Source organism: Durio zibethinus, chromosome 15 (assembly GCF_047325235.1).
Source record: "Durio zibethinus cultivar Kanyao isolate XHJ-2024 chromosome 15, ASM4732523v1, whole genome shotgun sequence".
Lineage (NCBI taxonomy): Eukaryota > Viridiplantae > Streptophyta > Magnoliopsida > Malvales > Malvaceae > Durio > Durio zibethinus.
In genome coordinates, this window is record NC_143176.1 from 12,678,043 (window position 1) to 12,750,131 (window position 72,089).

General features: G+C 30.2%; 1 protein-coding gene and 3 non-coding genes across 9 annotated transcripts; 3 read left to right on the plus strand and 1 right to left on the minus strand.

Moving 5' to 3' along the window:
- The first annotated feature begins 18,699 nt into the window (after positions 1-18,699).
- Positions 18,700-18,806, plus strand: LOC149514688 (small nucleolar RNA R71). The gene has a single exon (XR_016328399.1). It is a non-coding gene; the product is annotated as a small nucleolar RNA R71 (small nucleolar RNA).
- Positions 18,807-28,541: 9,735 nt separating this feature from the next.
- Positions 28,542-28,647, plus strand: LOC149514689 (small nucleolar RNA R71). The gene has a single exon (XR_016328403.1). It is a non-coding gene; the product is annotated as a small nucleolar RNA R71 (small nucleolar RNA).
- A 16,740-nt stretch (positions 28,648-45,387) lies between these two features.
- LOC149514690 (small nucleolar RNA R71) lies at positions 45,388-45,494 on the minus strand. Its single transcript, XR_016328412.1, has one exon. It is a non-coding gene; the product is annotated as a small nucleolar RNA R71 (small nucleolar RNA).
- Positions 45,495-53,182: 7,688 nt separating this feature from the next.
- LOC111301794 (YTH domain-containing protein ECT4) lies at positions 53,183-57,322 on the plus strand. Of its 6 annotated transcripts, none has more exons than XM_022897762.2 (9): positions 53,183-53,439; positions 53,981-54,057; positions 54,233-54,389; positions 54,502-54,575; positions 54,677-55,273; positions 55,405-55,992; positions 56,078-56,290; positions 56,377-56,529; positions 56,666-57,322. In XM_022897762.2, exons 1-9 carry the CDS (start codon positions 53,409-53,411, stop codon positions 56,900-56,902), a joined length of 2,127 nt encoding a protein of 708 aa, XP_022753497.1. In that variant the 5' UTR covers positions 53,183-53,408; the 3' UTR covers positions 56,903-57,322. The 6 variants fall into 6 exon arrangements, with proteins under 6 accessions (XP_022753497.1, XP_089600723.1, XP_089600722.1 ...); XM_089744597.1 differs by having other exon boundaries at positions 54,276-54,389; XM_089744596.1 differs by having other exon boundaries at positions 53,183-53,436; positions 53,885-54,057.
- The last annotated feature ends 14,767 nt before the right edge of the window (positions 57,323-72,089 follow it).

Genomic DNA, 72,089 nt, shown 5'->3' on the forward strand with positions numbered 1-72,089 from the left:
AATTTGTTGATCAATCTATTAAGTTACCACGAGGGGTGTTAAAAAATATACTATCACAAGGGATGTCAAAAAATTTACTTGTCAAAATGAATAAATTTGCTTTCCTTATAGATTTTACTATATTAGGCATAAAGGATGATCAGGCTCCATTATTGTTAGAAAGACCTTTCCTATTTATTGCTAAAGGCTTAATAAATGTGTATGATGCTAACCTTGCCCTTAGATTTAAAAACAAAAAGCCACAATTTGTATCTAAAAAGAATAGTGTGTTTAAAGATGAAGAAAGTGTTAGTGTAGTCAAGGTTCCTAAAGATTTGATCTAATAGATAAACTTCCTGACCCTCTAAATCATTTAGCAACCCCTAGCTCCTGCCATGTCAACCCTACAAGGAATTCAAGCTTTGTATATGTGATCACTGCTAGAAGAAGTAGTCTACCTCCTAAAATCAAGTCTGTTTATGTCATTCTATAAAGAAAGAGACAATAATGTAAGCTTCCTCCAAAGAGGTAAGATAACTTTATAGATTTAGGGATGGTCAAGCTTGGGAGGCAACCTGAGTTTTACTTTAATGGTTATGATTTTTATTTTCTTAATTTTTCTTTTACTAGGATAGGTATGTTTTTAATGTTTTTATTTGAGTTGTTTTTTAAGCAATGAATAAAAGCAAGGTGGATGCCTCATGCAATTGAGATTTGGCTTAAAAAGAAATTTAGGGAGTATTTATTTTTCCTTTGTGCTTTTGATATAATGTTCCATTCAAGTGGGGGGGAGATTTTTTTTTTTTTAAATCTTAATCCATATTTGCTTTCAAACCAAATTTACTTACTAAATAACATTATGATGCTCACTTAGTTGAAAGTTACATATATTCTTCAAAAATGACTAAAGTATGATATGGAGTTTAAGTATGAATGTAGTGGAACTTGAAAAGAATTCTTAAGCATGTCTTTTATTTAGATGTGATTTTTATGCTTATATTTATATTCTCTTCATATGAAATGCTATGATCTTTGTAAAAGTTTATAAGATATAGATTTGCATGAGATTGAATATTTGAATGTGTTCTAGAGTTCACTTGCTCAACCCCTAAGGCAAAATCCTAGACTATATTTGACTCAATAGATGATCTAGGCAATTTTTTGGATCGTTTGAGCCTTTTTGAAACCACCCTGTGATAATGCATCCCTAGTACCCTTATTGTGAGCCTTTTATATTAATCATTTTTTTATTTATTTTAGCCACATAATAAGCTTTTTCTTTGATTATTATTATCCTTTCTTCTTTGTTTACCTAACCCACTATGTATACATATGTATAGACATGTTTATGATTTTAGAGGAAAAGTGGCAAAGGAATGAGATGAAAGAAAGAAAATGGCAACCATGAAAGGAAAAGCCTAAGAAGCTAAAAGGGGTTAAGTATTATTTTTAAAAAATTTAAAAAAATGCCATGAATAAAAAAAAAGTGATGCATTACAAGTCAAAGTTTCAAAAAGAGCTCCCACTTGTTCAAAGTCCAAAAAGTTAAAAAAAAAGTAAGCTTAAGGTTTTTTAGCCTAAAAAATTCCTTTTCTCCTACCTTGATCCAAGCTTAAAAGGCCTTTTGATCTTATGTTAAATATATAGGTCTAACACTAGTGGAGAGGGATAAAGAAAGTGAACATACGAAGTCTATTATATTTTTCAATTGAAAACATTCTGTTTACATGAGTTATAAGCATGAATTAAAGATTGAGTAGATTTGTATGTATGAATAGCATAAAAAATTGAAAGCTTGCTTTTAAAGGAAATTCTTGTGACTTTGTATTTACTCTTGATTTTGTATTATGTACTAGTACATGATAGGAGTTTTGAATAATTTTTTACTTTGTTAATATTTATAATGTTCTTTAGTTTTGTTGATTTCAGGTTTTGCTTGAGGACAAACAAAGATTTAAGTGTTGAGGTATGATAACACCTAAATATATAATGTTTTTACATGTCAAAAATGGTGCTAAAATTAAAATTTGGATATTTTTATACTTTTCATGTTATTTTCATAGTTTTACATTTTCAAGCTCAAGAACTTCATTTTCATGCAAGCCATGCATACAAGCATGCAAAGGAGAAATATTGGCCTAATTATGGAAGCACATTGCCATCCTACCTTAATCTACATTCAAGCAACCATAGAGTTTCATTTGCACAAAAACTCTCCCATGATGTATTTAGCCACATCCAAGACAGATTACATGCAATTCTAATCTCACTTGGACTCCATCATGTTCGACCAAGAAAGAGGTGTGATTTAAGCATGACTTATTTGCTTACCCATGAAGAAATTGTGTTGCAAAAGGACCTATTTATTTGGCCATGCAAGGGAAAAGCTCAATTTGCAAGAGCAAGGACTTTATAAGCACCAACCTATTCAGCTAAGACCATCTAAGAAAGCCTCCATGCAATTTTTCCATAATGAAGGCTAAGTACATTGACCAAGAGGAATTTAAAGCTCACTATGAAGCTTGTTGCTTAGCCTTGAAGATTTTGACTTGGAATAGGATTTTATGCATTTGAATTTCAAGACTTGGATAAAAATCAAACTACTATTGAATTACCGAGCCTTAGCCAAATCCAATAAAGAAGCTTGATCAAGATTTAATCAAGATTCAAGCAAGGGCCAAGATTACACCATCAAAACCCATATTCAGCCAAACTCTTCAAGAATGAAGAATCCACATTCGATCAACTACTTAAAGATAAGGATTAGCTTGATCCTTTAGCACTTGAAGTAAATTCAAACTCTTATAAAGCTTATCCCTATCATGGTTGAATCCCTTACTATAAATAGAGAGGCCATTCACTTGTTAATCATCCTATTCCACTCCTTTCTATTCTTTTTTTTCATTTAGTTCTTTAGTTCTTTAGGTGAGTTATTGGCTTAGGTGATAAATTTTCCAATAACCACAAAAGCTTTTATTTCTTCAAATTCTTTTACTTTAAGAAGTATTACTTTCAAGATCTTTCTTTTCTTATTTTCAAGTTACAAATCTTGTTTTTCAATTCTTGATTTTGGCAAAGCATTACTTTTATTTTCAAGATCAATCCAAGTTTTCTTTTATTTCTTGCATGATTTGACCAATATTTTCTTTATTGTTTTACAAGTTATTTTCATGCAATATTTCTTCCAAGTTTGCTTCAAGTAATCAACACTCTTAAAGCTTTCTTTACTTTTTAGTCTTTTAAATCTCGTTTTCTTACATTTAGTTTTTGGCAATATTCTTTTACTTCCCAAGTAACAGTTGGTGAAGTCAGGATCCCCACCTACACTTCACCTTTAATCTTTACTTTTCCTTATATAAGATTTTAAGGTTTTGCCTTCAGTAGTTGTGAATAACCCAACATTACATTCTATAATCCCTAAGGAGATGATATTGGAATACTTCCTTTTATTACTTGATCTGTACACTTGCTGGCTATATAAAAAGTAGCAATTAATAGTCATTCTAGGAGGGAAGGTATGGACATGTTGCAAGAAGGATATGATATAACCCACAAACCTTAGTCCATCTAGGTGTGAGGTTGAAGGTTTTGTTGAGAAATTCATTGTTACCTCTACTTGCCTACATGATCTACCATTAGACCCTAGTTTGCTTGAGATTGTTAAAAGAGAGGTCTTGAAATGATTGGATTCTGGAATCAAGTGTTAAGTGATCACTATGAACATATAGTGTTGAGATTATTTTGATAGTCTAGCTTTTACTTTAAATAAAGCTTTTTGGAAGGTGATACAAGCTTTACATTTCATGTTTTATTTTCATATATTTTGCTTATTTTTTCTTAAACATATTGATGTAGTTTCTTTGTGTAGTTGTTTGTTTGTTTTGTAGGTTGAATAAGAGCTTAAAGAGGATGCACTAGTTTTTAACAAGTATTGATGGAGATTCGACCACCCTGCTTCCATGTTGATAAGGGAGTTTTCTTATTCCTCTCTTTTGTACTTTATTTCTTTATGCTTACACATTAAGGATAGTATGTTGTTTAAGTTTCAGGGAATGGGAAAAGTGCTCAAATTTTGAAAACTTTTTTGAATTTTCCTTGAGTTTTGCCTTGAAATTGAGCTTAACATATTGTAACGTGAATCATTAGTATGTTTTTTTTTTGTTTAGTTCTTCATGAAGCCAATGATAGGTAGAGATTGAGAATGGATAAATCTTTAGGAAAATAGTGAATATTGTGTTAAATATGAGATGGTGCTTAGGTTTAGTGAATTCTTGATTATGTATTTTCATTTGTGAGTTGATACTTTGAACATTGAATGGCATTTTTTATCTAGTGATTGATTATGTGAGCATAGAAAAAAAATTTTCATTAGTATTTGAAGTTGTGTTTCATGTTCTAGAATTTGTTTTGATCATCTCTTAAGGTAAAACTTAGAGGACATATGATTAGGGGAATGACATAGGCCATCTTTGGAATATTTAAGCCTTTCAAGCAAACCTTGATATAATTCTTCCATAGTTACCACATTTGAGCCTTATGATGCCTTTTCTTTGTTTTGAAACCACATTACAAGCCCAAGCCTTATTTTGATATTTACCATCTTTTTCGTCCTTCACCCTATATATGCATTAGGATATTCATGCATTATTTATGAGCCATGCATTATTAGGGAGGAAGGATGGAACTTGGAAAAGAATGGGAAAATTGAAAAAAAATAAATAAATAAAAAGTTGTGAAAAAGAAAAAAATGGCAAAAACAATAAAGTGAAGGGGGAAAAAACAAAAAAAATAAAAAAAGAAAGAAAAAAGTTTTTAGGGTGATTCTTTACTCAAACTTACCTTTCTTACCTTGAAAGCTCAATTATGAATGATCCTAGACAAGTAACGCATTGTTAGAGTACTTAAGCTTAAATGACTTTTCTCATTCCTTAACCCTAACTTGACATTACAAGCTTATGAAATCCTACATGATCTTTGGTCATGTGTTCATCTATATTATTAGAGAGATGTGATAAGCAAACTTATAGAACTTAAGCACACTTTATTGATCTTTGTTATTGAAGTTTCATGTTTTGCATAAGATTACTAGATTTCATGCGAGGAGATGTGAGAAGTGTTGCTTGCTTGTGGAACCATCGTTAGGAATGATCTTAACTTATGTTGATTCTTATATATTAGCACATGTTCATGATATTACTTTAGTTATATCCATTTATCAATCCATGAGTCATTCATATTGAATGAGTTGTTGAGAGTATATAATGATTCTTACTCAATCTTGTTTTGCTTAAGGACAAGCAAAACCTTAAGTTTAAAGGTTTAATTGTACTAAAATATTAGTATTTTCATGCTCATTTTTAGTGTAATTTTGCTTATATTTTAGCTTGTTCCTTGCAAATTGTGGCAAAAATATTCCTAAATGCATATTTTTCTCATGTGTAGGTAAAAATGGAGAAAATAAGAAATTTTGGTCAATTTGGATACATTTTTGAAGGATTTTTGGTACAAATTGTGAAAATGGTTTAAACTAGTGCCCTTAAGTAAAATTGATCATTAAAAACGTTTTCTTGATTTTTTTCTTCTATAATTTTTGAACTTATTTCTAAAATTTTTCTAGTGATTTTAATGATAAATTTGTTCATTAAATAAGTTGAATTTTTTGGCAACCAAAATGAAGAAAGTTGAAGTAAGAATTGGTGCTTAAGGAAGCATGCTAGTGGCATGCACAGTTTATGCAACCATGAGAAGTTGGTGCCAACCTTTGATCATTTAAAAAAGATCAAATAAGGCTAATGACATGGAATTATGAGGAGCTCTCATTGGTTATAAGGTTGATGTTTTGAACCAACAAAAACATTTGAAGATAAAGAAGTTTGCAAACAGCTAAGCACTTAGGTGCCAAAACTAGTGAGGAAAGAGGAAAGAAGTTTCTAGAAGACATCTCATTTCCAAATATTTTAGAGAGGTTTTTGAGGCTCAATTCACCACTCATCTTCCTACAAATAGGAGTGGAGCCAACCATTTTGGAAGACTTTAGATAAGAATTTTAATTCTCATGTTCTTTAGTTTTGCATTTTCTTTTTCTGCATTTTATTTTCCTAACAACCAAACAACCTTTCATATTTATATTTTTCTATGGATTTTGATTGTACTTTCAAATTTCCTAAAGTATTTTTTAGTGTTGTTTATGATTTTGGCACTACAATTTACAAATTTTATTGATTTCTAGCTCAAATCTTCAAGTTTTCTTGTTGATCTCAAATCTGTTTTTACATTTTCACACTTAACCTAGTTGAAATGTTTTAATCAGAACTTAATCATTTTGTACTTTTTTACCTCCACTTTCTTCACAATTTTGTAACTCATTAAGCTTCAACTTAGTAAAAAATCATAATCAATTTTGTTCCTAATCAATATAGTTAAGTTTGGCAAGTTAAATTTGAAATCTAGATCTAGTATAGTCTAGGCATGATCTCCAAGCTTAAGCATGATTCTTCTCTCCTCTAAGCAATTTGTTTCTTTCAACCTTTGATCCCTTAGATTTACTAGTTAACTTGCTTATTATTTTTTTTTTTTTGTGATTTATTTTGTAGGCTATTTGGATGAATTTTTTTAATCATGCTCTATTTTCTGCTTATTTGCACACTCTTTGGATTCTTAGTTCTTTGAGCTAATTTTCCTCTTATTTGATGCAATTTTCTTGTTGAATATTGTGGTAAACTTGCTGATGAATCATGCTTAGCTCAGTTCTAGTACATTTTCATTAGAAGTTTCTAGATCTAATTTTTTTCACTCCTTGATTCAATGAAAACTTACTATAAAACAATTTCTGTTCTAGATTTTTGTAGTTAGTTCTTGTATTTTCTTTCAATTTTTGTTCAGAAAATTAGTTTATCATTTAGTTCCTTCAATGATTTTTTTTTCATTTCCAGCTCATTTTCAATTCATTTTACACATTTTAGATCCATGTCATAAATTGTAGTTTAATGTTCATGATTTCCAAGCAATTTCAGTCTTGTTATTTTTCATCAAAACTTGCACTTTTTTTTTTTAGCTTTTAATCTTCAATTCAGGTTTTCTTACAGTCATTTTCATGCTTTACAATGGTCAGATCATATTCATCTAGTTTTACATGAATTAGATTTATAATTTCCTCTTGAGAATTGGTTTTTCCAGCTTTGAAAATGATCTATAGTTTTCGTTTCTTCTTTACACTTTGTAGTTGGTTCTTTAATTCTCCTTTGAAATTTGATGATAGCTAGTTCATTAATTTTTTTTGTCTTTTATAGTTTACTTTCATACAATTGAAGTTTATTAAAGTTAGAATTAGATTATAACTTGTCATGCAATTTTTGTTCATAATTGCCTTCTTACTTGGTTTTTTTTTTTTTTTGTTTTGCTTTGAATGGCATTTTCAACTTTTAATTCACACTTCAATTCCATTTTATTCATAGTTAGGCTACTTTGTTTATCAAGTTTCAAGGTTTTTTTATTAATTTTTTATCATTTTTGGATTTTCTTTTGTTAAAAAGTGAAACTAGTTAGAAGGTAGTTAGAGTTAGTTAAAATTAGTTAATTCAGTTATGTTTGTTTTAGTTATTATTTTTTTTGTTCATGATATTTGTCATTTTCACTTTTAGAATAGGTTTATATTTTAATTCATGATTCATGTCATTCCATTCTAGTTTAGCTATTATTTTTGCACATTTTGTTATTTTACTTATTTTACATAATGCATGGCTTTGTTTGATTTTTGTTTTCTTATATTAGCTTGATTTTCATATTGATTATTTGATCAAACCAACTTTATAAGGATAGGGTGATAATAGATACTTAGTGTAGGAATTTCTTTACCTAATCTCTATGGGATGATATCTTGATCGAAAAATCACTATTACTACATGTATAGCCTGTGCACTTGTAGATTGACCTAATCAATGCTACACTTTTTGAGCATCCAACTAGAGTTCTCAACTCCATGACATGCTCTTATTTGCCTCTAGTTATGAATGATAAATCACAAGTAACACTTATGTTTTAATTAAAACAATCCACTTTTCTTATGATCAAGAAAGTAAATCTTGAAATCTTGATAAAGGACTTTCCTCAGTTCCCAAACTTGATTACCAAATTAGTTTTCATTAAAACTTTAGTGAATAAGTTTTAAAAGGCTCTTAACATTTAAAAATCCACCTATAGCAAGAAAACATAGTCCTATAATCAAATTAGGGTTTTTATGCATCCAAACAATTTAGACTCATGCAGCTGCTAGAAACAATTTTTTGGGTAGATTTCATCATCAACGTTCAGACGACGAAATCAACTCCAAAATTCTGAATCTAACACAATGAGTCTCAAGATGTCTACTGTCTTATGTTAAAATTTTGTAGCAAACTGAAAACCTAGAAAGAGAATTAGTTTTTCTTCTCCAATATCACTAGTTTTGCATGAAACATTGCACATATTTCAAACCGATTTTAATTCGGCCAAGTAAATATCATCCAAAATTTTGCAAATTTTAAACCAAGGATGCTCTATTAGGATAGAATCATGGGATAAAATTTCATATCAATCTAAGATTGCTAGATAAAGAACCAAAATTTTCTTCATGCACATGGTAGGTTGATAGAACCCGAAATAGTTTATTGATCATGAAGTAAATTCCATCTTGGTGAGTAAACAATGTCCATAAATCATGAAATTGTATCCCAATCATTCTAAGACATTATATTTTGATATTATAAAAGAATAAAATTAAAACAAAATTGAAAAACTCATTTTTCTAGCATTTTCATCACAATAGATAGATTGTAATCAAAATAGTTTTGGTATCAAGAACAACCAAACAAGGTTCCAAGTTGTATAATCTATATTGACAAGACTCTAATACCACTTGAAGGGAATTGTGTATCAATATATACAGTATTAGTAGTGGAATTTTAATATTTTTCAACTCCCTAATGGCGAAATCAATCAATAAGATCATACAAATATAATAATTAGTTTCGACAAGTAGTATATTACCTCTTATGCCAACTTCATTTGGCCCAAGCAAGAGATCAATGAATTTGTTTTTGCAAGCCTAGAGCTGTCCAAACTTCTAGCCTCTAATATTGATCCATACGAATAAGGTGAAACAACCTTCTCTAAGGGATGGAAAGGACTTAAAATTGAAATCTCTAGCTAGAAAGATTAGTCAATTACCCTCTTTATGTTTTCTCTCAATTGTTCTCAACACACGAGATGTCTATTCTCATAGAATGCCAAAAGAGGGGGCAACTTAAGTTCTTTATATAGAGACAAAGGGTAAGTCAAAACCTTAGGGTATTAGGGTTTTCTTATGTTTAATTCTATTCTCAATAGAATAACCTCTTAATGAAGTCATATTGCCAATGAGATTACTTACCTGGTAGGCCATATAATGTCCTATTTTGTATTGGACTTTTGTATGTTTCTCTATAATAGATTTTAAATTAATAAATTAAGTCTAATTTAATTTATCCCAATTTTAATCTTTCACAATATGTCTTATTGTGTATGACCCATCGGGTTCTATAGCATGTTGGCAATAAACATAAGCATTGTTATCCTTATATTTAAACTTAGATGAATCAAACATTAAGCATGGTTTAGTGTCTACTCAATATTTGTTCCATCATGTTAAGTTTTATCTTTGACATTAACTCACAAATAAGCTTTAACTATTATTGCATTTTGGCCAAAGATTTCTTAAGTTAATTCAATCAATACTAATTAAGATATGCTCTTGATCACATAATGTGATGAATCCAATGGTGATTACTTCATGCATCTTATGCCTCATGTTGTACCCAACAATACTCGACTGGAGTATTCTTGGTTAGAACCATGAATAAAGTCAAAGTATAACACTCATCATATAAGATCATAAGTAAACTCAAGTCAAAGGATCATTTTTATAGCCATCACATAAAAATGTAGCTATAAACATTATGTGACCTACCATATAGCATTCTTATCTTAGGTCATGTTCAATGAACTTGCTTTTGTAACAAGCACCCATATGTTAGCTCAAGCTTACCTAAACTTCAACCTTTGAAACTAGTTGCTCACTTTATAAGTAAGAACATAACCATGTGCCATTCTTAACAACTTTGTTCAAAGTCTTTTTTTGACAAAGCATTAACTAGTAACAATTTAGGAATAATGCTTTAAAGCAATGATAATCACATAATTACAATCTTATTATAATTCTCTCGTAAAGCATATTATTCCAATGACTTTATCTATAAGAAGTAAGTAACATTAATTATGTGTATACCATCTTATAGATAATGAATGCCTTTGATAATAATAGAAATGCATAATATAATATGTATCCCATAGCTAATCTAATTGGTTTTAGGGCATATTACCAACAATGTCCCTACTCAAAATAAGCCATTTGGCAACTGAAATGAGACAAGAAATTGAATTTGGTCTAAGTAAGTAGCTTGGTGCTAACTTGGCTCTAATGCATGAGACATTCTCTAAATTTTTCCATCCTAAAGTCCCTCCAAACCATGTAAACCAAAGGAAAAAAGAATGGCAGCTAATTGTCCCTTTCCTTGTGGTCCCAACTTTTGTCTTATTCTGAAATTGGTACCCCCTCTCTTTCATTCATGGCCTATTCTCTTACTTCAATTTCAAAGTGTTTCATGGCCTATTGGCTATTTCTTGTGTCTATATTCAGCTCAAGAACTCAGCTTAAAGCTCATCCAAGTAAGCTTGTGTAGCAACTCCATAAAAGTAGCTCTTTCTCATGCACACATGCACTTTTGTGTTAGAACACTTTGTTGGCTTGAATTTTCATTGGCTTCTTAATGGCTCATCAACCTTTTCATGGTTTAATTAAGCCCTAAAATATAGCTCAATTTTAGCTTAATTAAAAGCCTCAAAACCTTGCAAAAACTAGCCATTCACAGCCCATAAAGTGATGCCTAGCAGCCTCATGTATAGCTCAAATTTCCAACCAACTTTTGCACCTTATTTGCTTTCAAATTTAACATTTTAAATTAGAAATTTGAACTTGAAATTAATACTTCAAATGTAGCTCCAATTTAGCTTAAAACTAGCCTTGAACTCGCTATGATTATGCAACCATTGAATAAACACAACATAATCAAAGTACACATATATTCCATAAGTTTGCTTTTCAAACCTTTATCCACTGATGTTAAACCAACATTAAACCAAAGATCCTTAGGTCTTTGCTAGTTTGTAATGTTAGGCTAGGGTAGAAGTAGGATCAAAAGGATTATTTTAGGTTCAAGTAGCCCAATCATGTACTACAAGCTTAGGACTAATTAGAGAGCTTTCAAGACTTTAGCACCCCTAAACTTGAACTTTTCCTCCTTTTATTATTTTGATTTGATTTTGATTTTTAGATTTTTAAGATTTTATAGATTTTTTTCCTTTTCCTTTTTTTTTTTATTTCCTAAATGTGACATAGCTTTCTAATCATAACATGAATGATCCTTATACACATTAGGTAGGGACAAGAAAGATGAAAATACAAAATAAGGTCTAAGTTTATTAATGTGCGTGCTTAATAAAGAAAAGGAAATATAAGGCTCAAAAGGGATGGCTAAGTATATATGCATCAAGGTTGGCTTGAAAGCTCAATCAATCAAAGAATGGCCTAAGTCATGTCTATAATTTAGTGTAGCCTAGAATTTCACCTCGAGAAGTGATCAGACAAATTCTAGAACATAGGCACAACTTCAAAAAATGAAATGCAATTCCTATGATAATATAAACAACCACTAAATGACATGTATTTCAATGATCAGAATATATACCCACAAGTGAAAGCTAGCAATAAAAAATCAACAAATTCAAAAATTCATCTTATGCTTCACCCAATATTTATTCTTATCCTGAGGCTATAATCAAAGTCAATCATGATTTTTATCATAAGATCAATAATAATCTACCCAGGGACGTATGCTAAAGACTCATAACAACAGTCAATTAAGCCTAAGTCTTAAAAAATTTTAGAAGGCTTTGCAAATTTTGGCTCAAAATTTTCCATATCTAAACTTAAAATGCACATTTTCTTCAATGTGTAGGCATATATGAATTTAAGGGCAAGGGGTAAAGAATACTCCCCTAAATAGCCAAGGATTTTCTTTGAAGTTACGATAATTAGCTTTTATTTTTCCTATAAGCAAAACAAAGCAAAGAAAATAAACACATAGCATAAAGTAAACAAGTAGAAATGAGAACTTAGGTCCTCTTATAAAAAATGTTAAATTATGGTTAATAGCTTGACTTTTATCAAACTTAATCAAGATCAATATTGACCATTATGATTACACCACATTTGATTCCAACTTCCAACCATTTAATCATCTTTCTCTTCACAACCTCATCTATGAGAGCCATCATGGTAGGCTAGATCTTATCAATGTGTGGTGTGGTGATGGTCATGGAAAACAGGCCATAAAAAATCTCAAGTCTCTTATTTAAGGGACTAATATATATGGGTTTCAGTTTCAGCACTAGGTTGAATAGTGTTTCCATGACCATCTTATGATCGAAAAGTGCTGAAGAAGAATGAGTAAATACCTTATAGTGGGACTCAAAAGATATAAAGGTATATGGAAAATGCTAGGTGACCTTTAATCTCTCCATATCACCACCTTCCTTATTTGACACTTCTTTTTATGCTTGCATCAAGCAAAAAATACTTTAATTTCTTCTCTTGTCACATATGTTCCTACAAGCATCCTACTTAAATAACATACCCCCAAACTTAAATAACACCATAGAGAATACGAGTTTTGGCTTTGAAATGAAAAAATCCTCCATAAATGGTAAAAGTTGAGTGAGCATAAAGGATGAGAAGTCAAAGGTATCAAGTTGAAAATCAGAGGTTAGGAAAATTTCTAACCTACTATAGAATCCCTTTATATCATCATCATCCAAATCCTCTACATTATCAGTTTTTCACATTTCTTTCAAAATTTCCTTTATTTTATCCTCATCCTTTTTACTAGGCTTATCAAAATTATTAGAAAGTGGGTTTTCAACCACATACATTTCCAAATCATCATATAATGGAATTTCAAAGAACTAGGAAATAGCACGGGTGAACTATGAGGTCCATATTCTTTTTAATTAGGACCATTACTAAAACCTTCTCACAACTCAATATAAAAAGTTGAGTTATCCTTTGCAAAATCATTCTCTCATTTTTTCCTTCATAGTTGGTCTTTTTTAAAGAAGCTTAAAGAATGAGGTGTTTAAAAATTGTAACATAAGATCAAGGAAGGGAGAAGTTGTTAAACAAGTAAGCTCTTCCCTAATGAGTTTCTCCTTATTCTTAAGCTTAATACTAGATTTAAGAATGAATGTGTCTAAAAGCTTAAGTGATCTATCTAATAGGCTTGCTTTATCAACACATCTATCCACCTTATGGCTTTTCTTACAATCAAGTAAGTGATCTTTAAGGAACTTAAGAAATGGCATAAGTGGAATATTAAGCTCAACTTTTTCTTGAATGTTCTCCTCTATCTCAATTCCCCTAAATAATTCATTATCATGAACTTCCCTAACCATATGCTTATCTTTGCCTCTATTATCTCTTCTTTCATAACTTTAACAAAATGTGGCATTTCCACCACAATGGGCTTTTCATCCTCATCAACCCATATTGGACCTCATTTTCTCAAATGATCCCTTAATGTATGCTTTTCTTTATCTTTCCAACAATATGTTAACTCTATAGTACTAGGCATGGGATCTAAAAGGCAAGTGTTTAAGGTATGTGCATTATGATTACATTACCCAAAAGTCCACATGAATACCTTTTGGTCTTGCTAGAGTTTTTCTTGAGTTTTGAGCAATTCATTAAGCATCTCCTCAAGGGATGGTGTATTTTCTTATATAAGAGGTCGTGGTGAATATGATGTGGATGATGTGAAGATGAATGGTATTGTGATGAAAAAAATTATTGTTGTGGTGGAACATAATGCGACACTTAAGAAACTTGTAGTGATGTTGGAGAATATAAAGGTGGTGGACGAATTGTGGAAGTAAATGCTCTGTAGGATAAGTCAGGGTGTACTTAGATAGTGAACTAAAAAAATGTCCCAAACTAGTATCTCACATGGTCTTAAGCTGACCCTTCCAAGTTTGGGTAGTGTAGGTGTTTGAGTAAGATTGGAATTATTGGTTATATGGACACCTATCATTATAGTAATCTCCACCATGCACTTCACCATCATCATGTTGGATTGGAAAGTTATGGAAAAGAGTAGGCTTAGGATCAATCTTAGCTTAATGGCCTCTGATTTATTTTCTAAAGAGTATAATTTTTTGCATAAATCTTTAAGGCCTAACTCTTTTTTGGTTTGGTCTTCATTACTAGGCCATAGTCTTAGGTAGTAATCAAAATAATAACCTAGAGGCTTAGCATGTCCTCATAGTGTTCAGCTACCTCGTAAAAATTGGACTTCATATGAAAAATAAAATAAGTCCTAAACAAAAATATAATAGCTATGTCTAAACTAAAGCTATGCAAACTAAAGGGTGAACTAATCTATAGATGAGTATGGTGAAGCATGATATTAGCCCAATACTTTTTATACCTAATCCCTGGCAATGACACCAAAAACTTGATTGTGAAATTTCTGCAAGTGTACAGGCTGTTCAAGTAACAATAGAGACTATAAAAGTCTAGATGTCAATCCCATAATGATTAGATAAAAAGATTCCTAGCCTAAGTACCTATTATCCCCACACTCCCTCCAAAGTTAATTCAATCGAAAGGTGCATACTAGGCTAAGGTAATAAGAACAATTGAATAAAACCAAGAACAATACACGATTCTACCAAGAAGTAAAGTAGCAACATGTAAAATAAACAAACTAGCAAAATTAACTAAAACAATAGCTAAACTGAACTGAATTGAACTTAACATGATTTGAAATGTAAAGCTAATCTAAGAATTGAAAATAATAAAATCAATTAACAAACAAAATAGTAGCTTAAAGGCATTAACAGAAAATAACTAACTAATGATCGAAAATAACTACCTTACTACCTCTCAACTTCTAACAATAGAAATATCTAGAAACTTACTAAAATTTGATCCAAACAACTTTTAAATCACAAGAACATATTGTAAAATAAGACCAAAACACAATGAAAAAGCAAGTAATAAAGAGAAATCGCATGAATTAACAAGAACAAGTAAAACTAAAAACTAAATTTCAAATATGAAAATTACCTAATCTTGGAGAAAAAATTAGATCTACACTTCTACAAGAAAAATGAACTAAAACTGAACTCATGCAACTAAGATCTACAAGATTACTACAAGATTTAGCAATGAGATTTAAAGAAACAATGCAAAACCAGCTTAATGAACTTAACCAAAAACTAAGTGCAAAAACATGAAAAATAGAGTAATTGCAAAGAAAATAACCTAAATAATAGGTAAAAACATGAATCTAAGTGCAATCAAATGAGAATTAACAAGTAAACATGAATTGAAGAGTGCAAAGTGCAGAAATTTCAAACCAAATGCCAAGGAGAGAAATCCCTTGATATGCTACACTCATTCAAAATCCAACTTTACCAAATTAGTTTAGCCGAAACTTTAGAGATTTTTTGTACATGGTATTTGAACGAGCTTTTTTCCAAATTTAAATATGAGTTAGGAATCTAAGAAAAAAATTTTGGTTCAAAACAAGCTAGATTTCATGAAGATTTGATCAAAACATTGTAAGGAGGTCAAAAGCCAAAATTGCCGAACAACATTGATGATTACGTGAAATCAATGCAAATTGAAGGCAAAAACATACAATTCTTGAAATTTCATTGAGAATATTTGAAAATAAATTGAAAATTAAATGAAGAAAGTTAAATTTCATGGAAAGCAATGTAAATTGGCTACCAAACAACCTTATTTGGAAAGAAAGAAAATAAAAGTGCAGAGAAAATAAAGTGCAAAAATTTAAAACTATAAATCTAAAAATCTATTTAAAAGCTTCTTATACTTGGCCACTCTCCCCCATTTATAGGTAAATGGGAGTTGCTTCAGCCCCTAAAAATGCAAAGAAAAACTTGAAGAAACTACCATCCTTCTACATCCTTCATTCTCCCTTCTTTTACTCTTTTATTTGCTTGATTTGTTCTTTTAGATTCCCTTTGACTTCAAGCCTTATTACTATGATCCAATCAGCTCCAAGATGTCAACATTATGATGAATTAGACCTTCAAATGGCCTGCTTAGTAACTCCAATTGATCCATTTTGAATATCTACAATTGGCACCACAATGCCTCGATTATATGGCAATGCTTCCAACAACCAAGATTGAAATTTTGCATTCTCCTTTTGGCACCAATTATAACAATTGGTTCCTTCATTTTGCTGCCAAAATTCAGACCATTAAGTGTACAAATTATGCATTTTAAATCTTGAAGAAATTCTAGAAAATGGTAAATTCAAAGTTAACTTCCAACTACACTAATACACTTATTATTTTTTAAGCATTGGTAAAAACCACAAACATAGTAATACACTATGAGCTAATAATAACATTTCCAAATGAGAGATGAGAATTAATACTTGAAATAAAGTTTCATTATGTTTAATTAATGTAACAAAATTATAGAAGAAAAAGTGAAGAAAAACTCCCATAGATGACAATATAGCATAAGCACACTAGTTTTGGCCTTTTCTATCTTTTAGCTCCAAAAATACTCCAAAATGAGTCCAAATTTCTCATTTTCCATATTCTCACCTACACATTGAATATTTATGTATTTAGGACTATTTTTGCCAAAATTCTCAATGATCAAGCCAAAATTCAAGAAAACTTACACTAAAAATGAGTAAGAAAATGCTAAAATTTTAGTACAATCATATCCCTTGCAAAAGATCCTCACATCTGATTGCCATCATAGGAATGCACTAATCACATAATCATCAAGTATGGGGCATTTTGTCTCTCTTTTCAAAAATTTATCAATAACCTCATCAATCAACATCTCACCCTTAACCTCATTAATGAACAAGCAATCATCAATGCTTTTGGGAGAGTTACTAGAGTTGTAAATATCATTCATTCTCATACTAAACTCCCATTTCTTAACATTGATGATCACATCCCTTGTGACTAAAAATGGTTGTCCACAATGATGTTATCTCGGTGCTCTTTTCCACTTTTAGAACCACAAAATTAGTAACGAGGTACAATCTATCAACCTTAACAAGTACATTCTAACACTCCCTTAGCATATTTGATGGACTTCTTGGCAAGCTAAAGAATGATAATGGTTAACCTAATCTCACCTAAGCCTAACTATCTAAAGATCGATAAAGGTATAAGATTAATGCTAACTCTTAAATCACACAATGCCCTATTAAATAATAGTTGCCTTTTGGTGCAAGCAATGGTGAAGTAACTAGGGTGGTTGAACTTTACTTTGAATAATGGCACTACACTCTTCACTAAATGCCAAAGTCTCATGATCGACTAACTTATTCTTCTTTGATAAATTTTCCTTTATGAATCTAGCATAGCTAGGCATCTATTGCAATACATTTGCAAGGGCAATGTTAATATAAAGCTTCTTAAATATTTCTAAAAATTTTTAAAATTACTACCCAAAAGTTCATTGTTGCTAAAATCTATGGGGAATAGAATGGGTGGCTTATATGGATCTAGAGTGGAAACACTAGGCCTAGATGAAATACTAACATCAGTACTAGCAAACTAAATAACTACATCCTTTATCTTTTATTTTTCTTTCATCTTCTTTTTTTTGGGCTTTTCTTCCACTATAGTAGGCTCTATGGATGTAACTATGGGAATGGTCCTATAAGTTTTGCTAGATACCTATTTACCACTCCTAAGGTAAATCACCTTGCAATGTTATTTTCCTTCCCTTCTTAGATTAACTTTGATGTTGCTGGGAAAGCTACCCTGAGGGCAAGTGTTGAAGGAACTAGCAATCTATCCCATTTGCACCTTTAAGTTCTTAATAGCAACTGCCTGACACTAAAGGGTAACAAACTACCTTTGAATGAGATTGGCTTGATTTATTAACATGTTATTTTATTTCTAGAGAATGGAAGACAATTTCCCTTCAAAAGATTTTCTTTTCCTAAGGTAAAGGTGGATTTGGTGGGTACAGAGGCAATGGGTGTTGGGAAAACCAAAAGGATGCTGAGGTCTAGAGCTAAAGGATTGAGCCTAAATGTTTGTCCATGCAAAATTCAGGTGGTTCTTCAACCAAGGTTATATGCAGATGAGTAAGGATTGTCTTATTACCTACTAGGCTGAATAATAGAATGGACAAGCTTGATCTTAATAGGACAACCATCCACTAAATGGCCACTTTCACATATCTCGTAGCTAAAGAAAGGACTAGTGGAATAGATTGGGCTAATAGAACGGACTAGGTTTTAAGTATGGCTAAATCCTAAAGCATCCATTTTCTTAGTTAGACCTGCTATCTGGGCAACCCAGGAAATGATAGCATTGAACTCATACGTGCCAGTGGGTTTTTAAGGATTCTAACTTTTGGATGTCCACTGGTAGTGGTTTGCAGCCATCTCCTTAATCAGCTTATAGCAGTCTTTAATAGATTTGCTCACAATATCTTCGCCAGCAACAACATCTATGATAGACCGACAATGTCCCAATAGTCCATTGTAGAAATTTTGAATTTCAAGCCATGGTGGAAGACTATGATAGGGACATATCTTGAACAACTCCTTATACCTCTCTTATGTCTCACAAAGAGGTTCAGACTCTTTATATGAGAAGGTAGTAATGTCATTTTTCATTTTTTGTCTTTGTAGAGGGAAGAACTTTGCCATGAACTTATGTGCCAAATCATCTCATGTGGTGATTGATCCATAAGGCATAGAGGTAAGCCAACTCTTAGCCTAATCTTTTAAGGAGAAGGGAAACAACCTAAGATGAATTACATCATCAGAAATGCCATTGTGCTTAAAATGTGTCACAAATTTTGATGAAGTTTCCAAGATGGGCATTTAGGTTCTTACCAGCTAAACCCCCAAATTGGATAGAACTCTAGATCATCTAGATGATGGCTGGCTTAATCTTAAAAGTATTTGCTTGGATTATTGCTCCTAATTTGGCTTAATAGCCATTAATATTAAGCACAGCATAATCCTGCAAAGTTCCATGATCATGTAGGTTGGCCATGGGTTGGGTAGTGGTATGGTTACCTAATTTTTCTTTCCTTAGAGTTAAAGAGTTCTCTCTATATCTAGTCTAAAGTAATAAGATTGAGGCTTCTAGTCTTGTGCATGTACCAACCATCGAGTTATAAGGCAATAGAGAGACTAAATGAAAACTAAAAAAATATTACACAAAAAATAGACAAATGAAATAAAAATGTTTATAGAGAACAAAAAAAAAACCAAACTACTCCCTAACATGTCTCTATCGATATTAACCTCAGTCCTAAATGCACCAAATCCCAAGAAACAATGCCAAAAACTTGTTCTTAACCCTTTAAGAGTAGTACGAGTGTAAAGGTCACAAAAGTAATAAAAGATTGAAAGTATTCCAAATATCATCTCCTTAGGGATTTGGGATTTCTAGACTTAGGGGGTAAGAAATGATTTTGACCTTACAAGTATATCAGGTCCTACAAAAATTTTGAATTGAATTAATTACCCTAAATTAATCTAATAAAAATTACCAAATAATTAAATCTAAATTAACTACAAATTATGAAAATTAAAGTCCTAAATGGAAAATTACTAAAATTAGCAACTACTAAAAATAGAAAGGTTATACTAAAAATAGAAAACTACAAACCGAAATGTAAACTAAACAAAATTAAAGGCATAAAATAAAATTGCAATTAAAAAGAAAAGACTAAGAGAAGTAGAACCTGTCAACAGCAAATTAAACAAAAAATAAACTAACAAAATTAAAAAAAAAAAGAATTTAGCATTTTTAATTTAAAAATTAAATTAATTAAAATCCTACTAAAATGCAAGAAATGTAAAGAACAAAATTTAAACATGAAAATGACATGGGAATGCATGAAATAATATCCTAAAAATAGAATTTAAAGAATACCTAAAAGCTCAGCTAAAATCCTAATGCAACACCATCAATTTCCATTGAGGCATTTTACTGAACACTTTACATACTAAAGTCTAACCCCTAAATTAACCTACCTAAATTCTAAAGCATGTAACCAAGAGTAAAATTACACTATATTGAGTGAAAATGACAAGAAAAAGTGATGGTAATGACACCTAAAATAAATAAATAAAAATGTTAAATTACCTAAATAGGGTTAAAATGCAACCTTAGCAATTTTACCAAATAGAAATATGACCTAAATGGATGCAAACACTAAATTAAACTTATAAAACTTAAACTAACTCAAAATGGAACCATAAACCTATATGAAGCTAGATGCAAAACCGAATGAAACTAACTAGAAAATCTAAGTGCAAACCAAAACTCTAAAATGTATGAGACTAGAACATATGTACTAAAATGCTAAGAAACTGACTTAAGACCTAATGGTTTTGTAAAATCTAAATGGGCTACCTTAAAATCAACCTAAAAATGAACCAAAATCATGCATGTGACCCATCCCCAAAACTGACCAAAAAATGCAAAAAATTAAAATGCAAACAGAAGGTTGTAAGTGCACTAAAACTAGACCTAGGAACTAAAATGCTATGCAAATGTGACCCTACCTAAAGAAATTGTAAAAATTGGATTTACCACCTTAAGATAGACATGAAAACAAACCAAAAAGGTGTAGGGGAACATTTTCTAAAACTGGCCAAAAATGGTTCCAAAAAAATGCACAAAATGGAGTGTGGAATCTAACCTAAGCTATTGATCTATTGAGCTAAATGCAACTAGAACTAGAAATGTATACATGCAACGTGAAAACCATGAACATAACATCAAAATAGACTTAAAAATGAAAGAGAACATGTATAGGTGACCATAGGCAAAAATGAATGAAGCATGCATCAAATCCAACATGAAAATGGAAGTAAAATGGCATGGAATGGAATATATACATAAAATAAAAGCATGAAATAAAATGAAACAGCAACTAAATAGCATAAACATAATCTAAATAAAACAAAAATAAACTAGAAAAATGTAAATAGCATAAAAAGTAAAGTGCAAGAAAATAAAGGCATACAATGAAGCTCTTCGAGCCCTATGAGGTTTCCATCAAATTAGCATCCAAGGTCATCCCTTACAAGCTTCAAAAAGCTTCAAACACATGCAATAAGGCTAGGAAAATAAAGGAAACAAAGCTAGCTAAAATGAACAAGAAATTTGGGTACAAAAAACATAGAACATAAAGATAAGAAATAAAAAGAAAATAAAAGAATAAAGTCTTTTGAGCCCACATGAAAGATCTCCCAAGATAAGGCTACCTTGGACTATCTTTTTCTAGAAAAAATAAGCTAAATAATGAAGCAAAATAAAGTTGGAAATGGAAGAAAATAAGGCTAGAAAGCCGAACAGAAAAATGGAAACATTAATTGATGAAACTTGAAATGAAACAAGAGCAACCTTTGAAAATAAGCTTAATACAATAAAACCAACTTGAAAGCATAAATAAAGCTAACTTAAAATATGAAAAACAAGTAAAATGGAGTCTAAAAGCCAATGGAAAGATAGTGAGAATGATGCCTTGCTTGTGGCATGAATTACAAAGAAGAAAACTTGAAATCAAAAAAATACTAAACTAGTTTTGCTCCCTTATTTTCTCTCCTCACATGACTTTTTAAATCACTTTTCTACTACCATCTCAACCTTTTAATGGTCCCTTTTTCAGCCATTTTCACTATCTAAAAAGGCAAGCTAGAAGATAAAATTTTGCTACTGGCTAGAAACAAGGAAAAATTATGACTTGTAAGGCTGTTTTCTTTGCCATTTTATACATTATTGAGCTGGCACAATAAGAGTCCTTCTTGCCTCCACTTATGACACATGTGAACCTCTATGTCCCCATTCAAAATGAGCCATTTAGTAGCTAGAACAAGGCAAGAAATTGAATCTGGTCTAAGCTAGCAACTTGGTGCTAACTCAGCTCTAATGCACATGTGCCAACTTAGACGACCACATGTGCTTCTCCAATCAATTCCCATAAAAAATCCACCTCATCCATGAGACATTCCCTGAAGTTTTCACCCTAAAATCCTTTTAAATTGTGCAAACCAAATGTGAAAAGAATGGTAGCTATTTGTCGCTTTCCTTGTAGTCCTAACTTTTATCTTTTTGTGAAATTATTCCCACTCTCTCTTGCATTAGTGGTTGATTCTCTTGCTTTAATTTTAGATTATGGCTTGTAGGATGTTTCTTGTGTCTATATTCAACTCAAAACTCAACTTGAACGTCATTCAAGTAAGCTTATATAGCAATTCCACAAAAGTATCTTTTGTTTATGCTTTTATGAACCTTTCGGTTAGGACATTTTGTTGGCCTAAATTTGCATTGAATTCTTGGTGGCTTATCAACCTTTTAATGGTTCAATTAAAGCTTGGAATATAGCTCAATTTTAGCTTAATTAATAGACTCAAAAGCTTGCAAAAACTAGCCACTCACAGCCCATAATGTGATGCCTAATAGCTTCCATGTATAGCGTGAATTTCCAACCAACTTTTACATCATGTTTGCTTTTAAATTTAACTCTTTAAATCAACAACTTAAAATAGAAATAAAATTTCAAATGGAGCTCCAATTTAGCTCAAAACTAGCCTTGAGCTCAGACTAAATATCATTCTAAATAGCATTGAAAATTAGTCTTCAATTCCACCTAATTTTGATGCCATTTGCAAGTAGTTTGTAGCCCTTTTTTTACTCCATTTTCAAGCTAATTTTAACATTCCAATGTAAAAGAATAAGATGTGGGCATTATGCTTTGATAATTATATAAAAAAAATAGAATTATCATCTATGCATCTCAAATGTACCACTTGTGTGAGTTAGTCTTACTATTTCCACATAATTTCTATATGCATAACTGACATCTCTTTATACTTTTAACAAATTCACCTCATTTGAATTCTCTCAGTAAAAGTTAGATGTCAAATTCCATTGTCATACATTATAGTATATATTTACTATACTCCTCGCCATGAGTAATGCATCATACTGCATCTTATTAAATTTTTAACTTATTATGCATTCATGCATCACAAGCATTAGAATTTCAAAAAATGTATTTTAGCCTTTAAAGTATAATTAGTCTCCCACTGTTTCTCACATATGTGTGAACCTTTCATTTTCTCATAGATTTTTTAATCAAAACTCATTTTCAATTTTGCTTTTTTATCTTAAAACTAGCTATCACACATTCTATGTAGATACTTGTTTTACTATCATTAATTGCTTCTTTTTAAGCCTACATTGCACAAGTCTCATCCAAGTAATAGTAGTGATGAAGTAGAGTATCATTCCCTTGAGGATTGTGTTTTAAGTGTAAAACCAAGTACCAAATGAGTTTCTTCCTAGCTTTATATTTAGATAGATCAAAAAGAGTTATAAAGCTTGCATTGAAAATGAAAACAATGGTGTTGAAAATGTAAAAGCTAGCCAACTAGTCACTTGGTAGTAATGGGGGTAGGCTAAATGTACAAGGAAATATAGTAAAGAATAAAACTAAAACTTAAAAAGCATTTAAAGTAAATTATAGTGCTTAAGAAATAATGAATGTGCATGCAAAATAAAGAAAGAAAGCTTTAAATGAAAATGGAAACAATCTTGTATTGAAAACTTGAACTTAAGAAAATAAGAATTTAGGTTAGTCGGTCACCCTAACCAAAAATAAAGAAAATACAAAAGAACTTCTTACAAACCAAAACCAAAGAAAAAATAAGAGAAATAAAGTAAAAACTAGAACAAAAGATTGAAGGATGATTTACAAGTGAAATGGCCCAGCCTAGTTATAGTATAAAGGGCGACCGACGGGGGATGAATCTGTATAGTCACACTTTAGCTTAAACTCTTTTAAGATTGAAATGTGATCTTGAATTCTAAAAGAGTTTGACCAAATGTGGGAAGCTTTTAAAGGATAAATAATGCTTTTTATAATGCCTACAAGTGCAATGATCGTCATCAAGTAATAGCAGTGAGTGAGTAAAGTATCATCCCATAAGGATTATATAAGACAAAGATTATAAAATTGAATTGTTGGTTGACAATCAAGTATCAAAGGTGATAAACTACTATCTTATATCTAAACTAATGGAAAGATTGGTTTGAAAGCAATTGAAAATAATGAAAGAAATATTGTATAGGCCTAGATATATTTATCCAACTATCACTCAGAAAGTATTGGATAATGGTCAAATAAATCTATAATTAAAATAGCCGAAAGCTTTTAAAGAAAAGAAAGATTAATAAAAGTAGAAAGTTGTAGAAGCATAAAGACAGAATGGAAACAAGATTGCCTTAATCTTGCATTCATCAAGAGTGGTTTAGTCAATTGGATGGACAAGATTGATTACAAGAGTGGTTTAGGTAAACATGGTTTATCAAAACCATGTAGTTGCCTTTAATCCAAACTCTTTTGAATAAAAGATCAAAGACTTTTTCTTCCATAATAACTTTTGTAATGGTGATCAAAAAGTCCTTGTCATTGTAAATCTTTCTTGCCGAATACAAAAAGGTGTCCTTCTTCAAATATGATTCTTCAACCTTAAATTGCATAGAGGAGTCTTTTTGTAAATGGGATAACCTAATGTATGTAGGAATTCTAGTGCCATTAGGATTCCTTAATCAAGTGAATTTAGGAAACCAAATGCAAATGGGATTTGGCTAAATCTTCTTCTAACATGACCAAACATGACAATGATTAGGCTTGTCCTAATCTTGCATAGATCTTGCATGGAATTCATGTCCAAATACATAAAACCTAAGATCAAGAAAATAACATTAAATGCACCAAATTCAATCAAATTTCAAAATTTTTGGACCAAAAGAACTTTTAAAACACTATATATTTTACTACTATCACACCCACCACACTTAGCTTTTTGCTTGTTTTCAAGTAAAACTCTAAAATCAACTATATTAATAATTAAAACAAATGTTCACAAAGTCAAAGATCTCACAAATCATCAATCAAGCACTATAGCATATTACAAAGATAGTTACAAACATAGATAAACAATAAATTCATTCAAAAAGTAAGCTTTTAATTTCATTCAACTCTTATGCATGTGAAGTTAATCCATCTCTAATTTATACATACAATCTAAGTATAAAGAATGCAACACATGCCATCACATATCAACTTAAAAATTGAATACACTTATATGTTTACTTTCCTTATTCCCTCTCCACTAATGTTAGATTTACATACTTGACTCAAGACCAAAAGGACTTTTTATGCTTGTAATGTAAAGCTTGGGTCAATGTAGGAAAAAGGAAATTTAGGCTCACTAGCCCTTTTGCTTAATTTCTTGAAATTTTTAAGACTTTTGATTTAACTTTGACAACTTTGAAAATTTTTCAAAACTTTGAAAATTTTTCAAAACTTTGAGGCAACACTTTATTTTGCTTTTTTTTTTTGTAGCCATTTTCAACTTTAGCCATTTGCACTTTTATTTTTGGTTTGCCAAGCTTTTCTTTTCTTTTTACTTTCCTTATGCCTCATTTCCTCCCAAATGTAAGGAATTATTCTCACGATTTGTCCAAATTATTCATAAGCAATATTGGGTTAGGTAATAACAAAAAGAAGGATAAATTAAAAAAAAAAAAAGGTTTGGGATTATAAATATGGCTAAATAAATAGCAAGGACAAAGATATATAAAAAGGCTCAAAATATAACGTACTAGGGATGCTTTATTAAAGGTGGGTTTGAAAAGGTTCAAATGGTCCAAAAAAGGCCTAAATCACTTTATAAATCAAATATAGTCTAGAATTTCACATCAAGGGTTGAATAGGTAAATTCTAAAGTCATACTCATTCTTCAAATTTCTATGCAACTTAATATCCACATAACTTTCCATAAAAACTTATGCATACCAAAGATCATGACTAAAAACACAAAACATAAAAAAAATCATACTTAAGAAATCATTCCATTACTTCACTATATTTATAATTTTCCTTATATCATACTTAAGTCAATCTTAACAATTCATAAAACATTAACTAAGTTGGCATTATCATGATTATAGTAAGTCAATTTGATTTGAAGACAAAGCAATTAGGAAAAATTTTGAAAAACACATTTTTAGCTCAAACAAAAATTTCCCTTCCCCCACTCTTAATTGGACAATATTTTAAAACAAACTTTGAAGAACTAGGGCAAAGGAAACAATCCCTTCTCTTTGCTTTCCTTGAGGTTGAAACTTGAATTCTTCATTATGCATCTATTTGCATTTCTTCATCCCTATAAAAACAACTCAAAAATAACAAAAAGATCAAAGCATATCTGTCTTAAAAACAAAATAAATATAAAACTAGAAAAAAATAAAACTAACTAAGAACTTAAAAATGTAAAACTTGGGTCACCTCCTAAGCAATGCTAGTTTTGGTTAAGCTTCACCATTCTTAGAATATAAGGTTATCTTATTCCTTCAGGAGGAAGTTTTTCATGTTGCATTTGCCTTTAAGGTGTCACATAAACTAAATTAGCTCTAAAAGGTGTATTAACATTCTTTTTAGGTATAACATAAGCTAGATTTGGATTCATTATGGCAACATTCAGCTTAGGGCTAGTAGGATTAGTTTTAGGCTTGCAAGGACTAGGGCATAGTGGGCTAGTTAAATGGGGCTAAAAGATTAAGTTCAACTCATTGACATTAGGTTTCTCCTTGACCCTAAACACAATTTGCACATCCTTATCATCTCTAAAGACACCATATCCTTCAATTACAACTTATATTCTTTTGTCCTTAAATCATAAAGTTAGATCATAATTATGCACATTAATTAAAGTTTTGGATGTCATAAGAAAAGGTCTACCTAAAGTAAGGGGCTTCATTATCCTTTATATCCAAAACAACAAAATCCATAGAGAAAGGCACATTTATCAACTTTCACAAGAACATTCTCCAACATTCCTCATAGTTTTTTAGTAGATTTATCAACCAATTTGATGCTAAATATGGAGGTCTCAATGTATTACATCCCAGCTACATAAAAACTTTCATAGGCATTAAGTTTATAATAGACCCAAAATCATAAAAAGCTTCATCAAATCATAAATGACCAACAACACAAGATATAGAGCAATTCCTTGGATCATTTTGCTTAGTTGGAAGAAGTTATTGAAGTGCAGGACTATAATCATCAACAAATGTAACATTTCTTAACTCTTTAAGTAGCTATTTTAGTATTGGCTTTGGTTTTGGTTGTGCAACATTGAATGTTTACTTTTGGGTTGACATCCTTTGAGTCATCCATATCCTTTTCACTTCTTAATCTTCTTTTTGCATTTCCTCCTTCTCATTTGGTTGTATACTCTGAAGAAATGCTCTTGCAACTTGACTTAACAATTCAATCTTCTTAGTCAAAATTTTTTTAAAGTATTCCTCAGGGTCTTCTTTATATTTTTCAGGATCTTTCTCTATTTTAAAATTTTCATCCATCTCCTAATTTGGTTTAACTCTTTCAAGGGCTTTTAGAGACATGTGATCAAAGCTATCAAAAACTTTTTTACCAAATCTCAAAACTCATTATCATCCATCACTAATTCCTTCCTAACAAAATTTACCTCAACCTGTTTTACAAAACTTGGCAATTTTACCACCACCAACTCATTTGTAATACCATCATCATTATTAGAATAATCTATAGTTTCTTTACCATAGGAATATACAACATTACATGCTTCATTGCCTTGTTTCTTAGGGTTAGACCTGATATTACTAGGCAAAGTTCTTAAAGGTCAATTGGCTATGGCTTGAGCTAGTTGACTTATTTGGGTTTCAAGGTTTTTACTTAATACAGTTTAGCTACGAATGATTGCATTATTGGATTGCATCAATTGGGTCAACATTTTTAAAAACTTGGTTTCTTTTCTTTGGTTAGGTTTGGGCAAAAGTTTGTATTTTAGGTGGTCGGTCGGTGGTTAAGTTGGTTTCAAGAAAAGTTTAGGTGGTTTGTCCAGCTAGGTTTTAAGTGTTGCTATATGGGTTATGTGTAGGCTTGGATTGTTGAACACATTAGACTATTTCTATCTTAAATTGACATTTTTCGGTAGCATATGGTCCATCACAAATTTCACAATAAACAAATGGGTTTTATATAGCATGGACAAAAGCAGTTTGATATGGGGTTCCTAGGAAATCAATTTTTTAGTCAAACTAGCTAATGGTGAAGTAATAAAAATAAGAGTACCAAGTTCATACACACTAGTAATTTTCTTGTGTACCCTATGCCCATACCTCATGGGCAATTGTTGGTCATTATCTTTTCAATCAACTCATGCACCTCTTTAGTGATCTTACTCATTATGGCTCCTCCAACAACTAAATCAAGTGTAGTTCTCATGGATGGTGTCAATCCATTATAGAAAATCTGAATTTGCAACCAAAGAGGAAGGCTACGATGTGGACATTTGCACATAGCTCTTTGAGTTTGTCCCACGCATCATATAAGTTTTCACCATCAAACTACATATATGTAGCAATTTCATTCCATATTTTAGCCATATTAGTAGGTGGAAAAATTTAACGAGGAACTTTTTGTATTAAGTCATCCTCTATTGTGATCGATCTATATAACCATTGTATTTAAAGGAAAAAATTTAGTGAGGAACTTTTTATATTAAAAAGATAACCAACTTTTTACCTTGTTGTCCCTAATATAAAAAGGAAAAAATCTTAGTCGAATTGCATCATCTAAAACACCATTATATTTAAATGTATCACATAATTCAAGAATATTAAAAAAATGAATATTTGAATGATTGTTTAGTAACCCTCCAAACTATATAGAATTTTAGACCATTTGAATAATTAAAGGCTTAATCTTAAAGTTGTTTGCTTGGATAGCCAGCCTTTTTATTAATGGCTGAAATCCATTGGCATTAGGAACCACATAGTCCATTAGCATTCTATGATCTTTATTGTTTGCATTTGCCATTTGAATTGGTGCTAGTGGTGTTGTTTACTCTCTTTTCAAATGCCTAAGAGTTCTTTCGATTTCTTTATCAAGTGAAGCTAGGTCAAAACTTCTAGATCTACACATACAAACAAAGAACAAATCAAAATAGTTTAAAACAAATAAAGAAAAATGTTTAGATTATAAGGGAGCTAAAAATCCTTATTGATATTGATTCTAAACACCAATATAATCCCCAGCAACAATACTAAAAACTTGATTGTTGCCTTTAGTAATGCTTGTAAGTGCATAGATTGTAATAAAGTAATGTAGTGAGTGAGTAAAGTATCGTCCCACGAGAATTATATAATTGAATTGTTGGGTGACAATCAAGTACCAAATGTGATAAGCTACTATCTTATATCCAACTAATAGAAATATTGATTTGAAAGCAATTGAAAATAATGAAAGAAAGATTGTGTAGGGCTAGATCTACTTATCAAATTATCACTTGGAAAGTATTAGATTGTGACTAAATAGATCTATAAGTAAAATAATCGAAAGCTTTGAAAGAAAAAAAAGATTAATGAAGGTAGAAAGTTCTAAAAGCATAAAAGAAAGAATGGAAACAAGATTACTTTAAATAGAAACTTAGTATGAAAGAATGTAATATGGCTGAAACTATAAGAATAATAAAACAACTTGAACAACAAAACTTGTACAAAAAGCTTTAAGAGAACTAAATCTTAAATGTAAAAGAATGCTTGTATTAAGAAAAAAACTAATTTAGAAAATAGTTTAGTTATGACTAATTTGTCACCTTAGCCAAACTATAAAAGAAAACTTAAAAAAACTAGGAAAAATCATAAAGAAGAAAGAAGAGATGTCTAGAATGTAATGCTTTAAAAATAAAAGAGCCTCCTTATTTATAATGGTGGGTTTGGTATGGGGGGATTTGGATTGCAAGAGTTCTTGTCCTATCCAAATTCTAAAAGATAAAAGTTATCCTAATTTTCAAGTGGTTGGCCAAACATGGAGTCTTGGATCTTAGAAAGTCTTGGTCAAATGGGTCATTTTGGGATTCAATCTTGTCTATCCAATTATCTTGCATGATTGATCTTACATTCATGAAGAATGGTTTGGTTAAACATGGTTTATCAAGACCATGTAGTTGCACCTAATTCAAACTCTTTTGAATAAAAGATCAAAAAGTCCTTCTATAATAACTCTTCCAATAGTGATTAAAAGGTCCTTGTCTTTGTAATGCAATAAGTAGTTCTTTAAATAATAGTCTTCAATCTTCAATTGCATGTAGGAGTCTTCTTGTAAATGGGATAAACAAATGTATATGGAATTATAGTGCCATTACAATTCTTTAATCCAAGTGAATTTAGGAAACCAAATGCAAATGAGATTTAGTTAAATCCTCTTCTAACATGGCCAAACAAGACAATGATTAGGCCTATCCTAATCTTGCATGAATCTTGCATGAAATTGCATGGAATTCACATCCAAACACATAAAACCTAAAGATCAAGAAAATAAACATTAAATACACCAAATTCAGACAAATTTTAAAATTTTTAGGCAAAAAAAAACTTGTAAAACACTATATATTTTACTACTATTGAAAGATGTGGAGCTTGTGTTAGCCAAATAGAACTCCTTTCTATGGTTTATTTGTGCTTCCATGCTTAGGTGTCTTGCCAAGTCAACATTTTTTTGTAATTTAAATGGGATATTTTAGCTAAGTTGAATTCTAAAACCATATCTTCTTAATTTGTTGAACTCAAGTAGAAACTTTTTTTGAAAAGAATCTTTTGTGCATAATAACTCTTGCCTTAGCCTTCTTGATTTATTTCACTTGGCTTAAAAATCCTTTAAAATTTAAAAAAGTCCTCGTACATTAAAGCTTCTTCTTTGGTCAAACATAAAATGATCATACATTGGGCCTTTGGGTCAGCTATATGTTAGGCTACATATTGTGAGCTTAGATTCTTTTATATTCATGCCAAATTGGGCTTTGATAGACTCTTTTATGCCTTGGCCAAATATCATCCTCAAATTTTGCTTAAAGTGCATAGTTCATGCATGGCCACCTTTTTGCCACCTTTGCATGGTTTACAATGCTATTTATGTTCAAATTGACCAAATTCTTCATGTAACCTAAAAGTCAAGATTTCAACACATTAAAGTACCAAATTTATGAAAATTTTCAAAATTTGACACTAAATGGACTTATAAAAAGCTATAAATTCTACAATCATCAATCACACTTTCAAATCCTATTGTGTTAATCATTTAAAGTGGTTTTTGGGTTTGTCAATGAAATCTCTATTTGATGAAATTATGATAATTGTACATCCTTAGTTACAAGCTATTAATCTCTTTCAAGAAGCTTAACTATGCATTTCATTATGAAACTTAGGTTTATGTTTGTTTCATATGCATTGTCATGGTTTCATGAATAAGAACTCCAATCCCTATACTTTAATTGCTCAATTGACCATACATGCAAAGACATAAACCAATTATCATAGTGTCAATTCATCAAAATCAAAAATGTTTTAGATTGGACTAGGATAACTTACTATTTGATTCATGCTTTAAAGGATTTAAATAAGTAAAGCATTTCATGCCAACAAAAGTATTTAAATCAAATATAAATATCCAAGCATATGTTTAATACATATCCTAAACCAATTTGGCTACAAGACCAAAAATAAAAATCCTTAAACATTCATGGCTTTCAAGTGAAATAAACATACAATGTTTAAAACTAAATTAGATAAATGCTTAAAGAAAAATTCTTAAAATAAGCTTCATAGTCTTATGATAGGCACAAGCTTTTATTCAATCATCATTATCTCTCCTTTGATTGGTCCTTGAAATATATCAAACATATATGAGAACTAATCTAAAAAAAAAAAATCTTATACCATAAGCACTAAAAGCAATGATCTCATAATCATACCTAAAGTAAAAGCTTCTTTAACATTTTTCCCTTTCATGGTGTCGAGATATTCCTTGCAATTATGCCTCTAATGATAGCTTGTCTTCTTTGTCTCATCCTTCTTCATTCTTCCAATCAGTTTCAAAATCTTGAAAGAAGTCCCCCCATTCTTTTTCTCCTTTTTAAAGGCCTTTTTCTTCTATTCTTACCCTTAGGAATAAAAGAAATAAGATTGATAAAAGATTTCTCCTTATCAATGGTCTTCTAAGCATGTGTGAGAATCTTTAACAAACTTAAAAAGGCAGTTTGAATTCAATTCATGTTGAAGTTCAACACAAATTATCAGTAGCTTTAAGGTAATAAAAAAAGTACTAAGTCTATATTTAGCTCGTGATTCATACCCCAACCAAGTTGCACAAGTATAGTGATATTTCTAATCATGTTAAGCACACGACACTTCGTAGAACTACCTTTAAACATTTTTTACCAAAACAATTCCTTAGTGATGTCAAACCTCTCAATGCTATTTTCTTTGTCAAATAATTCATAAAAGTTAAGAAGAATATCATGAGAATTAATGGTTTCATGCTACTTTTAAAGCTCAAGAGACATGCTTGCTAACATCACACATATGGTTTGTATGAGATCATGCATATGAACTCTATAAGCTTCTCTTGCCTCATCAGTGGCATCAACATAGGGTGCCTTAAAAATAAAATCATCAAAGACATATGCCCTTTTTTGTTGTGTAAGCATAATCTTAATATTGCAAAGCCAATCAAGAAGGTTTGGGCTAGTGAGCTTGTTAACATCAAGTATGCTACACAGTAACAGATTGCTAGCCATAATTATTTGTATCCTCTATAAACCAGAACTAAAATCAACTTACATTGCAAGTGATAATCATTAAAACAAGGTTTTAAATCTTAAATGATTACTTTCATTGTTTTGTTAAAATAATAGCCTTCTATTATTATTTTGAGAAATTTAACACTTAAAACTTTTAATGAGCTAAAACCCCTTTCATCCCACCATAACCTTGAGTGACTCAACAAGCCATGATGAAACAACTTAGGTAGGTAACTTTGCTTACCAATTGAATCTCTTTATAACTCTCAAATTAGTTAGGTGATAACTCTCTGTCTAAATACATTATATGTATTTCGCCTAACCATTGCCTCTAGTGTCATGTGGTGAAGTGTGACACATCTAAACTAGACAACTCTAGTTAAGTAAGACCCGTCTCTATAGCTTAAATATATTCATCTAAAAGTTTGACCGTGAGTGACTTAACAAATGTCCAATTAAAAGAACTTTGGATAGCTTGCTATATTGGTGAAAGACAACTTTATCATGCGAAGCATGTGACTCGATATTTTAATGAGTGATTTTCATATAAGTCATACTTTAGGTCTATTCAAAATATCATGACATAAGCAGGATTTATCACAATTATGTATCATATATAAACATTCAAAATAAATCTATGACATGCAAACTACTAGGATGTAGGGACTTTTATCTAATTTAAATTCTCTTGAGCCATAAAAGGAATTAGGTGGTTAAATTCGAAGGGATTACAAGCATAAGATCAACTTTTGATGTATAGTAAGGCATGCGACCCAAACCCTGAGGTTTTTTGCTTTTGGTAATCTCTTTGTCTCTTCCATTAATGCCTTATGGATCTTTGTCTTGGACTTGTAACGATCCTATTCTAATCATAATCTATAAAGTACATAATATCTACATAACTTTATTAGAAACCTCAAGTTACATTCAAGGGGAGTAAGATGAGAAAAGAATTTTACCACTTGAGAATGAATGGAGATAAGGCAGGGTTTGCAAACTCTATTTCAAAAATACCAAATATGAAACATTCAACCATACATTCCCTAGTCACACTAGGTTCTTAGTCCATAATCATCCTCATGCATACATAATCATATTATGAATATTAAAGAAAATAGTCATGCTTAATGTCACTTATTGATCATATGTGGTAATTGAATTAAAGCATACATTATGTTCAATTCAAATCATTTAGTCATTGTCCTTGATAATGCAAGACAATGATCAAGATAATATTTTCAAAACATTCAAAATACATATGTAATCTTATTATCTTTTTTGATAATTTTTAAATCTTTTCAATTTAGTCTTTTCAAACTAGGGTTTTTTTCAATTTAGGATAAAATACATGCAAAATCAAAATGTTCATAAACATTCAATGAAACTCATTCAAATTCTAACATATAAAAAATTTCCATTCCTTTTTAACCATTTTAGTAAATTGCCATTCTAGAAAGTCACCATTTTAGGAAAGTTACGATTTTAAAAACCATTTTAATTTTAGGAAATCTAACTTTCCTTTTTTTTTTCTACTTCCTAATTTTGCTTATTAATCATATACAATATTGTCTTGACCTGACAAGCCGCTTCTAACCCTTAAGAGTCTTCCAATTCCAAATTTGGAAACTTATTCCTAATTTGAGCCAAACTATAATTGTTTATGGTAAGTCAATTAAAATTCCTAACTTTTAGGATTTCTAATTAAACTACTAAAAATTTTCCTATTTCTTGAATTGCCCTAGAAATCAACCAAGACCAAAACACCCAAAATTCATGTGCCTGCCGCTAGCCCTAATTTGAATTATGCCTTAGCATCCAACCTCAATTGAAGATAGCAACTTGTTTCTTGTGTTTTTTGTGTATTAAGCAACTTAGGCATCTTATGCCATCACCTTTTATTCTAATTTTGCTCTTAATTCCTCATTTGTTCATGAATCATATTTATGAATTCAAGGCTATCTAAAATTTCTAGCAAGCATGCAAAATTCATAAACACCAAATTAATAAGATTTAAGTAGCCAAAATCGAAAACAAAAAGCTAACCTAATCGCATGAAGCAAATAAGGTTTGGACTTAATCAAATCATGATTTATATGAGTTGGTAACATTCATGTTCATACAATTAACAATTAACTATAACATACATCATATGTATCAAATATCTACATAATAGAATAAATAAACAACAAATGGCTGAAAATATTCCTCAAGTTCATACTTGTGTTTGTGATTATAATTTGAAATTTTCTAAACACGTATCTTATTAGAATCATACCATCACTCAAAGATCTTATAATCTTAAGTGAAATAGTCTTTAGTTGTGTCTAAAAATCAAAAGAGCTCACAACCTAAGCAATCTAATTATGTGGTCTCTAATGGTGATCTACATTGTTGGTATATATCTTTCAAGCCAAATCAATTTTGGTGAAAACATTATCATGTTGTGAAACTTTGATGTTTGATATCTAATAAAGGTCTTGATTGCTTTATCATTAAGCGTGTATATATATTTTGTTATTGACACTTACTTGATAAAGACCTCAAACTATAAATAAAGCTTTGCAAGGGAATTACAATGAGATTGTAATTATGAAATCATCATTACATAAAAGCTATATGTTCCTAAATAGTTCCTAGTTGGTGTTCTATCAATAAGAGAACATTGACAAAAGTTGTTGAGACTAGCATATGGTTATGGTTTTACTTATGAAGCCAGCAACCATTCTCATAGGTTGAAGTATAGTAAACTTTAGCTAACGTGTAGGTGCTTGTTGTAAGATCAAATTCACTAAACATGACCTAAGATAACAATGCTATATGGTAGTCCACATAGTATATATAACTACATTTCATGTGATGGTTGTATAAATGATCCTTTAACTTGAGATTACTTATAATCTTGTATGATGTATTTTACACTTTGAGTTTACTTATAGTTCAAACCAATAATGTTGTAGTATAGTATATTTGGGTAAAACGTTGGCATATGATGCATGAAGTAATCAAGATAGGATTCATCACCTTGTATGATCAAGAGAGCATCTCAATTAGATTTGATTGAATTAACTCTAGAAATCTTTGACCAAAGTGAAACAAGAGTTTAAAATTGCTCTAAAGCTTATTCGTGAGTTAATGTCAAGGATAAGACTTAACATGATTGAATAAGATTGAGTAGACATTAAACCATGCTCAATGTTCAAGCCAAGATACGTAATGATGAAAGGATAATAATTATTCATTAACACCATGCATGAATAGGTTTTCAAGACACATTGACTTTCTTTAGTAATGGGGTCATGACAATATAGCTAGCATTGATTATGATCTATAAACATAAGATTGGCTAATTAGAGAATTAGTGATGAAGTCAAAAGTTTTGATTTATCTAAGCTTAATATAAAGGATTAAAATGCTTATATTTATTGCCAACGCGCTAAGGAACCTAATGGGTCACACATAATAGGACAATTGTGAAAGATTAAAATTAGGATAAATTAAGTTGGACTTAATTTAGTTTGGGTTAGACACAAAAATAGAGGAAATAAACAAGAGACACAATGTCTACTTGTTATAGGCATTCGGCATACATAAGGGCTAATAGGGAATTAAGCCATTTATGAATAACCCTAAGCTAAACAAACCCTTTTCTATAAAAGAAACATTAGCTACCCTTCTTGTTACATGCGAAGACAAGCTAAGCGTAATTCTAAGAGAGAGCATTTTCATCTTAGGTGTTGAACACAAACTTCAGACAAAAAAAAAAAAGGGGATTTGAATTACTTACTAGCTACAGTATAAGTCTTGTTCCTCCTTTACTTAGAGAAGATTTTTCCATAGTTGTTCGTGTGGATCATCATTAGAAGCTGCACATTTGGACATCTTTTGACTTGCAAAAGAAATTTAGTGATCATTTGGTTAAAGTAAAGCAAAGTTGGCATTAGAGGTCAACTACCATTGGTCAAACCCATATGTTGTTGTTTGTGTGATCTTATTAATTGATCTTGGCTTTAAGAAGTAAAAAAAAAATTTAATATTTAGCTTCTATTACTTTGTATGTTGATAAATAATTCCCTTTATACATCCTAACTCTTATCAAAACCTTTATAAGGTGGGATTCTAATCTTGTGCTAGAAAGTGTTTGACTTCATAAATCAACAAGAAACCAATCCCTATCTTGGCCAAAAGCCTTAAAGTATCAAAAAGGAGGAAAAATAACTTTTTTACAGAAACATAAGGTGCAACTAGACCCGGAAAAAAAACCCTAGTTTTGCCACCAACCTTAGTTTGTCTTACAAACTTGCAATTCTCGATTGCACAATATGTTTTGCATATTCAACCAAGGTTATAAAAGGTGTATTTATAATGCCTCTCAATTTTCATTACATTTAGGATGTAACTTTTACACCTTTTGTACTTAAATCCCTTAATATTTAAATTTTAACCTTGTTATTTTTCGTTTCTTTCAATTATCAGTTAAGACCAACTTAATTGCATAATCTTAATTTAATTCAATAATGTCACCTTATGTGTGTGACCAATTAAGCTTCTAATAATATTGGTAATGAATATATCAAATTGATCAAAGATTATTAACATATATTTATAAATCATGAGTGACATCTAGTAATGCATCATGACCACCCAAACATTGAAGAGTCAAGATTGTTTCGACCTAACCTTTCAATATTCAGTCTATCAATGTAATTTGATCTTTCCATCATATATCCCAAAAAGCCATAAGCATGTGGTATTGACTATTAATGAATACTTTTCATATTGGTTTTTGTAGCTTTTAGTCAACATGTATGAATTTAGCAATAAACCATTTCTTTTAAATTCACATCATGTTTTAGCCAAAAACTTTATAACTTAATTAAAGAAAAAAAGAAATGAGATATGTCCCCTCATATCACTTAAGATGATGGATCCTCTTTTGATTACTCATCTACCTTTGCATGTTTTAAACCATAGCCAAAAGCATCCTTTTTAGGCATTAGGTGGCTTAATCTGTAAAGGTGAAATCAAAGTATAATGTTTCACAAACAAAATGACTTAATGTCTTAAATCTATGGACTAGTTAATGACTAACACATCAGAACATTTATATAGACAATTGAGTGAGATACCAAATAGAGTTCTTATAGCTAGCCATGTTTAAGAACTTATTCTTTAACGAGCACCCTCATGTTATCCCTAAGTATCTTCATACTTTAACTTATAAGATCAATTACTTATTTCACAAGTAAGAAGGCTTAACAAATGCCATCTCTAAGCATTGTTGATACCTTGTCTCAACAATACATTGTCCAACTACAATTTTAAGTATATAACTTTGATGTATAAGGATCTTATAATTATAATCCTTTACAATTCCTTTGCAAGGCCATTAAGGTCCAGTGATTCCTCTAATTATCACTTTGATAACTCTTTACCCTCATACTAATGATAAAGGAAAAACCTTTTAATTACTAGAATATATGCTACTTGGTGCAACTTAGATGTATGTCCATTGGGCAACCAATTAGCTCTAGGGCATATACACTAACTATCACAATAAGTGGATGTAAAAGTTACATAACCTCTCCAATAGAGCTGCCATAGTGAACGGAGTAAGTTTCACCTTTAGTATTCATTTCAATGTTGAGATCCAAGGTTTGATTAGTAGCTATCAATTGATTTATTTAAGGTCACATACCTCTCTATTTATTCCAAAAACAAACGATGCAATATGAGCAATTTATATGTCCTTACTATCGTGCATACATTTATAAAGAAACATGTGGGTTAGCAGCCTCAAGTGGTTTATCAACCATTCATGATGCATATCACCCTATTATCAATCAATTCTAATCAAACATATAGTTCAAGCTTATAATATTAAGTAAGAAAGTGTAAGCAGAAAGCATGAAATGCAATCTAGTCTAAATGGCATATCATAATGACAATTTAATAAAAATGCCTCAATGGCATATTTAATGCGACCATTTTTTAAAAAAAATCTAAATTGATAGGATATTGCATGGCATATTGGACATGGATTTACATGGAAAATATCCAATCCCTAAACAATAAAAAAAAAATCTTAATTTCAACTATATGGCATATCGTTATAAATTCCTAAGGCTACATTATGTGTGATCATGGATGATATATCACATGCTTATAATTTAATAAAAGACTTAAAATGCCTAAGTGTTATAAGGAATATATTTGAGTGTATTTGCCTAATACAAGATCTAATATGACAATTGAGCATAGTTCACCTTTATTAGAACTCTCAAATTTATAGGTAAAGTTTTTAGCTTGATCAAGACCTTTTTAAAAAAATTTATTCTAATTAGAACTCTTTGAGTAAAGTTTTGGTGCAACTGTAACTTTATAGGAGAGTTTCAGTGGAATTAGACATTTTAAGAGAATTTTGGTGGAATTGAAACTCTTTGGATAAGAGTTTTGGTTGGACTAGGATTCTTAGGCTATAGTTATGGTTAGATTGGGATCTTAGGATAAAAATTTTAGTTGGATTAGGATTCTTTAGAGCAACATTTTGATAGGACTTAACTTAGTATTTAAGCCTTTGATGGTATGTTAGAATGACAGGGACAAGGTTTTAGGGATTGGTATAGTGGTAACAGGTGAAATGAGGGTGAAAAGCAATTCTAATAAGGTACTATCAATTGGCTGGTGTCACAATTGGGCTTTTAGAGATTTTGGCAAATAGTCAAACAAAGGCGTGGGATAAGTCGAAGGTTTATACTTAGGTGAAGACTTCAAGCTATTTAAGTGGCTATAGGTGGTTGACAATGCCTTTTTGTAAGGTTAAAAAGATAGAAATGAGGAAAATTCTTCAAAACTTTGGAAAAATCTTAAGGAAGGCTTAGAATTGAGTTTCTCAAAGAGTGAAAAGAGAACTACTTGACCTATTATGAATAAAAACTAGAAATGACTATTTATAGTGAGGGGCTAAAAGTTGGAAATAAGGATTGAACTTTATCAGTTGAGAAAGATAACTCTACAAATGGATTATCAAAAGATATTTTCAAAAAAAAATACATTTATCATCCAAATTGCCTCCATATGAGATTTATTTAGGACTTTTACCTTCAAAAAGTCAATTATTAGCTAGCAATATCATTTTAAGAAGATAAATACAAAAATATATAAATCATGAAATTCATCCAAAAATAAAAGTGGGCCAATTAACATATACAATTATCAATCGACACTTCACTCATAGCATCGCATATTCAAATTCATATAGTCACAACTTTCTCATCCGATGTCAAAATTGATTGATATTTATGTAGTAGGAAAGCTTAAAGAGCTTAAATTCTAATGAAACTGGTTTCACTAAAAAATTCATAGTAATTTGTAAGATGTGATAAAAATACTAAACATATGTTAGGTTATAAGACATGTTTTGTATTTTAGTCATATCTTTATTGAATACTAATCATATTTGAATTTATAATATATCAAAAGAAAAGGAAAAATGATTGATCTTTCCAACAGTATAAAGTTTGTACAATAATTCCAAGTATTTGAAACATATTTCAACAATGTTAAGTTTGTCCAATACAACATATTTGAAACGTTATGAGCTTCAAAATTAGATATCAAAGACTAAAGTAAAAGTTCTCCAAATGGTTTCAAAATCAACTTTAATGCATATCACATCAATTCTGATTCTTCCAAAATTTGCAAAACCTTTTGAAAATCTATTATTAAGGTACAAAATTTTTGGCTTACAAGCAATAACCCATGATAGACCAAGCCCATTATCCAACACTTATTTCATATTTTATTTATCAACAAACCAAATGGCATAAAGATTCACACTCAATTCCTTTATTGCTTCCACTTTCTTAGCTGGCTAAGTATTTTGAAGTATCACACCTCTCCTATTCAACATTTTGTCTGCCAAGATTTTCCCCACTAGTGCAAATTAAGTTCCCTTTGCAAATCATTATGAATAGAATCTAGCCTTATCTCCAAGTCTCCTTCCATCACAATTCAAGATTGAAACATAAGACAATAGCCGGCAAACCAGAGATGATCAGTCAAGAAACACAAATAAATAGATGATTATAAAGTAAAAACCTTCTGTTACCATGCCAACATAGAATCTAAGATCATAATCTTATCAAGAAAAAAAAGCCAAAGCAAATCCTAAAAACAAAAAATATTGACCCAAAAAAAGCGTGCCCTAATACATCTAATAAATCATAAAAAGGAAAGATTGACCTAAAAAAAAAATATGAAAAATGGCTATACCCTAGTAAGAAAGAGAAAAAAAAACTAAAAAAGCAAACTAACTCTCAAAAAGAGAAGGAAATCTCATAAAAAGGGTCATAGAATAGAGTTGAAGGAAAAGCATGATTTATAATTAGACTTGTCCCCATTGGTTCTATGTGAATTTAAGCCAATTCTTTCTTAGTTGACCTCCACAAAAATCAAGAAGAAGAATGAAATGACTTTACTTTAAAAAGTCAATTTCAACTCATTAAACTCTATATCTATAATAAGCATTTAATTAGTCTACAAGAACTACAATATAAATCACTCACATATTCTTCTAAATTATATGTATCCACATGATTAATTTTATTGGAAACATTCCTTTAATGAACTCCATTAGAACTTCTATAGAAAATGGAATGTACAAAATTATGATCAATCAAATATTGTAAAGCTTTGATCTCTATTATCGATAAGAATGGATCATGATGGAATTTTGATCCATACTAGTACCATAATTAGATTGGGTTAAGAATCTATATACCTAGATATGAATAATACTCTATATAAATGAATAAAAAACTATATAACAAAGGAAAAGGTCTTTTTTCAAGCATTTTTTGCTTGTTGTCACATAATAATTGTCTTTCCTCAATTAGGAAAGATGGTTGAGTGAGAAGTTCTCAAAGATGAGAGAGAATATGGCTACTATTTAGTTTTTGCTTGTTAGTCAAGTTTAAGCCTAAAAAACATGCTTAAACTTGAATTCACTTAGGCAGGCATAAACAAGTTGTTCTCTTTTTATACATTATGAAAAGACTATACCAGGTTGGATCTCACCAAAATAAACCTAAATCTCAAGTCGTTTGAGATTGAATAGTGATAAATGACAAGGTAAGTATTATTTCCACTATAAACAATAATGGAGATATTCCCAACTTTATCCCTAGTTAATATATATTAAAGTTATTTTATTTTTAAAATTTTAATAATTTTAAATTAATTAAAAATAAAATACTATGAATAAATTATAACTTTCAATTTACTTAAAAAGTGCATGAATAATCTATAATAAAATTAATAGGCATCCCTATTACTTTTAGTATTATTCCTTAATAATAATTTTTATTCCATAAAAAATAGCAATGATTATAGTAATTAGAAAGATACTTGCATGTTGTCGTAAGTAAAAATATTTTTGTTTTGTCATTTTTTTATTGCGAAATTAAAAAAAAAAGAATAAAATGGAAAATGAGAATAAAATGAAGAGAAGTGAAAAAGGAAAAAAGTGAGTTAAAGGAGACAACACTTGAAGGTCAAAATATGCAAAATTTATATTATGAATAATAAAATATATACTCTATGGTTGAAAAAAAGCATCATTAACCCATCGCTAACCTAACTTTGTTTCTCTTTAAAAAATTCAATTTACCACAACCCAATTTTGATTTAAAAATATTTTCCACCTACCAAATCAAGTCCAATCAAAACTAGTTAGATACAAATTATTTTGCTATCTCTGTTCATTAATACTTGTGCTGCAAAATTCAACTCATTAAAAAAAAAGAAAAAAAATTTGGGTGCCACCTAAACATCTTCATTGGGTTTTTTCACAAAATGTATCTAAATTAAAAGCAAAAAATTAAAAAAAAAAGAAAAGTTGAAAAAAGGAAAAAAGGTATAAATATAAAGTGTCACATCGACACCTTAAATAAGGGTCAAATAAAAGTCAAAATGAGTAAAATTTATATAATGGAAGGATGAATGGATGGATTGATGGATTATATATTAGTTATGAATAAATATAATATTTTTATTAAATAACAATTTTATTAATTAATACATACATTTATATAATTATAAAATTAAATAATTAATTAAAAATATAATTTTAATATATATTCGGGGTAAGACGAAACACCTTAAATCAGACTCTGAATTAAAAAAATGAAAACCTTGACCTGATCCTAATTCTTTTAAAAACCTACACCTAATTGGATGGAGACAATTTGAAGCCAATGAGATGAAAATTATTTCATCATCCCGATATCCACTTATTTTTCTTACAAAATTTTTTTATTGAAAAAAATCAATGATAGCACCAAATTATATATTGATTTTGTATATTAAAATTGGCGCAAAATTGTAAAATTTTGTTGCTTTTTAGTGCCTTAATGCGTATTTTGTAATTTTTAGGGTTTCAAGCTTATGGATGAAAAAAACATGCAATCCATCTATATAAAGGCATATACGGCCTGCAAGACCAAAAGTTGGACAAACCTCATTGGTGTAATCCTTTCAACCATACAACAAAAGATGAGTTTCACTTGCACATGGACTCTCCCTTGTATTCAGCCAAAGATATTACTTTAAGAATGATTCTTTTACTTAGCCATGAAGGAATTTTGCTTGCATAATGACTCCACATGCATTAGGCTAGCTCATTTCCAAGAAGAGATCAAGCACATATATATTTGAAGTTACCATGGACTTTTGCATGATCGACCAAAGATTTTTTCATTTAAGAAAAACTCTATCCATTCGGCCATACAAAGATGAAGCTTAGTTTGCAAGCTCAAGACTCTTCAATCGTTATCATGTTCGGCCAAAACCCTATTTAAGAAAGACTTCATGCAATTTTCATCAATATGGAGACTAGATACATTTGGCCAAAAAGAAGTTTCAAAGAGATCATGATACTTTGGCTTAACTTTGAAGAGTTTTGCGTAGAGGAGTACTTTATCTCTTTAACAGTTGGATGAAATTCAAATCCTTGCTCTTCAAACCCATCTTAACCAAATCCAAGAAGAGGACTTATCAACATTTCATCAAGTATTGATCAAAGTCCAAGATAGCATCCTCAAGATAAGCATTTTCAAGAAAAAAGAGTCTTATTTGCTCATGCCTCACTTGAAGATCAAGATAGCTTTCATCCATTAGTATTTGAATTTGAATCAACATCTTGTAAACTTAGCACCCTTAGCCAAATCCTTTACTATAAATAGGGAGGACATTCACCCTATTTCATCATCCCTCATCTGATTCTTCCCTTTTTAGTTTCTTAGTTCCTCCTTTGTTAGTTTAGTTTAGTTATTGGCTTAGGTAACAAATTTGCCAATAATAAAGCTTTTTTTTTTTAGAATTTTTTTTAATTTAAAAAAGTATTTCCCCAAGATATTTTCTTTCATTGTTCTAGTTTCAAATCTTTTTTTAACATTCCTAATTTTAGTAAAGCATTTTCTTTGTTTTACAAGTTTGATTTCCAATGTCTTTTACTCTTTACAAGTTTCGACTACTACTTTTTTGGATGATATGCAAGTTTAGTTTTTATACAATCTTGTTTTTCTTCTATAAGCATTTGGCAATTCCAAGTTTTCTTTGTTTTTAAGTTGTAGTTAATTCTTATAAATATAGGTCATGGCTATACATCTTTAGCTTACCAAGTGACAGTTGGTTAAGTGAGATCTAAAGCCTACAGTGCCTTTCCAATCTTCTATTTATTTAGATCTATAACCAAAACTAAGTTTTCATTTGTTTAGATATAGGGATCTTAAGATCTTGCCATTGTTATTTGTGGAACTACCCAACATTATAATTTATAATCCCTTAGGAGATGATACTAGAATACTTCCATTATTATTACTTGATATGTGCACTTGTAGGTAACACAAAATACAACAATCAAGTTTTTAGTGCCATTACTGAGGATTATAGCGATTTTCTCAATATCAATAAGGTTCTCTTAACCTTTTATAATTTAAACACTTTTTTTATTTACTTTTATTTTTTTCTTTAATCTTTTCTTGTTTGCATGCATTGATACAAAAGTGTTGACTTAGCTCCAGTTGATAAAGAAACTGAAAGAACATTTAGAAAAAGAAAAAAAGAGCAATTAACACCACTTACACCAATGCCTATAGCTAATGCAAACAATAAAGGGCAAAGAACCTAAGGGACTATGCAGTTCCCAATTCATATGGTTTTCAACCATCCATGAGAAGGCCAACTATTCAAGCAAACAACTTTGACATCAAGCCTTGAATTATACAAATGGTCCAAACTTCTATGCAATTTGGAGGGCTACCAAGCGATATCATAATCTTCACCTTTTTAATTTTCTTAAATTATTTAATACTTTTGACTGTAATGGTGTTTTTTATGAAGCTATTAGACTAAGACTATTTCTTTTTTCCCTCAGGGACAAGGCAAAATTTTAGTTGACATACTACTACTTGGCTCAATCACCACATAGGATGATTTAGAATAGAAATTTCTAGCAAAGTTTTTTTCACTAGCCAAAATAGCAAAGCTAAGGAACAAGATCACTACATTTCTGTAAATAGATGGCAAAACACTATATGATGCATGAAAAAAATTCAAATAACTATTAAAGAAGTGCCTACACCATTGACTACCCCAATGGCTGTAAATATAGATTTTTTACAATGGTCTCACACCACTTATGAAAACCATTTTAAACGCAGCTATTGAAAGGGCAATTATGAGCAAGATTCCTAAAGAGAAAGATAATAAAATGATTGAAGAAAAGCCTACTAACAACTATCAATAGGGCTTGAAGAGAAAGGTAAGTAAAAAGCTTGTTGGTTTATTTGAGATAGATGCTATAACCTCAATTAATTCCCAAATGGTTGCCCTCACCAAAATGATAGAAGTGTTAGAAGCCCAACCCTAAGCCAACTATGTGAATGCAATCCAAAACCTTTTTGTGTCATGTGATATATATGAAGGACCCCATTCTAGTGAAAAATGGCAATTTAAAATAAAACTTGTCCAATCCATCTAACAATCTAAGCTTAATCACAATCCCTATAGTAATACCTATAACCCTGGATGGCGAAATCATCTAAATTTTTCTTCGAACCAATCAAACCACCAAACCACAATAACCAAAATAATAAATATCGCCTCACTCTACCAACTTATAACCTACCCCAAGAAAAAAAAACCAAGTTTTGAGGATATGTTGACCTAGCTAATGCAAGCCAACAATGCTAACAACTAAAGCCAAGTTACATCAATTAAGAACATTAAAAACCAAATAGGTCAACTAGCCCAAGCCATAACCAATTGTCCTGTAGGAACCTTACCTAGTAATACTGAATCTAATCATAAATCCTAAGGTAAAAAAGGATGCAATAATGTCCATTTTTTGGAAAATGATAGGATAAAGGATTCTAATGAGGAGGATGATTTTAGGAATGAACTTATAGTAGTAAACCTTCCTAGTTTTGTGAAACAACCTAAGGTAGATTTTATGAAAAAAAAAAAAGAACATACCAGAAGATAAAGAACTCTTGAGATTTGAAAAAGAAATTCTATGAGGTTTTAAGCCCATAGCACTAAAGCCCCTAAAAACATTGAACCTTATAGAACAAACCTAAGAAAGAAAATGCTGAATTGGAATATGAAGAAAATTTTTAAAAGTACATTGAAGGGTCTACTAAAGAAGGGCAAATGCTATTGCAAGTAAAGAGAACACTATTAAAAGCATTCAACTTGAACTTGAAGAAATAGTTCAAGAAAAGTAATCCAAAAATAACATTAACAAGGAAAAAAATAAGATTAACAAGAGAAAGTCTAAAAGAAAGTGCAACTAAGGTTAATGATGATTGCTAGAATGTATAGGTTGTGTTTCAACATAACACCTCCTACCTCAAGGCTTATTCAAAAGAAGTTACTTAAAAAGTTTACGGAAGCCACATTTTTTAAAACTACAACTAGGAACTTCAACAATTTCTACCTAACAAGTAAAAAGATCTAGGGAGTTTTACTATTTTTATAAAATTGGACATTTAAAGTTTGTTGATGCTCTTTATGATTTTGGCTCTAGTATAAATCTAATATCTTTGAGTATCTTTATAGAGTTAGGGTGTAGAAAACTAAAGCTTACAAAATTTAACCTTAAATTTGTTGACCAATCTGTCAGTTGCCACAAGAAAAATTGAAAAATGTGTTTATTAAAGTTAGTAAATATGCTTTCCTTATGGATTTTGCTATTTAAAACATGGATGATAATGAAACACCATTACTCTTAGGGAGACCTTTCCTATTGACTGCTACAACATTAATAGATATCTACAACTCCAGTCTTACTTTTAGATTTAAAAATAAAAAACTATAATTTGTAACAATGAGGTATGGTGTGTTTAGAGATAAAGATGATGTAAATACAATCAAAAGTTAAAGAAAATCTTAAGGAGTTTGACCTAATAAATAAACCTTCTGATTCAAAACCATTTAGCAATCCTTAGCTCCAGCAAAGTCAACCAATTCAAGCTTTGTTTATGTTATCCCTACTAGGAAAGCTAGTAAACCTCCTAAGACCAATTTTGTTTATGTCATTCCATAAAAAATGATGTAACAAGGTAAACTCCCTTTTGAAGGGACAAGATGAGCCATAAATTTAAAGATGGTCAAGCTTTACCAAAACTGACACTTTTTGAGAGACAACCCAAATTTTATTTTCATGGTTTATATTTTTATTATTTTAAGGACAACTATGTTTTTAATGTTTTTGTTTTAGTTGTTTTTGTAAGGATGAAGTGAAGCACGAATGATACCTCGCACTAATGGAAATTCAGCCTTAATTAAATTTAGGGAGTATTTCTTTTTTCCCTTATTTTTTATTTTGATACATTGTTTAATTTAATTGTAGGGGGAAAAAAATTCTTTGACAACTTAAATGTTTTTGAAAATTGTGATCCCATTCTTGCTTTCAAACCAAATTAACATACTAGGTCTCATTATTATGCATACTTAGTTAAATTTGCATAATTTTTCCATCATTGACTAAAGTATGATATAAAGTTTGATTATGAATACGATGGAACTTGAAAAGAATTCTTAAGCATGTTTCTCTTTACGATGTGATTTTTATGCATATGATTCTATTCACTTTTAATGAAATGGTTTGGTTATTGTGAAAGTTTGTAAGATATGAATTTGCATGAGATTTGAGGACATGAATAAGTGCTCTAGAATTCACCTACTCAACCTTTAAGGTGAAATCCTAGACTATATTTGACTTAAGAGATTATTTAAGTAGTTCTTTGGATCGTTTAAGCCTTTTTCAAGCCACCCTATTATGATACAGCCTTAGTACTTATATTTTGAACCTATTATATTATTTCATTTTTCTTGTTTATTTAGCCACATAATAAGCTAATAAGCCTTTTTCGTTTATTATTATCATTTCTTTTGATTACCTCTTGCAATAATATTTACTTGTGTGTTATAGATATCTCTATGTATTTAAGAGGAATAGAGGCACAAGAAATGAAATGAAAGAAAAAAAGGGCAAAAACAAAGGTAAAGCCTAATAAAACCAAAATATGGCTATATTTTTTAAAAATATATATATACCGTGTATAATGAATAAATTGATGCCTCAGAGTCAAAGTTTTAAAAGAGCTCTTAATTATTCAAAGTCCAAGAAATTCAAAGAAAGTAAATGTAGGGTTTTGAGCCTAAAATTTTTCTTTTTCTTACCTTGACCTAAGCTTTACATTATAAGCCTAAAACACCTTTTGATCTTGAGTCAAGTAGTAAATCTAATATTAATGGAGAGGTAAGGGAAAATGAACATATAAAGTTTATTCTATCTTTGAATTGAAATGTGATGAAGTGTTTTGCATTCTTTTTACTTGAGTTATATGCAAGAATTAAAGATTGAATAGATATATATGTGTAAAGAGCATAAGATATTGAGAGCTTGTTTAGGAAGAAATTTATTGTAACTCCATGTTTATACTCAGCTTTGTATTATGTAATAGTGCATGATAGGAATTTTATGTAATTTTTGACTTTGTGAGTATGTATAACGATTTTTAGTTTTGTTGATTTAAGGTTTTTGCTTAATGACAAGCAAAGATTTAAGTGTGGAAGTATGATAACACTTAATTATATAATGATTTTGTATATTAAAATGGATGCAAAATTTTAAAATTTCATTGATTTTTAGTACCTTAATGCTTATTTTGTGATTTTTAGGGTTTCAAGCTTATGGATGAGGAAAATATACAATCCATACATGTAAAAGCATATGTGGCCATGTAAGACCAAGGGTTAGTAGAACCTCATTGGTATAATCCTTTCAACCATGCAACCAAAAAACTTTTTTACTTGTACATGGACTTTTCCTTGTATTCGGCCAAAGAGATTTATTTTAAGAGTGATTTTTTTTTACTTAGCCATGAAGAAATTTTACTTGCATAATGACTCTACATGTATTCAGCTAGCTCATTTCTAAGAAGAGATCAAGCACACATGTGATATTTGAACCTACCATGGACTCTTGCATGATTGGCCAAAGGTGTTTTCATCTAAAAAGAACTATATTCATTCAGCCATGTAAAGATAAAGCTTAGTTTGCAAGCTTAATGACTCTCTAATCCTTATCATGTTCAGCCAAGACCCTATTTAAAAAGGAGTTCATGTAATTTTCATCAATATAGAGACTAGATACATTTAACCAATGAGAAGTTTCAAAAGGATCATGACATTTTGGCTTAGCTTTGAAAAATTTTACTTGGAAGAAGACTTTCTTTCTTCAAGAGTTGGATGAAATTCAAATCCTTGCTCTTGAAAATCATCTTAGCCTAATCCAAAGAAAAGACTTATTAAGATTTCATCAAGCATTGATCAAAGGCTAAGATTGCATCCTTAAGACCCCATTCGGGCAAGCATTCTCAAGAAAAATGAGTCTCATTTAGTAATGCCTTATTTAAAGATCAAGATAGCCTTAGTCCATTATTATTTGAATTTGAATCAACATCTTATAAACTTATCCCCCTTGGCCAAATTCTTCATTATAAATAGAAAAGCCATTCACCCTATTCCATCATCTATTATCTCATTCTTCTATTCTCTTTGTAGTTTCTTAGTTCCTTTTTTTTTTTTAATTTAGTTTGCTTATTGGCTTAGGTGATAGATTTACTAATAACAAAGCTTTGTTTTTTAAAATTCTTTTATTTCAATTCCAAAAAGTATTTTCCAATTGATGAAACACCATAAACTCACATCCAACTGATCTTGATTTAAAAAAATAATAAAAAATACACTTACTAGATTCAAATGAATCAAAATTCATCATATGTGAGTTATTTTTTCATCTATACCTCTATTGGCTTTTATAAAAAAATACACTTACTAGATTCGAATGAATCAAAATTCATCATATGTGAGTTATTTTTTCATCTATACCTCTATTTGCTTTTTTTAAAATATATTTCACGATTTCTTTCGTAATATTTATTTAATTAAAAACCAAAAATAAAAAAATGAAAGGTAAAAAGTGAAATAAGTTGCCACGTGGACACATCTGTTGCCTTTTTTATAAAAAAAAATTGATCAAATTAAAAATAACAAAATAAAAAAAACAAAAAAAAGGATGAAAACCAAAAATAAAAGAATAAAAGTTAGTTGTTAGATGACATTAATAATGATGAACTTTTCTTACGAACTATATCATGGATCTAAAAGAAATTTTTAAAAAAAGTAAAAAAAAAGAAAAACTTAAAACTAAAAAGAAAAATTGAAAAAAAAAAACACAAATTTCGATGCTACATCAACACTTTCGTTAACATCTTTTTTCTTAAAAAACTATCTAATTTTAAAAAATAAATAAATAAATATTTTAATCAATAATTTTAAATGAATCCCACATAAAGAACTTAAAATTTTTTTAAAAAAAATCTTTTTTAAATATTAAAAAGGAAAAAAATATAAATAGAAAAGAAGGTTGACACATGATAACGACCTTCATACACAAAAAATATGCTAATAAAATATTTATTAAATATAAAAAAGAGAAATTTAATAGTATGACATGTGTAATTGTACATTAGTAAGATTTATATTATTGATTATGGTTTTTAAGTTTTTTTTTCTATTAAAAATCATAATGAAAAGAAAAAAAAATTATAAATTATGGATTTTAACTCAAAATTTACTGATACCATCATTTAACAATACTGTATAAAACAACCACGTTAAAATTTGATTTTCGAGCATTTTCCTTGAAAGGCACATAACTTGATATTAGATTAAAATTAGGAATACTTTAAACATGATAATTCGTGTATCTGTGTCATATCTATCACTTGTAATGACACGAATTATTAAAGTACGGATACAACATAGCTTATAAAAAGTGTTTAAATCTTAAACAAAAATACGACATATTTATTATATACATTATACGAGATATGACCTGACTAATATGTGTATAATCAATCTATTTAAACATGATATAAGTAACACAACACAACATAAATAGACACGACTAACATTGATATACACAGATAACATAGCTAATATGGCTAAAATAATAAGCAATTGTCCATTTACAAGTTACAATACGGCTAAAATAATAAACAACTATCCATTTACAAGTTATAGTTAGCCATATAAGACTAAACACTAAATAACTAAACTAAACACTAAACAGTAGTAGCTTATTACACATTTACATAGTCTAAATTACACTACTCCAAGTATAAGTCTTCAACCTCCATAAGTGATGTTCCACTAAATATATTAAACAATAACTTACATAACAAAATAATAATGTCTTCAATTCATTCCATACTCCATAATATATAAATATATGTGTATTAAAAATAGAAAAATAATTCATAAATATCAAAATTGTGTGTTTTTTAAAATAATTCACAAATATAATCCATAATATATATTAAACATAATGTCTTCAATTAACAAAATATTTGATAATATGTATTTAAAATAGTAAAATAATAATTACAATTATTTTGAATATATGTTGTTTTTAATTTCAAGTGTATAATATTTTATCTTGACTTTTACATATAATTTAAAATAATATCTTATCATGATTTATATTAAGATGATTATATAGTTTTTAATCGTTGTACATGTTATTTTAACTAATTTATGGGTATAATCTTTTATTGTATATTCATGTGATTTGGATTACCTTACTAATGACAATAATGTTGGATGCTATTTATTATTAACAATTAAGTGTATATTGTCCTTCTCGTCGACTGATTAATAGATTATTTGACATGTCGTTGAAGCTAATACTTGGAGGTTGCAGGTTCAAAGAATTATGTGCATAAGTTCTTTTCATACAAGTAAGTAATATAATAGCAAGTTTAAGGGTAAATTAGAAATTTTTAAAAAAATGTATATTGTCTTTCTTAGATCTTTTTTTAAATAATTTTTTAATTTTATTATAAAAAGTTACAAAACACAATACATATTTAATTTATTAAAATTTGTATGTAAACTAATATATACATTACTAATATAAAAAATACTTGCATATTAAAAGTATAAAAAATTTAATGCCCATTTAATATGCATTTTGCTATATATTTAATGTGTATGTTATTAATATAAAAATCACAAATGTATGCACAATTATATTTGTTTTTAGTACTAATAAATCTAAAATAGTGAGTTACTAAAAATTAAAGAATAAATTATTAAATAATAACTTATCATACTAATATTATTATTTATATTGTACTTATATTATTAATATTAAAAATAATTCCATATCAGTTATTGAATGAGTATTATAATTAAATATTTTAAATAATTTTTATATGATTATATTAAATAGGCAATTAGGTATCATAATTAAAAAAATAAAAAATTAAAATAATCTTTATATGTTTAAATTAAATAAAATATTTATAAAAATATATTAAACGTATATTTATGTGATACAACTTAAGTAAACGCATTTTTTATATCATATTATATGTTAAATATATATTCATGTCGTATATCTTATTTAAATTATTTTTTAATATCTTATATATATTTAATCATATCAATATATATAAAATATGAACAATATTATATTAAAATTCATATCTATATGAATTAGTATAACAAATATCATTTTAAAACTTATTTATATATTTATATTATTTATCACGTTATCGTATTTAAAATTATGAGGTACTCCAGCATGCCTTGACCGAAGCGAAGTTGCCCACCAATAAAGAAAGAATAAAAGTAGAAAACATTAAAAAAAAAAAAAAAAGTGATGCAACGCAACGAATAGAGTAGTGCTGATGGGAAGAATCAAGAAAGAGAGGAAAGATGGAGAGCCCCGTGGTGCTATTTGAATCACCGTATTTGGTTGGACAAAACTCTCTCTCTTTTCCTAAACCCAAAGCTCTTTTGTTTCTCTCTGTCTGTCTAGTGGCGGCTGAGACTGAGACTATCAATTGGCCCCGTTGTTCTCCCCCGTCTAAAACCCACAACTGAGCTTTGGGATTGTTATTTAGGGTTTAGACATTCGATCTAGTGATGGCGGCCACAGTTGCTCCCTCTGCAGGTCGTATCCTCAATTATTCGATTATGTCCCTTTTGGGGGTATTATTATTGCTTTCACGTAGATCTGTACTGGTTTACGCTCTTCGATCCACCGCTTATGCATGTTTTATCCATTTGCTCATTAAATTTGCTCTTTTAACGATTTATATTCTCAATTTCAGATGGGTGTTCCTTCTCTCTTCTTTAGATGGTTTTTGAACTTCTTTCAACAATTTTTAAAAAAAATCTTTGTTGGTTATTTCCTGTAATTTATCATCATCATTATTATTATTATTATTATTGATTTGATTGATTGAATTTGTTGTATGGAATTGCTTACTCTGTTGTTTATTTGTTCTTTATTGCTCTTTATTATTATTATTATTATTGATCTGATTGATTGAATTTGTTGTAAAGAATTGCTTGCTCTGTTGTTAATTTGTTCTTTGTTGCTCTTTTGAATTGTAAAGGGTGTTTGGGTCGATTTCTGAATTGTGAATTTGATAGATGGGATTATTACCAAATTCCGAAAGTTTGTATTTTCTTCACACTTTCCTTTCTTGTAGAAACAGCAGGGCTCTTGCAGAAATTGTCTTTAGACTCACAAGCAAAGCCCTTGGATATTCCTGAGCCTATCAAAAAGGTAGCCCCTTTCCTACGTTTATTGTAATTATTGATAAAACTATACTACGTGATGTGGACGTTTTAGTCACGGGAGAAAAATTAAGTAGAAAAGATTAGGGATCCATATTAGGCGTTTCTTCTCACTGGCGAGAAATTTGACGGTTATCTAAATGCCTAGTTTATTTTCTGTGCAGCCTTCTGTTTATCAGTATGGTTCTGTTGATTTGGGCAATGCAGGAAATACCCAAATTCCATCTTTTGAGAGATCTGCAACACCTTTGCTACCTGAGTTTATGGATCTAGCTATGTGCTATCTTCCTAATAGTTATCCATCTGCCTATTACTATGGAGGTAGTAAACAAACTGTTCCTGGGTTTTTAAACTGAAACTCATTGCATTTTGTATGTATATGTTATTTTGAATGGGGCTAGGATTGGATTTATCTTTTTATTGTCCCTTGCAGGCATTGATGGCACTGGTAATGAGTGGGATGAATATTCAAGATATGTGAATCCAGATGGAGTTGACATGACTTCAGTGAGTTTTTTCTTTTTTGATGTTCTTGTTGTACTGGAAGTAGTTATTAGTTGCTATATATTTCATGAATTTTAGTAAATTTGTATGCATTGTGTTGTCAGGGAGTTTATAGGGACAATGGGTCTCTGATGTATCATCATGGTTATGGTTATCCACCGTATGGACCATATTCACCTGCAACTTCCCCAGTTCCAACTGTGGGAAATGATGGTCAGCTGTATGGGCCTCAACACTACCAGTATCCTCCCTTCTTCCACCCGCTGACTCTGACCAGTGGCCCATTCACCCCAAACCCTGCTGCCCCATGTCAAGGGGAGCTTTCGACCTCTGCTGCTGCTGATCAAAAGCCCTTGCCTGTTGAAACAGTTAATGCAAATTCCAATGGAGTAGCTAACGGGGGTAGCATGAAGGGAAATAATGGTCCAGGTGCAATAAAATCATCATACCAGAGCTCATTTAATTCTAATAGTTCTTATGGAAGGGGAGCTCCTCTAGGAGGTATTCCTACCTCTGGATATCAGGATCCAAGATATGGTTTTGATGGGTTTCTGTCTCCTATCCCGTGGCTTGATGGCTCTATGTTTTCAGATGGGCAACACAGACCTGTGGCTAGCACTGGAATAAACTCTTCATTTTCAAAAGCAAATAGTATTCCATTATCAAGGAATCAAAACTTCCGTTCAAATTCTCATTGCATGGTATGCATGATTTGGCTTTTCTAATTAATTTTCTTGTTTGTATTTGGAATCATGAATCTTCGTAGTTTTTTTTTTTTTAATTTTTGTGCTTATCTTCTTCTGAGTTTTTGCTTCTAATGATTGTACACTAGGGACTGCACCAGCCTGGGGCAATATCCGGCATGGGTACAGCTCAGAGGTTTATTAATAGGATGTACTCAAACAAACTATATGGCCAGCATGGAAACACATTCAGATCTGGAATGGGCTTTGGATCTAATGGTTATGATTTGCAAACAAATGGAAGGGGTTGGTTGGCAGACAACAACTATAAACCAAGGGGACGAAGCAATGGTTACTTTGGTTCTGGCAATGATAACATGGACGGTCTTAATGAACTGAACAGGGGACCCAGGGCTAAGGGTTCCAAGAACCAAAAGAGTGCAACGCCTTTCACAACAGCTGTCAAGGGGCAAAATATTCCCTCCAGTGGAACTAATGATGAGAGGGGAAAGGCGTATGTTGCTCCAGACTGTGAACAGTATAACCGAGAAGAATTCCCTGTGGATTATGCCGATGCCAAGTTCTTTGTTATTAAATCATACAGTGAGGATGATGTTCATAAAAGCATTAAGTACAATGTTTGGGCTAGCACACCAAATGGTAACAAAAAGCTTGATGCAGCTTACCAGGAGTCTCAGCAGAAATCTGGTTGCTGCCCTATTTATCTTTTCTTCTCGGTTCGTGTCTCGTTGCAAGTTGTTTATTAGGGTTATTTGTCCCTAGTTTTTGTTGTGCTTCTTTGAATTTTTGAACTTTTAATAGGTTAATGCAAGTGGGCAATTTGTTGGCCTTGCTGAGATGCTAGGGCCTGTTGATTTTCAGAAGAATGTGGAGTTCTGGCAACAAGACAAGTGGACTGGCTGTTTCCCAGTAAATTGGCATATTATTAAGGATGTACCTAACAATTCTTTGAAGCACATTACCCTAGAGAACAATGAGAATAAACCTGTCACAAAGAGCAGGGATACACAAGAGGTATTCTTTGTTCCTAAAGCCGTTTCAACTCTTTTTTCTTGCTTGTTTTTCCCCACTCTAAGGTAATCTCCTTTTGGTCTGCGCAGATAAAGCTTGAGCAAGGGCTTAAGTTGATCAAAATCTTCAAAGAGCATTCCAGCAAAACTTGCATTTTAGATGATTTTGAATTTTATGAGGTTCGCCAGAAGGCAATTCAGGAGAAAAAGGCTAAACAGCAGCAACAGCAGTTGCAAAAGCAGGCAAGACATATTTAGCATTACCACTGACATCACAACCGAATCTTGCTTTTGATCAAAATTTTACTTCTAGAAAGTATTGTGCTTGTCATCCATAAAGTTGATCTGTTTTGAATGCTTTTGGTTTCTCAAATTGCAGGTATGTGAAGGAAAGCCTTTAGATGAGAAGAAAGATGTAGCAAATGGTTCACAGAAGTATATGGAAGTTGCATCAGATTTGATCGAGGAACCTAGTTTAGCTGCTCAGTCCAATGGGGATCTAAAGCTTTCGGAGAATGGTTCAGCGGCAAAATCTGGAGATGCCTCAAAGGGTGCTAAGCCAGTTCTTGTGTCAGAGAAGAGGGTTTTATCAAATGGGATTGCAAACGGTTGCTAGCTTCTGCCAATCCCGTTGCTGTGGTTTGTGGTCTTGTAGAATAAGATGAGTATAAACTGAATTTCCTGCTTTAGAATAGATTACAGAACTGTGGACCGTCGGGGAAGTGGATCTCTGTCTTGGGTGGTATGAAGTGAATAATTTATGGCGGGGCAGTGTAGGTTTCTCTGAATCCAAAAGGCAGATTATGATGGGTCTCTTTCTACTACTCTCTATAGTGGGTAGGCTCCTTTCTGGTTTTTCTTTAGGAGGTTGGGTTTAGGGTTTTTCTTTCAGTGTCGTTTCCTTATTTTGTTCAACTAATTTTTTTTTTGACCCTTTATATCTGTTATTATTATGCCTTTACATGCTTGTCGATTTCCCTCCACAAAAATCTAGAGCAAACATGGTGCACGCTTTAAGCTAGCTTTTCATTTTTCATTTTTTTTTGTTGTCATTTTATGTAACAGTAATATCGTCAGGATAATATACATGATATTATGCGTGAAAAGTTAGAAATTACAATGCTGTTTTAAGGCATAGAAAGAAAATGCCTGTCGTCACTTGTGGCTGTGGTTTGATCTCTCAATCTTTTGGGGCGGTTTAAGAGATTAGGAGGATGGTTTCGCGAGTGGTAGATGCTGGACTCTTCAAGGTAATTTACCTATGAGACTCAGCTTTAATCAAGTCTTTCAAAGATAAAGATTATGGTTTTTAGTGCTGATTTAATTGTGAATTAAATTCTGATTAATTTCTACTAACAGGATGAAAAGGTGTATTTTAATTAAGATAATACAATGGTTTGTCCGTCTATCTAGAAAAAGTAGCGTGAAAATTTTCCTCCGTATAAAAATTTATTTTTTACCGGAGAAAATCTCCCCTTGCCAGAAAATCTCCTCTTATTCCATTGTTAAAAGCAAGGTTTTTGTCACAGATTGGCTTTGACGTGATGTAGTCAAGAGTGCGTTGAAAAGAAAGAGAAGATTGAAGGAAATGCTAGAAGGTAGATCAGGGGGTTGAAAGCAGAAAAATTGTAAATTTTCATTCATAACCTCTAGTTTACAACTTTTCTGTTTTAATATATATATATATATATATATATATATTCCCTACTTGAACTATAATTCAGCTAGCAAATGTACTAAACATTGCTAAAATCGACACAATGAATTGACAGCTGCCATAACAGAATTTGTGACAGCTAACAATACAAAATTTCATGGAAATGGATTAGTAACCACCTGCGGCAAAAATGGTTGCACCACCTTCCTTGTCTGTATCTCCACAGTCAGCTCTTGGTCTACCAGTCCCCAGCTCCAGTTCTTGCTATGTTCCTTCTCTTTCAGCGCAATTCTCTTGCTTAGCTTAGCTCCTTGATTCCTTAGCTCAATTGCCCGCCTACTGTTACAGTCATCTTCCTTCGACGTTTTCTTTCCCATTCTTTTAATGCTTTTCCTCCAGTTTCATCAGTTTTTAAACGGTGAATAGCATTGATTCTGCTCGACCTTTGTAACGGTTTTTCACCGAAAGTTTGATCAGAGACCAAAACGGTCATAAAACAACTAAGCAAAAAAAATCCCGAAATCACTATGCACCAATTTTGAAAAGATAAAGAACTGATAAACAGGTCCTTTTAAAGTAAGAGTAATTCTACAATTTAATTCGGTTAATTTTTATCATCATATATTTTTTCCATTTGTCCATACTAACATTTTATTTCTCTATTTTTACACCTACTCAACAATCAAACGTATATATTTTAGTCTATGATACGTCGGACTTTAACATTTCTTGTAAATATTCTCTTACCTTTTCATTTCCATTTGTGTCATTAATTTTTAGAGTGCGTTTGGTTTGAAAAAATCTATAAATTTTTCTCTAGAATCTTGACGGTAAATATTTGATTCTTAGGCTTAGTTCAAAGTAATTTAATTGTGAGGAAAAATATCATATTTTCAATAGTACCCAAAGTTTCGAAATAAAAAACTCATATTTTCCTATGATATTCTAGGATTCTGAAGGTAAAAAGTTACCTTATTTTTAAATTTAACTTAAAAAATGATGAAATAGATGTTATCCTTTTGAAAAACATGTTTGGAAGTGACTAAAACTCAATTATAGGTTTTTGTATAAAAAAATTTATATTGCAATTAAGGGGTTTGACATGAAAAAACGCCTTAAATAATCAATGGTATCAATTAAGGCATTTTTTTCATTGAAATGCTTTAATTGATAATTTAAAACAAATCTTTTTTTTTTTCTTTTTGTTCTCCTAGATAACGTTATGACATGAATTATTTAATGTGCTTGGGTTTAAGAAACCTCATAATTGATGATCATTTAAGGCTTTTCTGTCACCTTAAATGATCATCAATTATGGTGTTTGGTTCTTAAACCGCCTTAAATAATCCTTAGCGTCAATTAAGACGTTTTTTTCATTGAAACACCTTAATTGATAATTTAAAATAAATCTTATTTTTGTTATCATAAGTAGTGTTATAACATGTATTATTTTCAGTCAATGTATAAACAAACGATTAAGGCATTTGTATAGAAAAACCCCTTAATTTGTTATCAATTGATGATCATTTAAGGCATTTCTATACACATACACAAACTTTAGGTTTTTTGATTGAAATATGTTATTATTATATGAAATTAATACTAGCCTTGAATGGTGTGATCATAAAATCACATAAAACTATCTCTCTCATAAAACGAAGAACATAATATTCACATTCGGTAACTCCTAGTTGATGAGGTATCTGAAAAATAAAATTGAGTGGGTTGGTAAACATTTATCTAAACAAACTCAGAATAAAAGAATATAGTTCACACATATTGGTAATGACACCCAATTGATCTTTCTATTTGTTATCAATTGTAGCCATTTCCCTAAATTGAACAGAAAAAAATAGTAAAGGAAATAAAAGTAATTATGAAGAAACACAATATAATTTAATTATCACTTATTAATAACATGTAATACTTGTTTATCAAATTATTAATATTAGGTTTAAGCATTGCCATTGGTTGAACGGAGTTAAATAAGAATGACATCCAGGAATTGGTATAAATTACAATAAGCTGCAAATGACGCCTGCAAAATTATAGGTAGGATATACAAATATTAGGCATGATATTAGATTTCATAAATGATACAATTTTAGTAGTACGAATAGAACTTATGCAGCATTATAAGGCACCAAAAAATAATCGGTTCATTTTTACATGCATTGACCCACATAATGACGATGAATAATGATAGTGCCACTCTCTTAACTAATAACATTTAGGTCAACGAATCTAAATCTATAGGTAATTTGTCTCCCCTTGATCTTTCTGTATAAGAGCTTGCACGATAACAATTAATAGTACCAGTTAGCAATACACCATAATATAGAATAATTGATATTGACTTTGAGTATTTAAATTAATTGGTAAGCTAACCTTATATAGGCAACAATATTAGAAGCTTATATCTCATCTAGGGTACAAAATGCCTCAATCTCAGGCCCCTCAATGTAAAAAATGGATGGATGATCAAATAACCTGTACTCGGACTTGATGGTAATGATGTTTCCTCCGGATAAATGATCAAGTCATAATTAGATAACGCTTTAATGGCAACCTCTGTAGGGGTCATCGTTTGAGTCCTAACATCTTGATTTGTGATATAATGAAATATAGGTATTAAAACCAAATCACCAAATCAAAAAATTATAAAATACAAATAAATATTGAATGAATAAACAAAATGATAAGAATGATTATTACCGGAGTGTGGGTTTGCTACCAAACTTGATTGTAAAGCATTTCCCTACTGGATGTTGGTAATAGACTGCCCTCAAGGCTTGTTAGGCTGCATTGCTACCAACTAGCATATTAGGTTGTATTGTTGCCAATATTGCCTCCAAAGCTGTGAGTCATTACTATTGATCATTCAGGTGTTGCTTTTGCTCATGAAGTCATTAACATTATTGCTGAATGATTGCATCATATTTAGTACTTTTCATTAGAAGGGGTTTGGGTTGATTACTAAAGAACTTTGATGGCAACACAAATCTACGAACCCCTCGAATTCAACCATGTCTTTCTTTAGATCCTAATGCTAAAGACAAGGGATCTTCACCATAACTGGTTGGCAGTTCATCGGATTCAAATTTAGTAGCAAATTCATCATAAAACACAAAAAGTTGTTGTGTAACAAAAAAGTTATATACTATATAGTCATGCATACAAGCATAAACATATCATACGTGATAAATTGATTAATTATACTTATGATCTTTTTAGCCATATCTCCAGTTTCTTCATCTGTGAATGATCCATCTTTTTGCATATGTCCTTTTTTTCACACATCCTGTCTAGAAACTTCAATTCCAAAGCTAGATAATTCCTAAAAAATTAAGGTGATATAAAAATCAGAATCCATGTTCACATGTTTGTCAATATTCACATATGAGTATAAAACAAGCATGTAATACTTACAAGATTATGCTTAACATTTGCATAATCCTTTCTTGATGTAAGATGGTGATATCTTGTTTGGCTCGAATGTTCTTTTGTTGTTCTATAATTTTCTAGAAAAAAGAAATAAGGTAAATCACATAATAAGATACCAAATATATTACACAAAATATTATAAACAATTAGCAAACTGGGTATACGTATCAAGAATTCATCTGATAAACAATCTCGAACAAACTGCATCCACTCTTCATAACTAATAATATCTGTATATGATGATGGAGGATCAGTTAATAAATCAGAGTTATCAGTGAATGGTAAAATATATTAGGTTGTCAATATGCTTTTAAAATCTCTGAATGCTTTTTCAGCTGATTGCAACACAAGCTTTTTATACTTATCTGTGACGCAAACTATTCCTAATAAATTAAAAACAATTAGAATGAACAAAATATTCAATTCAATTTCCAAATGAACAAATATTTGGATATTTTTCAATAAACATATCACAATCGACCCTTATCTACTATCATTTTTATCATCAAGAACAGTCTGCCAATTATGGTACGTAATAAAAATACTATACTGGACAAATGCTCCAATGTGACTAGCCAACTTAGCAGCTCCATTCAACACAAGCTGCCCATTTTGATTGAGCTCGACATGAATTTTCATCCCAATCGCTTTAATTAGTTTACCACGTCCTTTTCATTTTCTTTTTTTCACTATGGGTGTGTTTTTTTCATATTCAGTAACATAAGACATATGTTTTTTAGATTCCATAATATCTCTGATTTTGATAATAATTATACAAAATACACTAAACTCTCTATATATCACATAGTAAAAACAACCAATATCCACTACAGTTAATATACTAATAGACATAAAATATCTTAAAACCAATAATATTACACGGGTAAAAGCCATATAGTGTTTAATCATATCATAAGAGTTCCATGCAAAACAAATGAGTAAAAATATAACAACTATTTTCCACAAAATCATTCAACAAACCACAATACCAAACAATAAAGAAAAAATCATACATGCAATGAAGAGAGGTTGTGCAGCATAAGTAATAGTGGAATAGGCATAAAAGCACAAAAATATAAATATATATAGTAAGGAAACACAACAATGATATATATATATATACATAATATAATAGTACAAAAAAATAAAATATGCACATACTGATAAAAAGAAAGTGCGACAGCATTGAGTGATTGATGGTCAGTGGTGATGAGAGATATGAGAAAACCAAAAGGCAAAGTAAATGGGTTGATAGGTTTAGGGAAATACATGTATTGTAGCTTTTTATTGTTCAATTATATTAGCTGTTTGGTTTTCCAAGGTTCAAGAACAAGGAACGAACTTTTTATAATAATCATTAAAAGTGTTTGTTTACAAAAACGCCATAAATGGTCTTTCAAATTTTTTACAAAAGAATCATTTAAGGCATTTCTACACAGAAAATGCCTTAAATGATCCTTTAATTTATTTATAAAAGGATCATTTTTAATTTTTTTCATAATATAAAAAAAGAAAAAGATCATTTAAGGCATTTTCTACAAAAAAATGCCTTAGATAATCCTTTTATAAATTAAAGGATAATTTTTAAATGATCCATAATATAAAAATAAAAGGATCATTTAAGGCGTTTTTGTACAAAAAAATGCCTTAAATGAATTAAAAGATCATTTAAGCAATTTTTGTACAGAAAACACCTTAAAAGATCCTTTTATAGAGTAATAAAAGACCAATTAAGGCATGCAAAGTGCCAAACACATTGATTGATATTTTTTCTAATAAATTTTCTTATCAATTATGGTGTGCAAAGTGCCAAACATCTCAATTGTTGATATTTTATAATAAAAATAGCAATTAAATAAAATATTTATCTGTTTTTGCTGCTAAAGGCATCATTGGTCGTTTGGTTATTTATTATTAATAAAACAAAATAAAAAGTTACTATCATATATGTCAAGGAGATTATGGTAATTATACAAGAATTAGTATACATGGATTCCTCCCAACCAAATGAGTGAATCTAGACATAGGATGCCTTGAAAATGGAAGAAAACCTCAAGTATTGTACTTTCTTGGGGATCACACTTTTTCCTAAAATCTAAGATTTCATGAACCAAATGCCCCCTTAAAAGTGCGTTTGGTTTGGAGGAATCCATAAATTTTCTCTCAGAATCTTGATGATGGGTATTTGATTCTCATGTATAGTTCAAGATAATCCGATTATGGGAGAAAATGTTAGATTTTCAATAATACCCAAAATCTTGGAATCATAAACCCAAAATTTGGGGGGGGGGGAAGTTGCGATCTTTTCAAATTTGACCTAAATAAAAAAAATGATGAAATAGCCATTAGCTATTTGAAAAGCATGTTTGGAAGTGACTGAAGCTCAATTGTATGTTTTTGTAAAAAAAAATTTTTATATTACAATTAAAGCGTTTGGCATGAAGAAATGCTTTATATAACCCTTTGTGTCAATTAAGGCATTTTTTTCATTGAAACACCTTAATTGATAATTTAAAATAAAATTTTTTTTGTTCTCATAGACATTGTCATGACATGAATTATTTAAGGCATTTGGGTTTAAGAACCGCCATAATTGATGATCATTTAAGGTGTTTGTGTATAGCAATGCCTTAAATGATCTTCAATTATGGCATTTGGTTCTTAAATGCCTTAAATAATCTTTAGCATCTTTCTTCATTGAAATGCTCTAACTGATAATTTAAAATAAATAATTTTTTTGTTCTCATAGACAGTGCTATGACATGAATTATTTAAGGCATTTGGGTTTAAGAAACACCATAATTGAAGATCATTTAAGGTAATTTTGTACACAAACACCTTAAATGATCATCAATTATGGCATTTGGTTTTTAAAATGCCTTAAATAATCCTTGGTGTCAATTAAGGCATTTTTTTCATTGAAACCCCTTAATTGATAATTTAAAACAAATCTTTTTTTTTTGTTCTCATAGATAGTATGATGACATAAATTATTTTTAGTCACAATATAAACAAACTATTAAAGTGTTTGTATGGAAAAATGCCTTAATTGGTTATTAATTGAGGTGTTTTTTTTTTACAACCACCTTAGTTGCTGCATATTAAAATTTTTTCCCTCTCAAAGATCGTGTTCTAACAAAATGAACATTCTAATATCTAATTGTGAAGCAGAGTAGCCTATAATTTATATATCGAATAAGGCATTTGCATATATGGAACACCTTATTTGATGTCTTCATCATGTTTCAATAACCAATACATTTCTTATTTATATTTCAACAGATCTAAGCTCATAGCATTCATTTTTCTCTTTAAACCAATTTCATCTTTAACATTCGTAATCTAATCTTCATCTTGTTAAGTTTAACTTCGTTTTTCACATAAAACGGTATGTATACTTTATTATTGATCTTTTATAATTCATGTTGCTTTCCAATGTTTTTATTTTTCATTTTTTTAATATATCATTTTGATATGGATTTCTTTTATGATATAAACACATTGTTTGTGGTTAATTTGTTTTAGCTCCTTCCAATCTTCTAATGTTTTGTTTTTTATTTATATTTTATTTGATGATATTTTATAGATTTCATCTACCATATGCCAAACTTTGTTTTCCATTTATGTTTTAAACTTTAACGATATTCTGTCTTCTAAACATTTATGGTTGGTTTATCACTAAGAAGGAAGATGCAATTAGTTTACATTGCTTTTGATGCATTTGAACTAGATAGAGACTTTATTACATGTGTTATGTTTTGTTACTATAACTTTATTACATATGAATGTTAGAAAACAATGTAGAGTATCTTATGGTGGAACATCTTATGATAGGCTACATGTTAGAAAGTTAAATTTAAACACAATGATCTTTTAGAGTGATAGACAGTGTCTAGATAATAGTAGAATGGACATGAGAGCTTTTGCAAAATTACGTCATTTGCTTAAAACAAAATAGGGGTTATAGTCATCTAGACATATGTCAATACAAGAATTAGTAATTAACTTCTTCCACATCATTGTGCATCATACAAAATAGGGTTATGAAACATCAAGTGGCCAGATCTGAAGGAATGATTAGTAGACAATTCCATTATGTGCTGAATTCTATTTTAAGATTGCATACGTAGTTGTTTAAAAAACCCAAACCGATATAAAAAAATTCAATAAATAATATATGGAAATGGTTCACGAGTTGTTTAGGTGCATTAGGTAGGAAATATATCAAAGTCAATGTAGACACAATTGACAAGCCTACATACAGGAATATGAACAATGAAATTGCTACCAATGTCCTTGGTGTTTGCACCCCAAATATGCAGTCCATATATGTTCTACCGAGATGGAAAAGTTCTACAATAGATAGCATAGTGCTAAAAGATGCCATTACACATAGAAATGGGTTAAGGATCCCATAAGGTATTATTTTTATTATGTTCATGTAATGTTAATAATGAAACAATTTTTTTTTCATATTATTAATGTTGTTGAGTGGATAACAAGTAATTACTATTTGTGTGATGCCGAATACACAAATAGGCAAGGACTCTTGGCACCTTATGAGGTCAACAATACCATCTTAGTGATAGAGGGCAAGACTCCGACTGATGACCCCACAGAAATACTTCAATATGAAACACTCTCAAGTAAGAAATTAGATCAAGAAATGTTTTGGTATATTGAAATCTAGATGAAAATTTTAAAAGAGAAGTCATTTTATTCAATTAAGACACAGTGTAGAATCATTTATGCTTGTTGCCTTTTTCATAATTTTATTAGGTCTGAGATGGTTTTTGACCCTATTGAAGGTAAAATTGCTGAAAGAAGTATTAGCCAACCAGATGAATCTAAACATTAAGATTTGATGATGCATATTGAGCCATCTAATTTTTGGACACAATTTAGAGATAATTTGGCTAATGAGATGTTCACCCATTGGTTGTAATCCCGGGGATAATAACATTATAGAAATGTTTTGTATGTTATAATTTGTTTACAAATGGTTTTTATTGCATGTACCATATGGTTGAGTGTAGAATTTGCTTTATATCAATGGATATATGTTTACATTATATTTTTTTATTCTTGAGTGTCCAATGTATATTACAATTTGGAGTACACATTTCTTTGTTTTCTGTCCATGTGTATTTGTTTATTTTATTCTCTTAATTTTTTTTATTTACTATATGATATTGTTTAATAATGTCTAACCCTGTGATTAGGAATCGAACATGTCTTCATCTTGTGCTAATCTATCACAATCCATCTGAGGCCTATTTAGAAGAAGACTAGACAGTTCGGGTGTTAGTAACCATTCATGGACTTGAGAAAGAGGATTCTTATTTGGTTCGATGCCTACATTCTTTGGCTAAAGATCATAGATAGAAAGTAGATAATGGGACATTCCATATCGGATTTCTAGGCTATATTAATGAATGCTAGAGCAACTCATTCATATTTCATAACTTAAAGCCACCCCCACATTGAATCCAGGGTTAAGTTGCTCAAAAGGCAATATTACTCAATTTGTTATATGAAAAATTCTAGTGGGATTAGGTGGAATGATCAAGATAAATGTATCACAGTCGAGAAAGAAGTTTTAGATGAGTGGGTTTGGGTAAGTTTTTTAAGATTATATTATGGCTTATCTAACTTTTTTACCTTTTTTTCTATGGTTTTTATTTGATATGTATTTGCTTGAACTTTTGCTAATCACACACACATGCTAAAGGTTTAAGGAACAAACTTTTTCCATTTTTTGATGATTTTAAAGTGATTTTTAGATTTGATAGAGTAACCGAACAAGAGTCGAAATAGCAGCCGATGCGGTTGAATCATTGAATGCTAATAAGGATGCTTATTTCTCTCCATAGTTTGATATCCATGTCAAAGAAATGTAGAGAAAGGAGACGATGAAGATGAAATTGGTTTTGCTGCTTTGAGCAACGTTAGGATGATGTTGTCAGGTGAAAAGCATTCTAGGAGTAAGGATGGACCAATCATTGAATTGGTTAATCAGATTGACAAAATTGGTGCTTCATATGATAGGGTTGTAAGTGTGATAGAAGGCATTTCAGCTTACTTCCATATAAAAGTCAAGAATATAGATAGAAGAAAGTCTCATTTCAATGAAATAATGCAACTCGATGAATTCTCTCTTGATGAAATAATCGCTGCTCTAAGTATATGTTAAAAGGAAATCATAAAGTTGAGTTTTTTTATACTCTGCCAACTGTATTTAAAAGTAATTATATTAGGAAATAGTTAATCGAATGTAAAGCATGTCACCCATCATTAGACTTTCCTCCTCCTGGACACATGTAGACCACACTACAATTTGTATACAAATTCATACAATAATTTTGTAAACCTATTTATTTAATTAAGGTAGGAAGGGGGAGGTTGTAAATATAGAAATTGTGTGGCATGTTATACATGGGTTTATTTAAAACGGATCATCGTATTTGTGTGTATCAAATAAATATTTGTGATATAACAAATTTCATATTTGTATTTAGAAAATAAACATCATAATACTTCAATATGACCCCACAATATGGATTTATAACTGATAACATTGGCGTATAAAAATATGAATATTTGGTGGTCAATGTTGTATGTGTCTTCATATAATGCAAATGATATAAAACAAATATATACCACTAAAAATAAAACAATAAACTAATTGAAAATAACAAATATCCAATCATACTATCTTTACAAAAAAATTAGATTAATGTAATGCATATATTTACAGCCAATCAACATTATCCAAAATCAAGGTTTAATGAATGATAATAAATAATCAAACCACTATTTGCAGACTTTATCAAGTTCATCTTTCATGAAACTTCCCTTATTCTCCCACTATAAACAAAAAATGCAAAGTCAATGTTATTAAACATGCACAAGTTGTAGGTTTTTTTTTTTATTGAAAGATGTTACTATTATATGGAATTAATACTAACCTTGAATGGTTTGTTCATAAAATTATATAAAACTATCTTCCCCATAAAATGAATGATGTGATATCCACATTCGGTAACTTTTGGTTCACGAGGTACCTGAAAAATAATATTGAGTGGGTTGGTAAGCATTTATCTAAATAAGCTTAACATAAAAGAATATATTTAATACTTATTAGTATGACCCTAATTTATCTTTCTATTCTTATTAACTGCAGCCATTCCCCTAAATTGATTAGAAAAACAATAGTTAAAAAAAATAATTATGAATAAACACAATATAATCTAATTATCACTTATTATAACATGTAATACTTCTTTATTAAATTATAAATATTGGGTCTAGGCATCACCGTTGGTTGAGCGGAGTTAAATGAGTATGGCATCTAGGAATTGGTATCAACTACAATAAGCTACTAATGATGCCTACAAAATAATAGGCATGATATACAAATATTAGGTATCATATTACATGTTATAAATGATACAATATTAGTAGTATGAAAAGAACTTACATAGCATTATAAGGTAATAGAAAATAATCGACCCATTTTGGCATTCATTGATCCACATGATGACCATGAATAACAATAGTGCCATTCTTTTGATTAATCACATTTGGGTCAACAAATATAAATCTATGGGCCATTTGTCTCACCTTGATCTCTATGTATAGGAGGCTACACGATACCAATCAACAGCACCAGTTAGTAATGCACCCTAATATAAAATAATTGATATTGACTTTCAATATTTAAATTAATTGATAAGCTAACCTCATATAAGCAACAATATCAGAAACTGATATCTCATCCAAGGTAAAAAAAATGCCTCAATCTTAGGCCCCTCAATGTAAGAAATGGATGGCTGATCAAATAACTCATACTCAGAGTCGACAGTAATGACGTTTCCTCTAAATAAATGATTAAGTGTATAATTAGATAACACATTAATGACAGCCTCTACAGGAGTCATCGTCTGAGTCCCAACATCCTGATTTGTGATATAATAACATATATGTATTAAAACCAAATAAAAAAAATTTAAAATACAAATAAATATTGAATGAATAAACAAAATGAAAATAATGATTATTACTGAAGTTTGGGTTTGTTGCTAGAATTGATTCACAAAGCATTTCACTTCTGGATGTCAGTAACAGATTGCCGTCTAAGCATGTTATGTTGTGTTATTGCCAACATTGCCTGAAGCTGTGAGTCATTGTTGTTGATCATTCAGGATTTGCTCTTGCTCATTAAGTCTTTGCTGTTGTTGCTAAATAATTGCTTTATATTCTACATTTTTTGTTAAAAGGGGGTTTGGGTTGATTATTGAAGAACTTTGATGGCAACACAAATCTAACAACCCCCCAAATTCGATCATGTTTTTCTTTGGATCCTAATGCCAAAGATAAAGGATCTTCTCATTAACTAGTTGGCAGTTTAGCAGATTCAAATTTAGTAGCAAATTCATCTTAAAACATAAAAAATTGTTGCGTAACAAAAAAGTTATGCAATATACAGTCATGCATACAAGCATAAACATATCATATGTGATAAATTGATTAGTTATGCTTACAATATTTTTTTTTATCTTCAGTTGCTTCATCTATGAACGATCCATCCTTTTGTATATGTGCTTTTTTCCACACATTCCATCTAGAAACTTTGGTTTCAAAGCTAGATGATTTTTGAAAAATTAAGGCGATATACGAATCAGAATCTATGTTCACATGTTTGTCAATATTCATATATGAGTATAAAACAGGCATGTGAATGTTTACAAATCATGCTTGACATTTGCATTACCCTTTCTTGATGTCTGATGGTGATATACTTGTTTGGCTCAAATGTTTTTTTGTTGTTCTTTCATTTTCTAGAAAAAAAGAAGTAAGGTAAATCACATATTAAGATATCGAATATATTACACAAAATATTATAAACAATTAACAAGTTTGGTATGTGTATCAAGAATTCATCTGATAGACAATCTCGAATAAACTACTTACACTCTTCATAATTGATAACATCTACATATAATAATGGAGGATAAGGTAACAAATTAGAATTATTAGCAAACGACAAAATATATTGGGTTGTCAATCTACTTTTAAAGTCTTTAATTACTTTCCCAGCCGATTGCAACCCAAGTTTTTTATACTCATTTGGAATGTCAAACCATTCCTAATAAATTTAAAACAATTAGCATGAACACATTAATTCAATTCAATTTCCAAATGAAAAAAATATTTGGATATTGTTTAATAAACATACCACAATCGACTCCCATAAACTATTATTTTTATCATTAGAAACCATCCACCAATTATGGTACATAATAAAAATACTATACTGGATGTCCACTCTAATATGACTAGCCAACTTAGCAACTCTATTCAACATAGGATGCCTACTTTGATTGAACACAACATGAATATTCGTCCCAGTTGCTTTAATTTTTTTATCACATCCCCTTCCTTTTTTTTTTTCATTACGAGTGTGTTTTCTTCATGGTTAGTACCAAAAGACATATATGTTATTCGGATTCCATAATACCTGTGTTTTTTATCATAGCTAGTTGAAATTCACTAAATTGTCTCTCTATATATCACACAGTAAAAACAACCAATAAATGTTATAGTTAATAGACAAATATATATAAAGCATCCTAAACTAATAATATTATACGAGTACAAGCCATACTGTGTTTCATCATATCATAAAAGTTCCATGCAAAATAAATTAGTAAAAATATAACAACTATTTTCCATAAAACCCTTTAGCAAACCACATTATTAAAACCAAACAATAATGAAAAAACATGCATGCAATGAAAGGAGGTTATGCGACATAGGTGACAGTGGAATATGTATACAAAAACAAAAATATAAATAAAAATAATAAGGAAAGACAAAAATGACATATATAAAAGAATATAAATGGTATAAAAAGGATAAAATACACAAATACCAATAAAAAAAGGTCCGACAATGCTGAATGATTGACGGTCGATAACGATGAGAGAGATGAAGAATCCAAAAGGCAAAGTAAATAAGTTGATGGGTTTAGGGAAATAAACACATTGCAGCTTTTTATCATTCAACTATATTAGCCATTTTGGTTTTTCATGGTTCAAGAATGGGGAATGAACCTTTTAAAATGATCATTTATGGCGTTTGTTTACAAAAACGCCTTAAATGATCCTTTCAATTTTTTATAAAATGATCATTTAAGGCATTTTTACACAAAAAATGCCTTAAATAATCCATTAATTTATTTATGAAAGGATTATTTAAGGCATTTCTGTATGGAAAATGCCTTACATGATCTTTTTATAAAATAATAAAAGGACTAATTAAGGCATGTAAAGTGCTAAACACATTAAGTGAGCTTTTTTTTTTTAACAATTTTTCCTATCAATTAAGGCATGCCAAATGCCTAAATTGTCATTTACTACTAAAGACATCTTTTTGTCATTTGGGTATTTATTATTACTAAAATAAAATGAGAAGTTGCCATCATATATGTTAAGAAGATTAAGGTAAATATACAAGAATTAATCTACGTGGATTCTATCTAACAAAGCGAGTGAATCTAAACATGGGATGTCTTAAAAAAGGAATAAAACCCTAGGTATCACACTCTTTCAATGATCACACTTTCTCCTAGAATTTAGAATTTCACAAACCAAACACTTACTAATATGATACTAACACATGTCAAAAAGTTCAGTCAACA

What these genes read in the sequence shown, in the direction of transcription:
- LOC111301794 (XM_089744596.1), top strand. Translation starts at nt 53,409, where the DNA reads ATGGCGGCCACAGTTGCTCCCTCTGCAG. An exon ending in ATGGAGTTGACATGACTTCA is followed by an intron (nt 54,576 to 54,676) that starts GTGAGTTTTTTC and finishes TTGTGTTGTCAG; the next exon opens with GGAGTTTATAGGGACAATGG. An exon ending in CTATTTATCTTTTCTTCTCG is followed by an intron (nt 55,993 to 56,077) that starts GTTCGTGTCTCG and finishes AACTTTTAATAG; the next exon opens with GTTAATGCAAGTGGGCAATT.